This window comes from Pocillopora verrucosa, chromosome 13 (genome assembly GCF_036669915.1).
Source record: "Pocillopora verrucosa isolate sample1 chromosome 13, ASM3666991v2, whole genome shotgun sequence".
NCBI lineage: Eukaryota > Metazoa > Cnidaria > Anthozoa > Scleractinia > Pocilloporidae > Pocillopora > Pocillopora verrucosa.
This window is the reverse complement of record NC_089324.1, coordinates 13,441,475-13,513,563: the sequence shown is the minus strand read 5'-3', so window position 1 is coordinate 13,513,563 and position 72,089 is coordinate 13,441,475. Positions and strand designations below refer to the sequence as shown.

The following is a 72,089-nucleotide window of genomic DNA, read 5'->3' as shown; positions in this document are numbered from 1 at the left end:
ATTTGATGGTCTGAAAAGACTCTTATTACATGCCAAACAATAAAGAACCAGTAGGACTGATATTTAAACAACAAGCGATTGACAAATAATAATAAAAAGGTTCTTTGAGGTGGGGAGCTCTGTTTGAAAATTCCGTGACAATAGATTGATTATAACTGATGTATTATAACTGATGAGGGCTTGACTTAGGGAGTCCTCTTTGAAAATCTGCACACAAAAATATGAATCAATGGATGTTGTAAAGATTGAAGGTTCTTTGAACTTTTAGCTATGTTTGAAAATCCTTAACAAAAGATTTACTTTGATTGAATTTTTCGAGGTAATAGGATTCTTTTCTTTGACAAAAAAAAAGAAAAAAAATACTTGTATCTCCCCCAGAAAGTTATTCAAATGACTAAATCTGAAAAACAGCGAGTTGGTCTCTGTAACTTTCTTTTTCACGAATCTGAGTTTTGTACCATATGTAAGCAATGGTTACATAATGAGCACGAAACTTTAAGAAACCGCTCTGCAGTGAGCACCGAGACTTACTTGAGCCCAAGACTTACTCCAGCGCTTCATCTAAAGTTGTTCCTTTTGTGGACCAAAAATCGCAAAACAATGAACGGGACCTTTCTAACACACGAAATGGCGCAATCGTTTTCACGCTCTCGGGAAGATGACCATTCCAAGCCTGCGATCATCGGAATTAACCTAACATTCATGTTGTTATCCATGGCTGGAAATCTGTTGGTCATCTTTTATGTTTTTAGGATTCCCTCTTTACGTTCGCCGTCAACAACTCTGCTTTGTGGTCTGGCTGCATCAGATGTGATTGTTGGACTTATAGCGCAGCCTCTCTTTATCATTCGAGAGCTGATACCAAATGACACCCTATTTCATATGGTGTTCCTTTTCTCCTGCAACGGCTGTGGAGTTTCCTTATTAACGATGACACTCATAAGTTTGGATCGATACGCGGCTCTTCACTACCACATGAGATATGCTACCATGGTGACTTCCAAAAGGGTTATCTGCACGCTAGCGACAATGTGGTTTGTTATATATGTGGAATTTGGTATCTACTTTTGGAAACGAGAAGTATATTTTCTCGTTGCTGCCTGTTTCATCATCAGCTGTCTCCTTTTATCGATGTTCTCTTACGTTAGAATTTATCAAATTGTTAAGCGACGCCAGAGGCAGATTCAGGTGCAGAACCAAGTCTTTCAAGGCCCAAATATTGGTGGTAACTTAAACATAATTCGTCTTAAGAGATCCACCATAAACACCTTCATATTTTACATATTTTTGATATTGTGTTATTCGCCAATTTTTCCCTAATTGATTGTCGATGTTTTGTTGCAGAATCGGGTGTGTTCAGGTAGCTTAATGTATGCGACCACTGTGATTTTTATGAACTCTGCCATCAATCCAATCTTGTACTGCTGTGTTTTAAAAGATCTTCGAAGAGCTGTTTTAAGAGCTGCAAGAAAAGTTTTTTGCGAGTAGACTTTTCAAACTATTTTTCTCAATCGTCCTAACCCTTACATTCCTAAAATGTTTTGGTAATTCTCCCCTCTAGCTGTTACACATTTCCTTGTAAATTAACTACGAGAATTTGGTGTTAGATTAAGATGGAAAGTTTTATGGGACGAGTCTGAGTATTCTAACTACCTGTTAGCTAGATAATAAATAGATATTATCGGGAAAAGTTACATGCTAATTTCTTCTGGGAGTTTCAAGGTTAAACTGTCAATAGCGAGGAACGCATGTTTTTGAACGATGAGAAGCTACGTCGTTGCATCAACAACAACGACAACAATAGCAACAGCAACAGGACGACAACAATAGCAACAGCAACAGGAAAAGCCAAGCTAAAGTCAGATTGTGTAAAGAACATCATCTTTTGGATAGACTTTAACAAAACAATGTTTCGGAATAAGATACACCTGCTGTTCAAAGTCGTATAGCGTATTTGGTTGTCATTTTTGGCAGAAAGTTAGGAGTATCATTTTCTGTGCTAAATCTGCCATCAAGTAGAAATAATTTGTGTGATTAGCGGTAGAAATAATTGTACCAGTAGAGCTCATCTCAGTGATTGCTTTAAAGTTCTACAGTGGATATAATTTGTTTGTTTGCTTAGATGTTTTTCTCTTTGGAGGAAATTTAACCAAAGGGATGAATTAAAAAGGAGTGAGATGTAGTTATATTAAAAACAATACGTATTTAAGGGCCGTGACCCTACTCATTCTTAATACCTTTTAAAAGAAAAAAAAAATAGACTTAAAAAAAATACATAAACAATAGCAACAAAGGGGGAAGACGGTTTTAAAAGGCGATCTAGCATTAAATACTTTAAAAATTTTAAGTTTCATGTTCTTATGTCATGCCCTTATGTTACGACAGCAACTAAACAATAGTACTATGATGGATGGCTATTATTGCTCTATACAGTCTGTAAAATATTATATTTACTCGATATACAATACCATGTTGTAATAACTATGCTTTGTTGAGCTTCATATTCTTCGGAATTAAAAATAACTGAAATTGCATACTATGTTTAAAACCCTTTGATAAACTCATTTTAATCTCTAAAAATAATTTATTTCTCTACGTTGATCATTTCTCTCCTATTCTATGACAAATTTTAATGAATATCAAACTGTCGAATTGGAATCGGATGATAAGATTATTACAATGATGATAATAAGAAAAGAAAGTCATGATGTGGGGGCTTGTAAGCAACAAGGAGTCCAGCAGTTGCATGAGTCTGATAGGTATTTCAATTCCTTACACGTTCAAATAAGTTATTTCTGTAGAACGTAAAAAGGTTACATCGCTACTTTTAAATACAGTGCGTAATGTTATTTTTGTTCGCACTAGTTGGTTTATTACCACGAATAAGTTGAAACAGAAAAAATGAAATAAAGAATAATAAAAAAAAAAAAATTGCTGTGTCTTTGAAGGTTTGAAGGAGTATATTTATACTACAACATATCGATTATTCTCTTGTGATTTCTGTCTGTGATACTTGATTCGGGCGACGCCTTCATCAGCTATAACACAATCGAAATCTCGAGCTTATTATCCGATTGTTAAATCGGATTGTTAAAGATAAGTACTTCCAAGGAAGAAAATAGGAGGATTCTTTATATTTCTGCACGCTGGATTGGGATTGTTTTTCCCTTTTTTTATTTGAAGGCTGGAAATACGAATTTTATCGAAAGTCTAATAACTCCGTCATCAATTGGATTCCTTAAAAACATGGCTGGGAAGAATTTTCTCTTTATTTATTTTGAAAAATTTAAATAAATCAGTTACCGAAATTTTGGAACACCTCTTTTTTTTTAGGATTTTAGCTGCTGTGCTCACAAGGTGGGTGTTAACATATTTTTCAAATGTTCCTCACGCTTCTTAATTACGTTGTTCTTAAACTTAGCAGCCTTCTAGAAGTCATAGATTTAAACCGTCACTGAGGCATAGAAAAACTGTAACATATTTATCACTTATATTCCCCTTTTTCTTCAGTCAGGTAATTAAAAAACGTTTTAAATATTTTGAATGCGACCTTACCTTACTGATAATCACTCATCTTTTGGATTGACGATCCTCTGGAAGTGTTAAAGACGTGTCTTGCATTTCAGAAGGCTTCCCTGGCGAACGATATTTCAAAGTTTTCCTTCTTTTTTGATCAATTGCTGATTCTATTTACAATTTCGGTTTCATTTGAAATATTTTTAAATCTTTGTTTGTAGAGAACAAGCCTTTTAGGAGGATAGGAGAATACTGATTATTAAATCCGAAAAACTATTAAATAATTTATCAAACTGTTGTGACATCATGTCTCATCGTAATTTGTGAAAAATAAATGTTTACCAGCGGCCAAATTAATCTTACTGAGCTTCAATAATAAATTTAGCATAAACACGAACAAATATAACTGTCGAACGTGAATTTGGGCTGTTGGACCTCTTCCTACTCCAGGTAATCAGAAATCGAAGAATTCATGCCACGTAACAATTTTTAAAACTCGGTCGCGTTGCCCAGAAATATGTGACACACGCCAGGGGTTGAATGAAATTTTGCTAATTAAATCGTAAAGAATAAATAAGTAACTTTAAAATCGCGGGTGAAGAAAGAAAACTTATTTTTGTTTTTCAAACGCAATAGAGAAATTTTTAAAGGAACGTTAACCCCTTCGTCAGCTCTTTAAGAGCCAGAAGCGAACCAGCCAAGAAGAGCGAGACAATATTGGCTTAAAGATCTGGGCTTTCAGTTACATTTTTTCTTTAGCTGTCATGCAAATCAAGGCGAGACATGACATTCATCTCACATCCGCCTTGGCCGTGGCTTGCCTTTAAAAGGTTATGCGAGCATTTTCATTTTATTAGGACTTAAATTTTTTAATAATAGATTTTCGTCATTTACGTTCTGAGAAAATGATCCTCTTCACTTTTGAGGCTTGTGAATCAACCCAGTTCAAAAGAGTTACAGACGAAATCGAAACTCAAATATTAATAAAAGTAGAAAATTACAAGCGTTTACTTCAAAAGCTTTAAATTTCGGTACCACCACGACAGGAAAAGGTTGACAAATTAATTTTTTTGTTTTTCCAAAGTACTGACATCCAATTTAACATTTGTTTACATGGCAATCACTTGGATCCATTGCCTCATATAACAAAAGTCGCAATCCAATTGGATTGATCGCAATGAAGTTTTCATAATAGCGCGATGGTGCAAAATCATGTCTGCTTTGTCCGAGTATAGAACAATAATTTTCGTGGAAAATAATTTGTTTTGTTTGCTATGGGAAAAAAAATTTAAAAAAACAACAAGCGATTGGCAAATAACAAGAAAAAGGTTCTTTGAGTTGAGGAGCTCTGTTTGAAAATTCCGTGACAATAGATTGGTTATAATTGATGTTGTAAAAAAACAACAGGGTTTGACTTTGGGAGTCCTCTTTGAAAATCTGCGCACAAAAATTTGAATTAATTGATGTTGTTAAGATTGAAAGTTCTTTGAGCTTTCAGCTACGTTTGAAAATCCTTAACAAAAGATTTACTTTGATTGAACTTTTAGAGATATTGGGGTTCTTTCCTTTGACAAAAAAATACTTGTATCTCCCCCAGAAAGTTATTCAAATGTCTAAGTCTGAAAAACAGCAAGTTGGTCTCTGTAACTTTCTTTTTTTTAAGAATCTGACTTTTGTACTAAATGTAAGCAATGGTAACATAATGAGCACGAAACTTTAAGAAACCGCTGTCCAGTGAACTTCGACACTTATTCCAGCCCGATTCTCAATCCAGCGCTTCATCTAAATTTGTTCCTTCTGTAAACCAAAAATCGCAAAACACCGAACGGAACCTTTCCAACAAACGAAATGGCACGATCATTTTCACGCTCTTGGGAATATGACTATTCCAAGCCTGCGATCATCGGAATTAACGTAACTTTCATGTTACTATCCATTACCGGAAATCTGTTGGTCATCTTTTCTGTTTCTAGGACACCCTCTTTACGTTCGCCGTCAACAACTCTACTTTGTGGTCTGGCTGCATCAGATGTAATTGTTGGACTTATAGCGCAACCTCTCTTTATCATTCGAGAGCTGATACCAAATGACACCCTATTTTATGTGGTGTTCTTTTTCTCCTGCAACGGCTGTGGAGTTTCCCTATTAACGATGACACTCATAAGTTTGGATCGATACGCAGCTCTTCAGTACCACATGAGATATGCTACCATGGTGACTTCCAAAAGGGTTATCTGCACACTAGCTACAATGTGGTTTGTCATACATGTGGCATTTGGTATCTACTTTTGGAAACGAGTAGTATATTTTATCGTTGCTGCCTGTTTCAACATCAGCTGTCTCTTTTTATCGACGTTCTCTTACGTTAGCATTTATCAAATTGTTAAGCGACACCAGAGGCAGATTCAAGCGCAGAACCAAGCGATTCAAGGTCCAAATATTGGTAGTAACTTGAACATAGCTCGTCTTAAGAGATCCACCATAAACACTTTCATATTTTACATGTTTTTGATATTGTGTTATTCGCCATTTTTTCCATTACTGCTTGTCGATGTCTTGTTGCAGAATCAGGAATGGTCAGGTAGCTTAATGTATGCGACCACTGTAACTTTTATGAACTCTGCCATCAATCCAATCTTGTACTGCTGCGTTTTAAAAGATCTTCGAAGAGCTGTTTTAAGAGCTGCAAGAAAGATTTTTTGCAAGTGAACTTTTTAAACATTTTTTTCAATCGTCCTACCAGCGGCTAAATCAAACTTATTGAACCTCAATAATAAATTTAGCATAAACACTAACAAATATAACTGTCGAACCTGAAATTGGGCTGTTGGACATCTTCCTACTCCAGGTAATCAGAAATCGAAGTACAGTCTGTATTCATGCCATGTAACAATTTTGAAAACTCCGTCGTGTTTCCCAGCAACCATGTGACGCATGCTAGGGGTTCAGTGAAATTTTGCTAATTGAATTGTATGGAATAAACAAGAAGCCTAAAAATCGCGAGTGAAGAAACAAAACTCATTTTTGTTTTTCAAACGTAACAGAGAAAGTTGTAAAGGAACGTTAACGCCTTTGTCAGCTCTTTAAGAGCCAGAGGCGAACCAGCCAAGAAGAGCGAGACAGTATTGGCCATTTGTTAGCGTTTTGTCAGTATTGAGGCAACCACTGAGTAGTATTTTGTGTGTTAAATCTGCCATCAAGTAGAAATAATCAGTATAATTAACAGTAGAAATAATTGTACCAGTTGAACTCATCTCAGTGATTGCTTTAAAGCTCGACAATGGATATAATATGTTTGTTCTTGTTTGCTTACATGTTTTTGTCTTTGGAGGAAATTTTCAACATAACCTCCTAGGACCAAGGGGATGAATTGGAAAGGAGTGAAATTTAATTATATTAAAAACAGCACGTATTAAAGGGCCATGACCCTACTCATTCTTTACGCCATTTAAAATAAAAAAAAAAGACTAAAAAATACATAAAAAATAGCAACAACAACAACAAAGACAGTTTTAACAGCCGATCTAACACTAAATACTTCTAAGGTCACATAAAAATTCTTATGTTCATATTCCTATGTCATGCCCTTATGTTACGACAGCAACTGGACAATAGTACTATGATGGATGGCGATTATTGCTCTATACAGTTTGTAAAATATTATATTTATTCAATATACAATATCATGTTGTAAGAACTATGCTTTGTTGAGCTTCATATTCTTCGGAATTAAAAATAACTGAAATTGCATACTATGTTTAAAACCCTTCAATAAACTCATTTTAATTTCTAAAAATGATTCATTTCTCTACGTTGATCATTTCTCTTCTATTCTAAGACAAATTTTAATGAATGACAAAATGTTGAATTGGAATCGGATGATAAGATTATCACAATGATGATAATAAGAAAAGAAAGTCATGATGTGGGGGCTTGTAAGCAACAGGGAGCCCAGCATTTGCATGATTCTGGTAGGTATTTCAATTCCTTACACGTTCAAATAAGTTATTTCTGTAGAACGTTAGAACTGTGAAATGCTCGCACCCCTGTTGTAAATACAGTGCGTAATGTTAATTTTGTAAGCAGTGGTGGCTCTATTGCCAAGAATAATTAAGTTTGAACTCCCCAGTTTTCAGGATTTTAGCTAGTGTGCTTACAAGGTGGATGTGTCAAAATATTTTCAAATGTTCCTCACGCTTCTTAATTACGTTGTTCGTAAACATAGCAGCCTTTTTGCCGTCTTTAAAACTGCTGCTCGAAGTTCCCGAAGACGCCAACAGAGCAAGATTGGATTAGTAGAAGAACTCATGAAAATCACTGTTGTAGAGATGTTCCATACTTCGGACCAGTTCTGGAAGATCGCGAAAAGAAACATGACGAGAAATGATGGAATGTGAAATAATAATAAAAACAGGTAAAATATGAAAGTGTTCACTACGCTTTTCTTGAATCGCTTCCAAGTTAGGATAGAGGAGGCGCCAACTTTTTGCACTGATTGGTGCTGGTTGTGAATTTGTCTCTGATGTCGATAAACAATTAGAAAAATGCGGGTGTAGGAGAAAGACGTCAGCGTCAAACAGATCAACACGAAACAGCCTGCAAGGAAAAAGTACGCACGTTCATTCCAAAAGTAGATACCAAATGAGAGGTGAATAACGATCCATATTGTCCCTAAAACTTGGGTAACGCGAGTTGACGTTACCAAAGAGGTATATTTCATGTGAAGGTGGAGAGCAGCGAGTCGATCCAAGCTAATGGCTGTCATTGTCCAGAGAGAAACCCCACAGCAATTGTAGAGAAAAAAGTAACATGCACCCTGAAGTGAAAGATAGTCTGACAATTCTTTTGTGATGTAAAGAGGTTGAGCAACGAGTCCAAGAAGAAGGTCCGATAATGCCAAACCAAAGATTAAAATCATGGACGGTGAATGGAGAGAATGGTTCTTCAATATACTTAATACTATCAACGAATTACCAGTAATTGATATCAGGATCATGATGGCAGTAATAGAACAGTTTACGACCAAAACAGTGAAATTTTTAGCGTCTCTTTCTGGATAATTTCTCAATAAATCGTTTTTCAAAATGCTGTTGTTCATTTTTCTTTCTGTTCAAATAACCATTGATCCGATTCAGTTATGGGAATCGCAATTCCTTACTCATTTTCTGATTCTTAGCTGATGTCACTTGTCATAGGGACATGTCCTAAGGCTTGGTGGTCGATCTCACTTCATGTTGTTAAATGCCTTTTGACGTCCACAAGTCATAAATTTAAACCGTCACTGAGGCATAGAAAAACTATAATAATTTCATCGCGTTGACTTTCCTTTTTCTTAAATCAGGTAATTAAAAAACATTTTAAATGCGCCCTTACGTTACTGATAATCACTCATCTTTTGGATTGACATTAATCACCACCAGAATAAAAAGAAGTTAAACAGTGAATTTGTTCTGGTTTTTTAAAGCGCAGTTTTAATTTCCTGCGCAAGGGGTGCATTTGGACTATTTCATTACCGGCTTTTAGCACCCTTCCGCCGTTGATTAAACACCCAATAGTGAACTTATATTATTTTGTATATCTAAGGGGTCCAATTCTGGGCGTAAAGAGATTATTGGATTTTAAAGACTCCTAATAAAATGAATAAAGGAAACCGTTTTTATTGTTCTTTTTTTAATTTACTTTTTTCAAGTGTAAGGAAAAGATGTTCCAGCTGTGTTCCCAATAGAATTTCAATCTGTAGTGATCATGACTAATCCACTTGTGTTTTTCACGTTACCATGTTTCCCCTAATAGTGTTGGTCCATCTTTTTTTTTTAACATAAACCTGGCTTCGCACGACCCACAATTCCTCTATTTGTTGTAACGAGGGGGCAAAGTTTCAAATGTCGGCCTGAGAAAATATGAACGTTGGCCAATTTATATTGTGAACTCGGTTGTTAAAACCTAATTATTTTGAAATATATGAGCCCCTCCTCCCCCCTCCCCCCCCCCCCCCACACACACACACACACACACACACACACACACCTTAGTCGACTTAGTTCTACTAAAGAATACCTAAATTTGGACGGAGAACTTTGTGTTCAAAATTGGTCTACCACTGCAATAATAATATGACAATTCGTATATAAAATTTCTGGCTGCGAGCTTAGGAAGTAGTTTGTTATATTTTGCGAAGATTTTTCAGCTGAGTAAAGGTCAGTTGTTGATTTTTTCTTGGGTAAAATTTTTTTCCATTTTGAGGGCAGCTTTAGATTCTTTAATAACATTATTAGACCGACATATAAAAGCAGCAAAGTAGAAATACAAAACACCGAGCCGTGTAAACTGGTTCAAAATCCGTTAGGTATTTTGTTATACTGTTACATACTGTTTTCCTTCATTTAAATTTGTTTCTATTTCCTCTGTTCGAATTAAATCTTTCAGAGTCCTCGTTAACATTTACGTGAAAGTGCTAAAAACGTTTGTTAGTATATATCGCACAGAAACCACAATAATTTTTAAATTTATCACTGTCAATATACCAAATAATCGGTTGTTGTCATATATGTTCTAATATTATAATCAATAACTTTTCACTTCAGTATCGGTGAGCAGTGGTGGATATTTACTTTTACCGACACTAAGGTAAATAATTGTCTTTTTAGCATATGTTACACAGAGACCGAAGAAAAAAACAGTTTATTTCTGTGAATATACCAAAATACGGTCGGAAGTTATCTGATATTTGACTAAGAAGCATGACAGAATATTGCATGACAGATCACAATAGTAAAGGAGTATCGTTGAATTATTAAAAAATTACCAGTAGCTAATGACAAAAGACAAAGAGAAGTACTGAAGAAGTCTTTGTGTAGTTACATATAAGCTTTACTGATGCTACGGCACCATTTAACTATATAGCAAAACGAATCACGAATCATGTATCTCAACTTGAGAAAGCCACTTTTACCCTGATAAAAACAGTGGAATGGAGGTAAAATTTATCTATTTGTTCGCCGTAAATTTGCTCGCAGCTAAAACAGAAGAAAGATAAGTTAGCCGGTCAAATTATCAACCTCGATAAATTAAACAGGTGCTTAGAATAAAGATTGTAAACTTGGAATTATAATTCTGACTCTTAACATGATTTGACTTCTACGGCGATAGCCACCGCATTTTCTCGCTGGCATTACAGTCAAGTTAAATGAAAAAAGACTCCTTCAAATTTTATGGACTGTTTTGTTAATTTTCTTGAATGCATATACTGGTTTTGTTTTAAACAAGGGCACCTGCCATAAATTTGAAGTTTAATCTTGTCATAACAAATGTTTACTCGATACAGTTTTCCTGATAATTTATTTCAGCATTGTCCTGAGAAGGAGAATTTTAGACTTTGTGAGTTTATTTGGATATCTTTTCATACGATTTCACTTCATCCTCTCTATGATAACTCCATAAAAGATCTTTTCTAAATTTCATATTGCAATGTAGATTTATGATTAAGATCTAATACTCTGAGATGGCTTCAGAAACTTTGAATCATTTAAAAATTTTAAATGACTGTAAATACATGAAAATCATTTCAGCATTGTGCTGAGGAGAATTTTAGACTACGTGAGTTTATTTGGATATCTTTTTAATATACGATTTCACTTCATCCTCTCTATGATAACTCCATATAAGATCTTTTCTAAATTCCATGCTTAGTATTGCAATGTAGATTTTATGATTAAGAGCCTTTAGTCTAATATTGTGAGATGGCTTCAGAAGCATTGAATCATTTAAAATAACTGTAAATGAAAATCATATATGTGAGCTACATATATAGAAATGAAGATCGAAGCTAACCTCGCAGTTATGAATACAACGAGATCTCGTGCTGCCCTGAATTTTTTTTAGGTCTTATTTTCACTTTTGCTTAAGTAGTGTTCATTACTGCGAGGATCGCTTCCATATTCATTCAATCATTTTATTATACAGAATAAAGGAATACCAGAATCTATCTCGTTTTAAAAGCTTGATATCTTCACCGCGCAGTGAGCTTACCATTTTTATCTTCACGGTAATCGAGATTAACGAAATGACGATTTTACTTTCAACATGATCTTCTTTATTTTATTGGATAACTAGTGTAAAATGCAACTTTCTCTCTGACAGGAGTACATTTTTCATTACGAGAGGAGAATTTGAAGTAGCTTTTCTACGGCTAAGTTTGCGTGCATCCATATCCGATACGCTTTAAATGCGTCGTAGAATAAGCTTTACAAAAACACCTAAATGATATCTATTCAGAAAACCGGACAATAGAATTCCGCCTATTGATACCGAATAAAATTTTGGTGTCGAGAAGTCGACGAGTGGGTGAAGCAAACGAGTGGGAGATGTTATTTTGACGAAGAAATTTGTGTCAACGCGCGGCCAGTCCCACGTCTTGGGAGAAACGAGTAATCCTCCTGTATCATGGAGGGGATGGCAACTCAAAAAACGCTAAGTTCCCAAAGACTTAAGATTCTCAAAAAGCTATTCAAAGTTTCGCAGTTGTAACTTTTTTAATACATGCAAAAATCGTAACTTGGATATAAAAACCAAAGTCAAAACAAAACGTTCCTTTATGACTAACCACAAGATCGGTAATATAAGCATCTGCACCTGCTTATGCAGAGCGTTTTCCGTATTAACATAAACAAAGGCGCCAGACCTTTTGTAATTGAAGATTTTCATTTTAAATAGTTGCTTTCAGAAATTTTCCCCCAGAATTACGTCTCCATATATAGCATAACGGCTTCCTAATATTCTCTTGATATAATGATGATCATTCACAAAAATATCGTTTGTAGGTTAAATTTGTCATTTTTAACCATATATGACCGTATTTTAAATCATTTTATTATTCTTTCACTGATATCAAGCTGATAAAATAGTTAGCAAGGTGGGTCAGCAACGATGTGTAGTCCATACCATAGAAATGAACAAAGCCTCTCGTGTAATTTGATTGGCTAACTCCGAGGTGAAAAGATTCCACTCCCTAATTAAATTTTTGATGACAATTTGGTCTGCTGTCGGAAAAACCTTATTTGAAGTTATATAAAAAAACAGCTATTCCACTCAGCATGAGCGAATGATTGTTGAATTAAATCCTCCACATGTTTATTTTCGTAAAATAATGGCTTTGGTTTAGAAGTTTCTCAATTTTTATTTTTTATTTACTTTTTTCGGTGCTGCTTGTTTCCCAACGGGGTACTTTGTCAATGCTTATTAAGTAATCTGCTTCTCTTGAAACAGAATTCAGATTAAACACGGCTTTTGTTTTGTTTAAACAGGTTTAAAATAGTGGATTAAAGATGAGCAACATCAGCGGAGAAAACAAGGGATCGGTAGATCCTGATTCCTTCAGTGAAGAACCTGGTAATTCTGAAACATTACTGGTAAACATAAACTGTGTTCTGAATGTTCCTTTGATGCTCGTATCCATTTTTGGAAACGCTTTGGTAATACTTGCTATTACAAAAACCCCTTCCATTCGTTCTTCTTCTTCAATGATCATGGTGTGCAGCCTTGCGCTTTCTGACTTTCTCGTTGGACTGGTTGTACAGCCACTCTACATCGGGCAGCAACTATCGAGAAAATCCATTTTACTTCTCCTCGAGGCAAGCATAGGCCATTCTGTTTGTGGTGCTTCATTTTTGACGATAACAGCTATAAGTCTGGACCGTTTTCTCGCTCTTCATTATCATTTACGTTATTTTACTGTGGTTACCAAATCCCGCATCATATGTACCGCTGCAATCATTTGGCTGTTTAGTTTCCCAAGCATGGGACTCTATTTTTGGAATAAGCGTTTACATCGCTTATTCGTGGGATTTATCGTCGTAATCTGTTTTATGGTATCCACCTTTTCGTATGTAGGCATATACCGCATCGTTCGTAAACACCAGAGACAAATTCACATCCAGCAAAATATGGTAGAAGGCTTCAGAAGTGGAAATAACATCATGCGTTTGAAGAGAAGTGCTGTGAACACTTTCTTGTTCTATATCGCTCTAATTCTGTGCTATTTCCCATTTTTTGTATTTATTACATTGACTGGAGTATTTAAGCAGAAATGGAAAGTGCAATGGAGCTTTTCAGCCACTGTGGTATTCATGAACTCATCTGTAAACCCATTTTTGTATTGTTGCCGTATTCGAGAGCTACGCACTGCAGTTTTGAACACACTGAGAAAGATGTTGTGTAAAAAAAGCGTTTAAAGGCTTTTGATATTCACCGCCTTTAAGACAAAACGCACTGTACAGGTTAAAGGATAGAACTTTTAATAATACTGTTGTTCAGTTTTCTGAATATATATCATTTAGGTGTTTTTGTAAAGCTTATTCTACGACGCATTTAAAGCGTATCGGATATGGATGCACGCAAACTTAGCCGTAGAAAACTTACTCGAGCTTATCAAAATTCAATAAGAATTGAGCTCTTCTTCGTGGATTTGTTAATGTTAATCAGGAATAGTCAATTTATTACTGATTTCGAAACATGATCAGATATCGTTTAGCCAGTCGTATTGACACCATGCAAAGTCAATGTTTTCGCAGCTATTTCCACTTTTACTGTTATTTTTTTCCCACAACTTGTTCGGTGTTATTCCAGTACTGTTACTTGAATACTAAATAGACTCCAGTTGATTTATCATATGAGTTAAGGTTGTATTTTATCCACTTTCCGCAATATTCACAGGTGTTTGTCTTGTAATATCCACGCTTTGTTAGATCAAAATTTATCAAATTGTCCAACGTCATCGATTGCAGATCCGCTCTCAAGAACAAGCTACATAAAGTCACACTCAAAACGGCACTGCAAAAATGCGGTTAAAACAAAGCGCTTTGAGCACGTTCCTTTTGTTTATCTTCATGATCACTTATTACTCTCCTGCGTATATTTTACTCATTGTTTTTGGAATTTCTTACACAGCCTGGAAAACGGGGTGGACCATCTCATCTACCGTTGTGTCTATGAACTCGTCCCTGAATCCAATTCTGTTTTGCTGGCGTATTCGCGACTTCTAGTTGCAATACTGGAGATTGCTAGAGGGATGTTGTGTACTCCACAGATCAAGATCAAAAGGGGTAACTTTTGTAAGAACATTTTGGCCTCTGAGTGATGCAAAAAGTTACAAGCATGCTGAATAGCACCGAGAACATTCGGTGACATTGGCACCTAATACAAAATTTATGAAGTTACAGCCCCTAGCACAGGACGAAATATCGTTTCCGCTGTCGGTTTGGTGACGTTTACTCGTGTTTCCGTCGCTGCGGTCACAGCGGAACCGTACCACTTTTTTACATGTTTCCGTCAGGTTTCAGTTGAAGGAGACAAATTTTTCCGCAGATACAACTTTATGTTAATGTGTGCGGAAATACAAGGTTACGTTCCGGAAACACGTTTTTTTCTTGTTTCCGTTGACGTAATTAGACAGAATGTCGACGGAAATACTAGGTTACTTTTAGGAAAGAGATTTTTGTCTTGTTTCTGCTGACGAATTCAGATCTAGAGGGGACAGAAACACTAGATTTTTTTCTAGAAATACTTTTTTTCTTGTTTCCTCTGTATATCGAACTCTTTCAGCACTCGTAATTCTTGATCCTTTTTCATTACAGTACAGGTAAATATATTGTGATCGTGCGGTTTTATACAGCCCATAAAAGACTTTTACCGTCGGTTTGCGAAATCTATGCTTCTCTATGTACAATCACACAAATGCAAGAGCTATATTTTCTTCACAGCTCCATTCAATTTATTTTATTATTATTCTTTTCTTCAATCGATCGACCGGTGACAATTAATTTTTATTGTTTAAAAAGTACGTATATATTCGCTTGTCGTCCTCGTCATTTGAACATAACATGCCTGAAATTCCTTACTTAACAAATGAACATCAAGAAAAACTTACAGCTGGTATGTATGAAATGTCAAATGTTCTGAAAATGTATTGAATTAGTCCCTGCGGACAGCCCAACGAGGGCCGGTAGTTGGGTGAGGGCGTGGTGATTCATCCTCAGTCCGGTTGACACGTGCACTTGGGCGACGTTACTTTTTAGTTAGTCCGGCCACATGCGCGAAAAGCAAACTGATGGAAAGAAAAGGGCACGAGAAATTTTGTCTTCCCTAGACGCGTTACATTATATGTCGTCGTCGGAAAGCTGCGAAGACGAAGCAGTAGAACCAGTGAGTGGCCCAAAACCACGAAAGATCAGAAAGCTTTCATGGGAGGCTCCTGTGCCCTTTTTCTTTCCTCCATCAGAGAGCACTGTCGAGTTTTCCAGACAAGGCAGTCATTGAGAAAGTTTCTAAAGGGAATAAATGATTGGGATAGGAGAGAATCTTGTCAGAGCACTACTGAGAAGTCAAATCATTGCTAAAGCTGCCATAACTGCTATTTCAGTAACATGATTTTTAAGGAAAAGCTCGATTATGAGGCTAGTCTAATGCTTGAAATAAACAAAAGACACGAAAATCAGTTGGCTCAAGCTCGAGAAGAAAACCACATTGATATTAATATTTTAGCAGTTGAACATCAGCGGAGGATGTTATTAAGCAATTTAAAACACGCGCATAGTTGTTACCAAGAGAAAATAATAATATTATTAGGTGCTGCTCTCGCTAAAAGCGGTCCTCTCGACTTCCCGTCGGAAAAAAGTTTTCTTTTATTTTCTGCCCATGAGAAGGGTTTAGGGCACATGTTTCAAAAATGGCTTAGTTGTTCTCTAATTCTCTTTTTTTGTGTCGCCACAAGTCAGACATGATTCTTGGCCAGACCACCCCTGTGGACAGCCATCGAAGGGGTAAGTTTCAAAGATTTTGTCCAGCGCCCAGCGACTATAACAATGAATCTAACGGAATTCTATCTTACTACAAGTTACAAGATGTATTCAGTTAGTTCGCAAACAAAATCTGGAAACTTCAGCTGAAATATTTTTCATACCAGCGTGATCAGAGGAGACCCTTCTCTTCGACAACCTTAACTTGCGATAATCGGGCTGAAAAGGCATATCCGTGCATATTCTATATACCAATGAGGTCACGGATGTCCTCAAACCGCGGGTCTACCTCTAGCTTCCATCCACTCCTAAAAACAACTGAAATCCACATGATTGCTCAATTGCGCTGGTGTCAAAGATCATTTGCATGATTCTGAAAATTGACTAAAATCTCCTTTTGACCGTTCAAACTTCGTTCGTTTATCTTCTAGGTTGAGTATTTTAAGTTTGAATGGAAATAAGATGCCGAGTTGTCCTAAAACGTTGCGTAAACGTGATCGGTCGTAACGCTTGCGCGCCTGCGTGACTTACAAAGTAGACAAAAGGTGATCGGAAGGCGCCTTCTCGATAATTTACGTTGAAATATTTGGTCATGAACTACGCACAGTGTGGAGAAGATCAAAATTAAAGAACAAAATTTGGCACTCTGGTCATAGCAGACATATCGCGTTGCTTGAAAGGACACAAGGTCTCCTTTTGACCGTTCAAACTTCGTTCGTATATCTTCTAGGTTGAGGATTTCAGGTTTTCTTAGCAATTGAATGGAGATTAGATGCCGAGTTGTCCTAAAACGTTGCGTAAACGTGATCGGTCGTAACGCTTGCGCGCCTGCGTGACTTACAAAGAAGATAAAGGTGATCGGAAGGCGCCTTCTCGATAATTTACATTGAAATATTTGGTCATGAACTACGCACAGTGTGGAGAAGATCAAAATTAAAGAATAACATTTGGCACTCTGGTCATAGCAGACATATCGCGTTGCTTAAAAGGACACAAAAACAAGTTAAAATAGGTTACAGTGTTTAGATTTACAAAACAACGCGCATACACTCTGAAATAATTCGTGCAGTTTCTCCCGAGATTTAATTCACGGACCCCAATGATCCAGCCCTCCTTTCCGCAGATTTGTTTCCATCTTTAATCATGTTAGTGATGTTACGCTCTATGGACCACAATGATTTTGAGCGACAAACTCGACATTTCCCTGCGACTATCAAAATCAACTGGACAAACCCGGCTTGATATAATGCGTGACGTGATTATGCAAGTTTTTCCCCTTGCCACATGGCCTGTTTCGCGGGTTCTACAAATTGAAACCAAAATTAGTTAGCGTAACGAATTAGAATCGAAAGTTATTAAAAATTGTTATAAATTTTAACTTTTAAAAAGGTTTACTTGATTCATGGAAAGCAAAAATTGGAGTGGCTTGGGTATTTCAGCCCTGATTTCTCTCCTGGAATGCCGGTGTCACAGCGGTGTCACATTTTGGACGGGGGGGGTCCAAATCCGCTAGCGGATATGGATCCCCCCTTCGCAGATTTGGATCCCCGGCCCTACCAAACTTTCCTTTTAAGCATCGTTTGTATCATATTTGGTAACTAATTCTATTTGCAAGCTTTTTGTCGATGTTCTTTTTAATCACAACACAACATTCCTCAATAAAGGCAAAGAAAAACAGCCATTTCATTCCAATCCTGCCGCATTTATTATGGCGAGTCGTACAGTATACGCAAGAACTAGATGCGAATAAACCACTGCATTCGAACGATTGAAATTGTAACAATAAATAATGCGAATCAACATTGATACGAAACGTCATAACAATAGTGGAGACTATTGTGTCCAGTCACAAAAATAACTCAGTCTGATTTTCTAATTAAATAACATTACACAGTTTCTGAACAAGAACGAAGTAACAACTCCTACTACAAGTCGTTCGTAAAGCTTATGATCAGAAAAAATGTTTTTATTCTGAACTATTGGAACTCCCAGCTTATTTTCAGATGCAAATCAACATTAATGTCTACGTCTTAACAAAAGTGGAGATCTCATCGATCTCAATCTTATTTCCGAATTTTAACGATTATTTACTGTTGAGGGATCTGAAATAACAAACTCGCACTGTACCATGTTGTCCCAACACTTGGGAAAACGTAAACGTAAAGTATTATCAATTTATACGAGAACGTTAAGGATGATGTTTTCACTCAGTTCTGTTGGGGGTCCAAATCACCCGGGACGACGTAACGAGTCATTTGAAGTACTACCAGCTATCCAGCGAACTCCTCGATGACGAGTTAATTTTGTTTCGTTCCGGTCATTTTGACCACGTTATGGAAAAAAATATAACAGTTATTGGTATGTTCTAAACATCCGAACACTTTAAGAAACATTGGAAATGCGGTGAAAGTACTTGTTAACAGCCACAGCACAAGGGAAAATGTAAGGCAATGAAAGAAAGCCAGACTGACTGGAGATATTTTCAAAGTTTTCGGAATTAAAGTTGTAGTCGGATCACATGGGTAATATAGTTGCAATTTCTCGAGAGTGAGGGCTATTATTTAACCAAAAATGGATTCGTAAGTGCCTATCTGGGCTGTCTGCAATAGAAGAAAAAGCCAGAATTCTCTTGACAAAATTAAAGGGCAAATTGTGTCATGACGAATTTTTTGTCTCGATTTTTGCATCCGCTTAAAATTTCAAAACTGTCAAATCTGGTCAACGCTTGATGTGCTCATGAGACAAGCTGGCATAGTTTGCTAATAGACTCAAACTCCAGTTTCAGGATTCATCATACATCATTTCAAAGTTTTAAAATCCACGAGTTTCGCGACAAAAGAAAGTTAATGCCTTCCAGGTAAATTTTAGTGAGTTCAATAACAAGCTGATGGCAGCTTTTACGACAAATGGCGTTGAAAACTCAGTCTCCTTCCACTGCCTCACATTCTTCTTTTTGCTCTGGATGCTAAAAGATACTTTTACTACATTTCCAGTGTCCTCTTAGGTGTTCTGATGTTTAGAACATACCAATAACTGTTTTATTTTTTCCAAATCAGGGCTGAAATACCCAGAGCCACTCAAATCTTTACTTTCCATGAATCAAATAAACATTTTAAAAGATGAAATTGTCATTAAAATGTAAAATTCATCAGTCCATTTCAATAACTTTCGATTATAATTCGGTACATTAACTAATTTTGGTTCCAACTTGTAGAACCCGCGAAACAGATCGTATGACAAAGAGAGAAGTTTGCACAATCACATCACGCAATTCATCAGGCTGGGTTTGTTAAATTGATTTTGATGGTCGCGGGGAAATGTCGAGTTTGTCGCTCAAAACCGTTGTGGTCCATAAGAGCGTAGCATCATTAATGACGGAAACAAATTTGCAGAAAGGAGGGCTAACTCATCGGGTTCCGTGAACCAAATCTCGGGAGAAACTGCAAGAATTGTTTTAGAGTGTATGCGTGTCGTTTTGTAACTATAAACACTGTAACCCATTTAAACTTGTTTTTGTGTCCTTTTAAGCAACGCGATATGTCTGTTATGACCAGAGTGCCAAATTTTATTCTTTAATTTTGCTCTTCTCCACACTGTGCGTAGTTCACGACCAAATATTTCAATGTAAATTATCGAGAAGGCGCCTTCCAATCACCTTTATCTTCTTTGTAAGTCACGCAGGCGCGCAAGCGTGACGACCGATCACGTTTACGCAACGTTTTAGGACAACTCAGCATCTAATCTCCATTCAGTTGCAATGAAAACCTAAAATCCTCAACCTAGAAGATAAACGAACAAAGTTTGAACGGTCAAAAGGAGATCTTGGTCAATTTTCAGAATCATGCAAATGATCTTTGACACCAGCGCATTTGAGCAAACACAAGGATTTGCGTTGTTTTTAAGGAATTGGTGGATGGAAGCTAGCAATATACCCGCGGTTTGAGGACATCCGTGACCTCATTGGTGTATAGACTATGCACTGATGTGCTTTTTCAGCCCGATTAACGCCTGCATTTTGAGAATTCTTTCCTACAAAGTAGTGAATTTTTGATATTCAAGTTAAGGTCGTCGAAGAGAAGGGTCTCCTCTGATCACGCTGGTATGAAAAATGTTTCAGCTGAAGTTTCTAGATTTTGTCTGTGAACTAACTGAATACATCTTGTAACTTGTACCAAGGTAGAATTCCGTGAGCTACATTGTTGCAGTCACTGCGCGCTGGACAAAATCTTTGAAATTTACACTTTCGATCGCTGCCCGCAGGGGTGGTCTGGCCAAAAAATTATTTTTGACTTGTGGCGACGCAAAAAGAGAGAATTGGAGAACACCTAAACTATTTTTGCCTTAAACCCTTTTCACGTGCAACAAATAAAAGAAAACTTTTTTTCCGACAGGAAGTCGAGAGGACCGCTTTTAGCGAGAGAGGCACTTAAGAGAGCTTGAGGTCCGTATATAACAGTGAGTAAATATGAGAACCATTAAAAGTCTCTAAAGAACAGTGCGTAAATATTTTTACTAAAGAGAATTAAAGACGCATAAAGACTAGCTAGCTATACGTAAAGCGTTAAAGGTCCGTCAATTACAGTGCGCAAAAATTCCTAAGGAAACTTAATGAGCTTACGAAGAAACATCCAGATCACTAGGTAATTCACTGATGACCGATCAGACACATTTATTTCCCATATTTTGGTAGTTCTTTCAATATTGATCCGTGAACTATAACCATCCCAATCTACGCCCTTTACACGCCTTTAATATCGATTATAGAGTCTTTGCGCAGTCTCTGCGTTAACGCATGCTTATGGGACACGGAATTTGTCTTTTACGCAAGAAATGAAGAGGAGTTAAGTGGCGATTTCCTGCTGCGTTATAATATTAATTTTATTACTTTGCAAATCGTATCAGCAGCCGGAGTTACTAATTCGTATACAAACTTTCTCACGATGGTTGTTCTGAAAGTCTATATTTATCATGTCATTAATGTATAAGTGCAGTTTCCTAACGTTTCAATTTCGTCAAAATAGTAAAAAACCCTGCACAAGAAGGAAGAAGGCAGGGGGGGGGGGGTTAAGTAGGCTCATCCTCAACTAGTATAACAACTTTTTGGCTCAATCACACAGCTATATTATTTGGCCACAGTGGCTCAAATGGCACACCTGTCTTATTTGGCTCAAGCGGATTAAATGACACGACTGTCTCATTTAATCCAACCTACTCAAATCACACAACTGTTTCATTTGGCCCAACCGGCTAAAATCACACAACTGTCTCATTTGCCCCTACTTGATTAAGTGACACAACTGTGTCATTTGGCGCAACCGGCTCAATTTGTACAACTGTCTCATTTGGCCCAACTAGCTCAAATCAGACAACTGTCTCATTTGGCCCAACTTAATCAAATGACACAACTGGCTCAAAACACATTTGTCTCATTTGACCTAACAGGCTCAAATCACACCACAGTGTCATTTGGCTCAAATCACAGAACTGTCTCAGAAATGTCTCATTTTGCCCAATCCACTCCACTCACATGAATGTCTCATTTGGCTTAACCAGCTCAAATGACACAATTGTCTCTTTTTGGCCTAACCAGCTCACATCCCAGAAATGTCTCACTTGGCCCAACTGGTTCAAATCACACAACAATCTCATTTGATCCAACCGGCTCAAATCGCACAACTGTCTCATTTGGACAAACCAGATTAAATGACACAACTGTCTCATTTGGCACAACCGGTTCAACTTGTCTTATTTGGGCCAACCAGATCAAATGACACAGTGGTCTCATTTGGCCCAACCGACTTAAATCACACAACTGTGTCATTTGGCCTAACTGGCTCAAATCACACAACTGCCTCGTTTGGCCCAGTCAGATCAAATGACGCAACTGTCTCATTTGGCCCAACTGGCTCAAATCCCACAACCGCCTCATCTGACCCAACCGGCACAAATCACACAACTGTCTCATTTTGCCCAATCAGATCAAGTGACACAACTGTCTCATTTGGCCCAACCGGCTCAAATCCCACAACCGTCTCATCTGACTCAAATCACACAACTGTCTTTTTTTGCCCAATCGACTTAAATCAAACAACTGTCTCATTTGGCACAACTTGTCTCATTTGAGCCAACCAAATCAAACGACACAACAGTCTCATTTGGCCCAATCGACTTAAATCACACAACTGTCTCACCTGACCCAACTGGTTCGTATCACACAACTGTCTCATTTGGCCCATCTCATTTGGCCCAACTGGCTCAAGTCACACAACTGTCTCATCTGATACAACCGGCTCAAATCACACAACTGTCTCATTTGGACAAACCAGATTAAATGACATAACTGTCTCATTTGGCACAACCGGTTCAACTTGTTTTACTTGGGCCAACCAGATCAAATGACACAGTGGTCTCATTTGGCCCAACCGACTTAAATTACATAACTGTCTCATTTGGCCCAGCTGGCGCAAATCACACAACTGTCTCATTTGGCCTTAAACTGGCTCAAATAATACAATGTCTAATTTTGGCTGTCTCGTTTGGCCCAACCAGCTCAGTGTACACAACTGTCTTCTTTGGGTAACCGGATCAAATGACACAACTTGTCTAATTTGGGTCAACCAGATCAAATGACACAATTGTCTCATTGGCACCAACCGACCTAAGTCACACAACTGTCTCATTTGGCCTAACCGGATTAAATAACACAGCTGTCGCATTAAGATTCCTTGTTGTTCAAAGAACCATCTCGCGTTTGTGTTTTGGTAAGATGTAGCAAAAAACTGCAAATCCGTTTGCAGAAACATGACGGAAACGAACAACAGCGAAAATGTGCTGGCTTAAATATGACGGAAACGTGACTTGGCATTTCTGTTCCGTTAACGTGACGGAAACACGTAGACTTTAATTTTCACGTTTCCGTAAGACGTAAACATAACGGAAACATGGAGTTGCATGTTTCCGCCACGTTTCAGAAATACGGAAACATGTGATTTCGTCCTGTGAAACCATGATCGGTTTGTATTTATTTTAAAGATTCAAAAAGGGTGTTAAAAAGCTGTTGGCAGAAATGTAACGGAAACGAACAACAGTGGAAACGTCCTGACTTTAAAATAACGGAAACATGACTTGACATTTCCGTTCCGGAATCATGACGGAAACTTGATAGAATCGCTAGGACTTAAAATAACACGTGTCCGCGAAACGTAAGTGTAGCGGAAACATGAAGCTCTATGTTTCCGTCACATTTAAGAAATGCGGAAACGTGGGATTTCGTCCTGTTTGGGTTTAAAAACATAAGAGCAAGTGACGGACTTAAGTTCAGAAAACAGCGTAGATTAGATAAAGATGGCAGTTTATAATCTAAAATCTTCAGCCTCGAGTGCGATCCAATATGGAAAACTGATCACGCGACATTTACCATATATTTATACTTATCATAGTGCAATGAAAATTGCTCGCGAAAAGGAAATGAATAGGTGATGCAAAAATTCCCAAAGCCAATCTTTAATGTTCCCTGTGAATAATTTTCTGTAAATAGATAAATAGATACTTATATATAGGAAGCAGCCAGTCATTGACAATGAAGAGAACCACCGCTTCAGATCATTCCATACTAAAGTATTAACTAGAGGTCCAAAAATTGTCCTTTTTTTACAATACACCGAAAATTGATTTAGTTGAAATTAAATTACAAGGGACATCTGTTTACCTCGAAGTTAACCAATTGTCAACTATGTGTAAGTTGACCTAAAGAAATTAAAACGTAATCGATCTCATTGACACTGCAAGTCTTAATATATCCGTGTACGTCCTCATTGTGAATGCACGCGAACGCTTCCAACTTAGCAGGTTTGCTGTGTCAATTTTGAAGTAACATTTGTGCAAAGACAGATGACTTGAGGATGGAAAATAGCACTAACTTCTCAAACCACGGATCAGAAAGCCAAAACTCTCACATAAAAGTTTTCGTCGTTGTGAACTGTGCCTTGAATGCGCCATTGATGCTTGTATCAATTCTAGGCAACGCGTTGGTTCTTGCCGCCATTATAAGGAATCCGTCGATTCGTTCTCCGTCAATGATCATGCTCGGTAGTCTTGCTGCTACAGATCTTCTAGTAGGTCTTATCGCTCAGCCGTTGTTTATTGCAGATGAGCTCATTATGAAGAACCATGTTCTGAACGCTGTTTCTGCAATGATAGGATTCGCCTTGTGTGGTATTTCTCTCGCCACCATAACAGCCATTAGCATGGATCGTTTTATTGCACTGCAGTATCACTTGCGATATGTAACTCTTGTGACTAACTCCCGAGTGATCTATTCTATAGTAGCGGCATGGTTGATTATCGTGATCTATTCGGGACTTTGGTTATGGTATAAGGTTGTATTTCACCTACTTTCCGCGATACTCACTGGTGTTTCTCTTGCAATATCTACGCTTTGTTACATTAAGATTTATCAAATCGTCCGACGCCACCGATTGCAGATCCGCTCTCAAGAACAAGCTACAAGAAGCCACATCATTCAGAATCGCACAGGAAAAATGCGATTAAAACAAAGCGCTTTGAACACGTTCGTTTTTTATATCTTCATGATTGTATTTTACTTTCCCGCGTATATTTTTCATTTTCTTTTTGGAATTTCTTATTCCACATGGAAAACGGAATGGACCATCTCGACTACCGTTGTGTTTATGAACTCGTCCCTAAATCCAATTCTGTTTTGCTGGCGTATTCGCCAACTTCGGGTTGCAGCTGTGAAGACGGCAAGAGATATGTTATGCACCACCACCGATTAAATTAAAAAACAGTAACTTTTGTCAGACAATTCTGGCTTCTAGGTGCAGCGATAAGCTACATTTAAGCTGGCTCAGCAGCACCAAGAATCCACATTTAAAGAAAAAAATTGGATCGATCGGGGACATCAGAAAATGTTGTAAAATTAGTGAGGTTACGGCATCTGGGCTTAAAATCGCGAGAATGATAGACGGGCAAGTTTTTTCCTTTCGTTTATACCCAAAACGCTTTCAAGATTTCTTGCTAAAAGGAATAGAAGAGGTGTCGTTGAGAATTCCCAAAACCTATTTTAATGTTCAGTACTAAATAATTTTGTATGAACAAATAAACTGTAGGATTAAGTGTCCTGAGATGGTATTGCGTTGTCTTTATCAAATCGATTATTTAGCAGTTTCTTTTAGTGTTAATACCTCCTAGCTAATTTTTTCCTATTACCATTTGATAATACATCGTATTTGGATGTCGGAAATTTAGAGGCAAAAATTGATACTTGATGCTGGCAGATGAAAATTCAAATTCTAAAAGAAATTTGAATATACGTGAGTATTAAAAATTCATGGCTGACTGAGTGTATCAAATGTTTAAATAGTACAGTGAAGCTGCCGATCATTAATTTGATAGGTTATGACATGGTATACAAGTAGAAATTGCATATCAACAGTGCTATAGGGTTCACCACCGAACTCGCAGGCACCTGTTCATTACTATGAGATGGATATAGCAATATTAGAGAAATATGTCTCCTCATTCTTGTGATGACGGTATTTTAAAGCTTAAACCCTGCACGTGCGGTATAACATCTGTCTCCCACGAGAACGTTAGTGACCTCTAAATGACTTCCTTTCGTCTTGTTTTATCGTGCTTTTGCTAGTATTATTGAAGACCAGGTGCACTATCTTAATGTACTTGGGCCAAGAGGATTGTTCGCCTTCAATTTTCGGTCACTTTGCAAACGGTGAGAACAGGAATAAAACGTTTAGCACCCTTGGTGTTTCTGGTTTGATCAAAGACCTGTCGACAATAATTATTTGCAAATTTTGGGGACGAACACAATATAACCAAAATATTTCCTACACAGTTTCACCAGATTTTGTTTGGTTATACCATCAATAGTACACCAAGAAAATTCGTCTACTTTCTTAACCTGTGTCTTTGGAATTCAATTTTTTTAAAATTCTCCTGGTAAAAAGTGATCTGTAATTTGTTTCTTTTTGAGAGAAATCAAAGTGGTAAGCAAGATAACGTTTCCGTGAATATAGGTGTAATAATTAACCCTAAGCTCACGGCAGCTGTTTTTTAGCTCAGTGCACAGGGTTCTGTAGATCAGAAAGAATCACTGAATCATCACGCACCCAAACTTCGAATACATACGTCATATAAACCAAGTGTGAGGTATGTACTATAAGTTGCGGATCGAGTTTTTCCACCCGGTTTTATGGCCTGAGCGTAAAGTGTGTCAAACTGTTTAATTGTATTTTTTGCTATAATATGCTTTGGTTCAGATTCTCTAGGAACTATTTTAACGGAAAATTAAAATCAGTTGCGCCAACGCAGATCAGAATTTTGACAATTTTCGCAAAATTTAGTGCTATTCAACATACATTTTTGGCCAAATTGCGTATCAAAGTCCCACGAAATACGCCCGCGTTTTATTTGCGCGAAACTGATTATGTTCCGGCGAAAATAAGTATCTCTATCAAGTTGCACCAATTTGTTGTCTTGGAAGTCGCAAATGAATACGCTTGAAGTGACTGCGAACAGCCTGTCTCGGTTTGATCTTTAGAATAGATAGCAGATCACAACAGGCCACCATACCTTGATACTCACCTAAGATAGGAACATAACCGTTATTAAATGAGAGGAAAAATAGCACAACCTTAGGTTTGAATTATTGTCAAAGCTAAAAGGTTCACTCGATTGGGTTTTAACTTTTTCAGAGGCAGCGTCACTGTTAAATACAGGTTAACGCACTAAGCGAGTGAATAATCCGAATTTACCTGCAAAAGTTCACTAATAATGCACGAAAATAAATGACTGTAAATATATGAAAATCATATATGTGCACTGCGGTTGAAGAAACTAATATAGAAACGATCCTCGCAGTTATGAATACTACTGAACTGGTAGTGAAAATAAGGGCTGCAAAAAATTCAGGCCCGTATTGGATTTGAACCCATGACCTCTGCGATACCGATACCTGACCTGAATATTTTTCAGGCCTTATTTTCATTAGTAGTTCAGTAGTATTCATAATTGCGAGGGTCGCTTCTATATTTGAATAAACGAGAAATTTCAATGCCGCACGAAAATTTCGAGTTCGTTGTTTGTGAACTAGTACAGGTAAATCCCGACAATTCACGAGCAATGAGTGCTTTAACAATTTTATTATTCAGATTGAATACACTGCACAAAGAGACACTGTATTAAAACCACTACATACTACTGAGGTAAACCAGACATAATGTCTAAACTGTTGACAACACGCAAAAACACCTCAAAAATGAAAAATTTAAAATTCGCAACCTTACATTTCAAAACAGATATTCCCCTAACAGTTACCTTCTTGGTGTTTTTAAAAATTGTATAATCAATAAGAAAATCAATGTCTGTATCTGACAAATCGTCAAACTTTGAGTCCACCTAAGCCATGCTGTAATGACAATGGTGCGTTGAATTTACACCACGACTATTACACCACATGACGTCTAGGATGTCGTTTCGTCACAACCCAGTACCAAGTGGTACAAATCAGCCAATCAGAAAATCGGCCCTTAAGAGAATTGCAGGACACACCAACGTTTTCTGAAATAACTAAATGGCAGATTGTGATTTGTGGTTTATTTATTTATCCTAGTGTCCTAACCCTCACGAGAGTAAAAGAAACAAGTTCACCCTGTCAACACCTTAAGAAATGTATAGGGAACAATATGGAGAATAGGCATACTGATTTTAGGGTGTAAAAGTATTAAGGCAGTTAATTATATACCATGATTAATCTTAAGCTGTCGCGTAGCCGTGCTCAGCGATCAAACAAACACGGTCAATGTGTATGGCGCCACGCCCTTTCCTTTACTAGCCAGGCCATAACCAGAAACCCATACAAGGTGGCTGCCAAAATGGCCGCGAGCATGCGCTAGGCGCGGAAATGTTGATTAAATATGACTGCAAAGTATAAAGGAGATAAGGGGAAATAAAAATGTTTTGCATTTTGTGCCATTATTGCTAGAAACTTAACGTTCCCCATCATCAAAATAGATAGAGCCAAGTTCGAACCGTATTTCAATCGAAAGAAAAGTGAGAAAAAACTGGTTTAAGAAAGTGCATTTTCATTCCAACAACCTCATATAATAGCCACACTTTCCTCTTTCTCTTATCCCTTAAAATAGGGTTCACCTTCATGGTTTCTTTAGTCTGCTACGAGGAAACGGTTGCACCGATTCGGTTCCCCATCATCATATCCAAAAGATAAGAAGTTTAAATCGCAAAGCAAACGTTTTCTCGCTCCAAAAACATCCCTTAACACGGTGCCTTTTCAATTTGTAAAGTGGCATTTTCCAGAAATGCGAGATGCGAGGAAATGAAACCATTGCTCAGGCAAAAATGCTCCTTCGAGCGGTTAGTTTTCTTTTCCCTTCGCCCGCCATTTTGTTTAACAGATTTTAATAACAATTTTTGAAGTACTTAAAAAAGCCGCTGTTCAAAAGAATCGGCTAAAATCGAAAAAAGCGGGAATTTTGAAGGAAACTATGGCTAATATTAAATTCCATGTCTGATATACCCCCAGAACTTCCTTTAACCTTGGAAATTTTTTTTTAGTGGAGACATCATTGAAATATGTTAGGGATTACTTAGAGGCAGCAAATGTAGCCTTAACCATCTCTTTAGACTATAAATAAAAGAATGGTATTACCTTGTAAAAGAGCAAGAGAAGTTTCCAGAAGATGAACAATAACAAGACAATGCCAGGACAGATGATGAAGGAGGTGAGTGCTTTCTTATAGAAGGCTATGAACGGGTAAAAGGAGACCTTGGATTTGCCTCCTTTTCACTAGGAAAAAGGGGATACTACTCTCTGGGAATGGGAATTAATTGTTAAGTTTGGGCCATTTTTTTTTTAAATTTGGATCGGGAAATGGGATTTTGCCTTCCCTCATCCCCCCAACCCTCCTTTCAGGTCTCTCATACAGCATGCTTTATCACTTCTTACGTTAGCTTTATTTATTTATTGCATCTATACATAATTTAACGCATAAATTAATTATTGAAAATTTCTTTAACAGAAAATGCAAACCAACCTGGTAATATCAAGTTTTACTGGGGCTACAGAGGCCTTCAGGGCTTTTTGTGTTCCAGTAAAAGCCACAAGCTCGATTTTTACTTTAATGATGAGAAAAGAAAGCTCTTCTACCCTGACTTAATTGACATGTCAGCACCAGCTCATGCTTTTGCAATCAAGGATGACATGTCTGTACGCCTCATATATACATCTTCAGTTTGAGAAAAGAGCAGCAAATGTTTTATCACAATATCACTTAAATAAAGGGAAGCACAACTGGGAAAAATTTAAATTTCATATATTTGAAGACCAATCAACTCCACACCAAGATATTAAAGAAGAAATAGAATCTCTCAAGAATGATTTGCAGGAATGCAGAGCAGCCAAATCAAACCTTGAAGCAGAAAAAAAAGGTTCTTTTTGAGGAAATGAGGAAGCATGGCCAATGAAATAGCTAATCTTAAAAACGCTAACAGCCATCTTGGAGAGTACATAAAATGCTTTGAAAAAGGAAGGGATTTGCTTAAAAAGGAAAAACTATTATTGAGACTAAGAACAAGCAACGTACATTGAAGATTTTCTTGACCAGAGCTGACAGAGCAATGTGGTTCTCAAAAGCATTTGGCCTTGAGCTTGACTCACTTAAAGTTACAGAAGCAGAAACTGTGAAAACCCATGAAATTTATTCAACACTAAATACAGAAAAAACAGAGGGTTGTTTAACTGGTGACACTGACATAAGTGATACTGACATGTCAAGAGTTGAACAAATCCTGTGCTTGGTTGATAAATTTTGTGTCAGTGATGAGTTCTACTATGAACTAACCATGATTGAGAATGGTCTTCCAAGGTCTTATCTCATCAAACAATCACTGAAATCTGCCTCTTTTGCAGCAGATTTCAGCATTTAAAAAGGAAAATCCTAAGTTTAACTTTGGTAATGAAATAAAAATCACCTTTATGACTGAGTGGAAAAATGCTAAAAGAAGATGTACCTTAAAGCGGTTTCATTGAGGTTCTCTTTGACTTCCCAGGTGTCGTTTAGGGAGCTGTACTCCTTCCAACGAATTAGGTACTCATTTCTCATTTTAAAGACAAAATACGCACAGCAATTCTTGGTGTACGGTTGAAATTTTACATATGCTACTCATTTCAAACAAGCGTCATATTTACCTTTCCTTTATTTCATCTGCAACTCAACACTCTTTCAACTTAAAAGTAAGGGCTTTTCCTTCTTTTCGATCTACTCTCCATGAAATCTGCAGAACCAAGAGCATTTAAGCTGCGGTAATAGCCCTTCGAACGATTTTTCCTTCGTCCGTCCGCCATATTGAATACCGAAATTCACGCCCCGGTCGTTCAATACACTGACTGCATACGATTTCTGGTTATGAAGAGGATTATTCTAACACCTCGAACAAAAATACTTTCGAAACACTTCGGATTCGAAAGTAAGTAAGCAAGTAAGTAAGTAAGTAAGTAAGTAAAGACTTTATTTCATCAGGTTTAGATAGATAGATAGATAGATAGATAGATAGATAGATAGATAGATAGATAGATAGATAGATAGATAGATAGATAGTTTATTAAAATTACATCGCAGCCAAAGGCTGAATTACGCAATTAATTACAAAAACTTTACAATACTTGAAAATTACAAATGAATCCAAGAAAATAAATCGAAAACTGATTTTTAAGATAACATTAAAAAATTCTATATAACATATTCATATTGAAATATGTTAAAATATAAAGCATGAATATAAGTGGGATAAAACTACAGCCCGTACTGTTTCGACATCGCTTATATAAAAGTATTACCTGTTGTGTTCGTGCAAAGCTTTGGCATATTGAAAAGGCGCTGTCTTCTTAGGATCATAGCGTGAGTTGTCATGGTCTGGTGGAAGGAGCGCCTTCAATTTATGGTTTGGATCACTGAAAATATTATCAAAAAGCCTGCTACATAGTACGTAATAATGCTCCAAAATGGGTGTTAACCTCACCTCTATTGCCGAGTTGCACTTTCCTGAGGTTATTACTGATATTGCTCTTTTCTCGAGCCGTATCAGCTCTTTCTTTAAGTACTAGGGGAGACCGTTAAAAAAGACAGGTGCTGCATAATCAATAACAGATCTCACGCACGATACGTAGAACAGTGCTAGATCTTGTTTCGGAACTCCGCTCTCTTTAACTGAGTTAGGAGCTAGCGCGAAGTAGCCGGAGCTTATAAACTCGTGGCCCTCTAAATAAGAAATAAATAAATAATAAAACAATAAATGAGTATACTAAGCTATAAAAAAATACAAGGTAAAAAAACCAAAGAATACAGATACTACAGAATCTACCAATCTATTTTAAAGATAAAATATCACATTACAATCTGCTGACGATGTGATTGTAGTATCGTCAGCATAAAGATCGCTTTCATGAAGCGGCAGGTCATTATTAAAAACTGTGAAAAACAAGGGGCTGGGTATACTACCCTGAGGAACCCCGTGTTTCATAAGCGCCATATCTGAGACGCAACCACCCAAATAGACAAGCTGGTGTCTGTCCGCCAAATAAGACTGGAATCACTTCATTGTTTCGCCAGCAACACCATACACTTTCAGCCTATCTAGAAGAAGACCACGATCTACCATTTCAGATAGATAGATAGATAGATAGATAGATGAATGGTGCCAATTTTCCTCACTTGCAGCCAAGGGCTGAATTGCAGAGGAACCAGAGAGGTGAGATCGGACGTCAGCATATTAAAGGCGCCTCTGGCAGCCGCTTCAGTCCATTGTGATCACACCTCACCCACCCAGACCTACGACGGCACAAATCGAGATAGACCACAACACCGGGCACTACGTGCCCTACTCTTTGCGAACAGTGCGTGCGTTCTTTTACGTCCCACAATTTATTTTTGTAACATAGAAGGGTTGTGAGACGGGACCTCCGGCTTTACGTCTTATCCGAGAGACGAAGCAAAGTGGGTAAAGCATCTTGCTTAAGGATACAGCGACATGCCCCTGGTAGGACTTGAACCCGGGCCCTTCGACCCAGAGTCCAGCGCACTAACCACTGGACCACTGACGCCCCACGAAGGCTTTACAGTAGTCTACCAGCACCATCCCAATAACTCTATTCTTATCTAAATTTAAAAGCAATTTGTTAATTATCTGTATGAGAGCAGTGTCTGTAATGTGATTCTTTCGAAAACCAGAGTGGCGAGGATAAATCAAATTGTTTTCAGTTAGATAATTGTATAAAGAGTCATGCATATGTCTTTCGATAACTTTAGAAAGGACAGGTAGCGCAGATGTTGGTCGAAAGTTCTGAATGTCCCATGAGTCACCATTCTTATACAGAGGAGAAACTTTAGCTGTTTTCCAACGTTTTGAAAATGATCCACTGGAAAAGGGAAAGTTAATTAATCTCGCAACAACAGGTGCCGCTATACGCAACAGCTGAGAACTTATTTTATCAACGCCAGCAGCTTTGCGCGGACTTAACTTTTGTAACATAGTAAGCACCTGCGCACTAGTGATGAATGGAATAACATAAGATGTATCAGGACTTTTTCTGGATTTGACAAAGTCTTGCAGCTTTGAGGGTCTGATGGAACTTGCGATAATGTAGTTCTTAACCTATCTGCTATACTGGAAAAATGAGCGCTAAAACGTTGCGCCATGAGCTTTCTGTCTTCTATAACAGCTTCCCCGATATTAATACCGTTACTATCGCGCCTGTTCTTTCCTGAGCCAGTCAGTGTTCTTATTGTCTTCCACATTCCTCTTGAATTGCTTTTATTTTCCTCGAAGGCATTACAAAAAAATTTTCTTTTTGCGCTCCTAATCATCGCAACTGCTTTATTTCTTGCCGCTCTGTAATGAGACCAATCATCAGCATTATTGGAACGCCTTGCAGTTTTTAGGCAATTATCTCTCAGGTGTAGCTGTTTCAAGACAGAGCTAGTCATCCAAGGAGCTTGAACAGTGCGCTTTACATGCTTTTCAGGCCAGGGGCAATATACTATTAAAAACTCCCAAGAGTCCAGCATATCATCAATCTCATCAAATACGAATATTGTATCCTAAGGGGCCTGACTCAGTGCTTCTTTGAATCGGTTCTCGTCGAATTGCTTCATGTCACGATATCTAATATTCTGATTTTTCTGCATGCTACAAGATCCGCGCTCGTTGTTATATCTGCGTACAGCAAAAATAGGTACGTGATCAGAGAGGCCACAGTTGAGAGTCGATATAATCAATATTTGCTGAGGACGATTTGAATAGATGTGATCCAAACAAGTACCCTTAACAAGACGAGTCACCTCATTAACTAGCTGCGTGAAATTCATTATTATTTCTTCCGTCAATATTCACATCGCCTAAAAATATCGTCTCCTTATTCAGCAAGTACACACGTTCCAAATTTGCCTCCCGAGATAAATCATCAGCTTTGGTGTACGAGGGTTGGCGGTATATACTACCAATCAATAAAGATCGTTTCGACTTCGAGCCAAATGACTTCCACTTCTTGATTTTCCAGATCAGTTCTACGTATATAACATTCAGGTTATCGCTTATATAAGCTATGACACCGCCGCCAGATTTGTTTAGCCTGTCTCTACTGTAGATGGAATAACTAAGCACCTCAAAGAGAGTATCCGGCACGTTCGGCCTCAGAGATGTTTCATTTAAAAGCAAAACGTCCAACTGAGGTTTATCAAGTTTTCCCAAAAGAAACATTTTAAAAGAACAAAGTTTAAAACAGTTTTCCCAAAAGAAACAGTCTAAATGGTCTCCCCTAGAATGTCATTTCGCATCCTTAAATTTTTTCAACCAAAAATGTCGCCACGATATCAACAAACTTAAATTCAATCGTAACACCAAATTTTCCAATCTTTCTCCGGAAGAGTGATCGGCACTAAAAAAGTCTGAAAAAACGCAGACATAGTTATTAAAGCGGCCGACAAAGGCGGAGAAGCTGTTGTTTGGCGGGCCTACCTCTACCAAAAGGAAGCTTTGCGGCAACTTTCTGACACCTCCTTTTATGCAAAAGTCGACAAAGATCTCACTTTAATTAACCAAAGCATCGTCAAAAATACGATAAACTATCTTATGGTTGAACAAGAATTGCCTGCTACTGCTAAAAATCTCACCATCTCAGGTTAATTAAGGCCTGGGTCACCCTGTCTTTAACCCATATTTTCACAAAATTTAGAATAACTTAGCTATTTTGCAAGGGATTTTTCTCATACTTGACAGAAATGTGTATCACTACCATCTCTCTCGGACTGAATTGTGGCAGCGTAATATGATACTCTCAACAGCCAAAAACAGTTAATTTAGGCGCCAAATTCGTCGGTTGCTTTCTTGAGCAAATTCCCACCACTAAACACAAGGCAAATCAAAATGCAGTTATCGCTATGAACATTTGAGACGTTTTTTATTGTTTTCCCACTTGGAATGGCTGCCAAAAAAAAGAGAGATGTGATAGGCAGATTAAATCAAGTTTTGTCTCTGCGAAGCTGCTTCCACTATCATGGTTTTCGCCCGAAAACATCTTAGCTTTTACCTGGTTCCAACCGCTATCAACGAAAGTAATCCCACAGGTTCCTATTTATTTGGAAAAAAGACAAATTAAAACTGTTTAAGAGGTGGGAATTTTGAAAACTCGCAGTCACGCCATTTTGACACGCGAGTCACGCGAGTGTTCAGAAGCAATAATTTAACGGCTGATACACTACCAAATACTAATTGGAGCAATCTCAGAAGTAATACAGGCAAACTTTGTATACTTTTGATGATATTTATTTCTTTTTCTCGTTTTCTGAGGTCGATTGCATCTCTGTAAATCCAGGGTAAGATCGCCTTTGACTGTTCTAATCAAACACAATTGCAAATTTGGGCGGTAAGAATAAAGAACGTTTGTAGTTTTATCCCAAGTAGTATCATATAACGAGACTGAATTACAATTTTGGCGCAAAACTTGAAAGTTATCGCACTGATTCCCTGAAACTCTTCAAGATTTTGTTCCCTAACAAAGGTACTACTCGTCAAGAAATCCAAAGCAATTTACAGCTCTTTCCGAAAGATGAACTCAAAAGCCAGGGCCCAGTACCAAGACACGTTTTCAAAGGTAAACTGGAAAGCTCCTAATACAGCGCAGAAGAAACAGCACACACTGTCAAATTGTGGAGGTTGTCAAGTGCACTATTATGCCATCCATAATTTTTTCCTTAGTGGAGAAACTTTCAAAACCCGAAAACTTTTAAAAGAGGCCCTTATTGAAAGTGGGGTGAAGACACAAAGTAAAGTGAAACCAACGCAAAAAGCCATGAAAACTGCTGTAAAACACATTTATTCAAAAGTGAATGGCCACTTTGAGAAAATATTTAAAATAAGCTTTGCTGAAGCACAAACAAAAGTGAAGGAACTTCAGCTCCAAAAAAAGAAAGACGCAACTGAGAAAAAGCGGCAGCGTCGAGGGAGAGCACGCCAAGAAAAAAATAAAATCCAATGCTAATGTCTAGTCCATCTGGAGAGGGAGTAATTTTTCTAGTTACTTTGCAGTAATTTGCATGCCAAACAATGAGATCAACAATCTTCACCTTTACTTGTGTTGCAATCTAGCATTTATTTAAGCACACTCTCTATAATATATTTGCCTTCATTTTCCAGTTTTTTAAAAGGAATGCAAGTACAAAATAATCCACTGTAAACTTAGTCAATCATACTGAACTTCTTCCAACCAATGGAGAGAATATAATACTGGGAGAAGGATCCTATGGTCGATGCCTTCTGAGACAGTACACACGATTTGATATAAAGGTTGTGGAAAAACAGTCTCTGATGCAGGACACCACAGAGATAATGAAGGAGGCTCACATTATGCAGGCACTCGCACATAAAAATATCCCAACCATAATAGGTGTGCAGCTTCAAAAGCAGCCCATTTCCTTAATAATGGAGTTTAAAGGGGAAGACAATACATCTGTAACAATAAGCAAACTATTGTCTTGTCAGAAAAACAGTGCAACAATACAGAATGTGCAAAGCTCACTCATAACAAATGACTGGTTAATTATTTCACATGATTTGACAGAAGCTCTTTCACATATTCACACAAAAGGCTTTCTTCACTGCGATTTGAAGGCTAATAACTTTCTTGTGAGTAACAAACATGGCTATATCATTGATTTTGGAAAAGCATGTGACAGCTCATTTCCTCCTGCAAAGAATTAATGAAGCCAGTGATATTTTTTCCCTTGGTAAAATTCTGTTCAAAGTAGGTGTTAAGCAAAACATTCCACTTTTGGTTTCCATGGCTCAAGAATGTTTGGATGCCAGCCCTGTAAGAAGACCAACAACAACAGGCATTATGGCAACACTGGCTTCCATAATATCTCACTGAATACTATAAGCTTAAGCAGGGGTTTCACGGGCCTGACACTGGGCAAATTGACTGGCTGGGAACATAATTTTTCCTGCATGTTGTGACTGACATAAATCAGAATCAAAACATATTTTGCCTGCTTCCTTGTACATTTCCCATCACCTCAAAATCTTAATGAAACCTCTGCTTAAGAAAGTAATAACTAACACTCTAATCAGGTAAAGTGACCCTAGCCATCTCACGGCAGGAGTCTTTTTATTGGGCTTTGCAAGGTTAAAATTACAATGTATGTGCATGTCTTTAGCAAGTTTATGTGTGCTCTTGGTCTAAACTAATTTTGTACTTCTGCTTTACGAATTGCGAATGAATGTTAGAGGGACATTTTTAATAATGCACAGATAAGGTGCTCTAGGGTCCATCAGGTACAAATTACTTCATAGGTCATACTCAGGTCTATAATTTTATATCGCTGCTAGATAACACAGGGCGTGAAATTAACTTTTTTTTCTGATAGCCACTTGGCTCCTGAATTCTTCAAAGTGGTAGCCAATTCAAAAAAAGTTGGTCGCCATTTTCAAAGACAAACAAAATCTTTTCTTTACATTGTCAGACCCTCCAAAATTAAGTTAGGGAAAAGATCTTTAACGTGCTACATCACGAGATACATGTGCTACGTTTTGGAAACAAACTAAACGAGCAAGTTTGCCGCGAATTTATCTTTGCAAATTTATTTAATTCACTATATCTCTTGGTAAGGTTATGATGAAACGTTGTAGTCGCCAATTTGGCGACTAACTTTCAGGATTTGGTCGCCAAAGTGAAAAATTTAGTCGCATTGGCGCCTGTATTAGGTGCAATTTCACGCCCTGTAAACATACATGTACCGATTTATTTCCCAATTCCTGCCAATTATTGATCTATGAAATTGAATTTAGGCAAGCAACTGGCAGATCAAACTTAAAATTATAAACCAGAGTTTTAACCAGTTAGGCCACCATAGTCTTCTAACAGGAATATTGACTTGGAAGAGCAACAAAAAAAGCAAGAAATCCAATTTTAAAGTTTTCCTTTCTGACTTTGTAACAAGGGCAACTTATCCTTCTCTTAAGATGGCACATCTCTCATGAGTACTGGGCTGAGAAGATGACACATCTTATACCAGTTTGTGTTTGCTCTTATCACAAAAAAAACAGTGCCCCACTTGGGGCAACAGTAAGCACTGGCAATTAATCATGTCTTATCAACAAAGAGAGAAGGCTATGGTCAGAATCATATGCATGTATCAGAACTTTTGTGATGCATTTGAATTAAAAGATACTCCACTGGTGTAGTGGGTAGAATATTAACATTCGAATAGACACATATATCAATTACAAGTCCATCATTGACAATGATTGTTGCAATTATTACCGGTCAAAACTTAAAAACCAAACTGTTGACAATAATTAAAACTGATATAACATGATTTAAAAACCAAAAAAAAGCCTCATAAATAACACCATTAACATGCTTGTAATAAATTAGTTGTGTGGAATAACTGGAAGGACCTCTTCAAGAAAACAAATAGGGATAACAGTAAATAAAACTGGTTTTAATCAAGTAGATTCCCTTTGGAATCTGCAAGGGCTGGCTGGTTTTCTGTGTGAGTAATTAGAATAATTATTATTATATATTTATAGCAATTCAATAAGGGACCTCGGAATAAACTAACACAAATTAGTACAGCTTTTTTCCTCTTAGTTTTCAAGGGAAAATTTATGACAAGACAATCTGCATCTTACATGTCAGCAATTAAACTTACCTAACAACTGCTTTGGGGGATTACGTTTGTCAGTAAATTCATCTACTTCTTGGAGAAATTGTTTCCAAAGCATTCAAAAGCCTAAATTTTGATAAACACCATAAGTTTACACGTCATGATGTGATAGAGGATTTATCAAGCTAAATTTAATTTCAAAATTGAATGGTATATCCACAATGAAACTTTTTTCTATGTATTTGTTACAAAACATATATCTTTTTTCTATGCAAAAGTTACAAACATTGTAAAACGCTATTGAGCTCTAGAAATGAGCGCTATATTATAAATTCATGTTGCATTGTATTTGCAGTGAAATCAATGAACACGTTGAGAGCGGTGTTTAGAAGTCTTCGTAGGTTCAAAAGGGTTCTCTTTGGCTTTAAGATGCCATTTTTTGAGGAAATGAAGATAGCAAAGAAAATTTTATTACCTTCTTTTGATGTCTTCCTCTAGATTGTCGGATTCACCAGCGAAGATGGGAAAAACCAATGCAAAGCCGACACTTCAAAATGGCGGATGCCGTTCACGAACTACGCGATCTTGATTCCAAGTAACTATGGTTACTCGCGCAGTCCACGCGAATTCCGCGAACCTTGCTGGGGGACACTGGAGGCGAAAATCATTTTTGACCCAGGCCTTAATTAGTATAGGTAATCACATGAGGCCAAGTACTATTAAGGATTAATTGCACGAGAGTTTTCAAAATTTTCCAAAATTGCCCGAGTCGCGATGCGACGAGGGCAATTTGGAAAATTTTGAAAACTCAAGTGCAATTAATCCTTGATAGTACGAGGTCTCATGGGATTACTTGTTTATCAATGAAGGGCAAAATTTATACGAAGGAAAATCACGCGCGCAGTCTATTTTTATCTGGGAAGCAACGGATTAGCAATGCAACGGATTAGCCAATCATTAACAGGTAATCATGCCCTCTCTTGATTACTAAAAATGCCCTCGATTAAGAAAAAAATGCCCTCTCTCTCAACCAATCAGCGCTCAGTAATTTTGCCCTTTATTGATAAACCTGAGATGACCACTCCTAGACCTTTGTGTATTTACTTTTTACCTAAAATCCACAAACCTAACAACCCAGGTCGACCCATTTTTTCTGCCTGCAGTTGTCCCACCGAACTTGTTTCCAGCTATTTAGACAAAATTATGGCACCTCCCGTCAAAACTTTACCATCTTACTTTAAGGACATCCAACACGCACTTGAAATTTTTCGTGACTTTACATCTCTTTATACCGTCATTCCCAATGGCGAAGGTCTCCGGGCTCTCAAATATATTTTCGATCATCATACTGTTATGCAACCAAGCCCTGAAACACTACTCCGTTTAGCCGAACTTGTACTTACACTCAATCGCTTTTCATTCGATGGTAACTACTACAAACAAACTAATAGCGTGGCCATGGGCACTAAAATGAGACCCAGCTACGCCAATCTTTTCGTAGGGTTTTTTACAGAACATCAATTTTTTAGTCAATACCACGGCCCAAAACCTGAACTCTAAGGCCGCTACATTGACGACTACATCGGCGCTATCTCCTCTACCAGAGAGGAGCTCACTCAATTTATAACCACTGTCAATTCCTTTCACCCGGCTCTTAAATATACCTGGGAAATTTCCGACTCTTCTTTGGCTTTTCCAGACATCAAAATTTTAATTGAAGCCAAAGGTTTATGCACTAGTGTTTACTACAAACCTACAGTTTCACATTGTTGCTTGTTGTGTTCATCTTCGCATCCATCACACGTCAAGAACTCCAAACCTTTTCCACAGTTTCTCAGACTTCGTCGTTTATGTAGTGACGACTCTGATTTTGAGGAAAATCAGAGGCAATATGCCTGTTTTTCGATAAACGTGGTTTTCCTGTTTCTGTCGTTCAAGCGGGCTACCACCACGCCCAACAAATTGATCGACAGTCGGCACTACAAACGGCTGATAAAAGGAAAACACTGACCGCATTCTATTCACTCTCACATTTCACCCTCACAACCAGGCAGTTAAATCTATCATTCTTAAAAACTTTAAATTATTGCAAAACGATAAGAGACGGGCACTGTCTTTTTGCAACCCCCACTAATTTCATTCAAACGTAACAAAAACATGGGCAACTTTTTGGTTAGAAGTTCATTTCAAACCAATGACCAATCTGGAACTTTCAAATGCGCTCGCTCACAATGCACAACTTGGTCTTTCATTCATAACGAAGAGAAAATATCGGGACCCAAGAGATCCATTAAGATCACTGATCACTTTACGTGTACCTCCGCCATTGTCATTTACTGCATAACTTGCACGTACTGCAATAAGTTATGGTGCGTCTGTACCAACCCTTTTTGCATTCAATTAATTTATTCTTGTTTCCTCGTCACCATACTCCCACCAATAGCGTAGCTCCACTTTCTGCATATAAACCCACACACAACCCACAATTCCTCCAATCGCTCTGACGAAGAGCTAACCCTCGAAACGTCAGCTTTTTACCCTTTACGGTGGTCAATTTACGTTTTCAACTCAGTTGTTAACACTAAATCACTTCTAACTTAGCTGGTTTGCTGTGTCAACTTTGAAATAACATTTGTGCAGAGACAGATGACTTGAAGATGGAAAATAACACTAACTTCTCAAACCGCGAATCAGGAAATCACAACTTTCACGCCAAACCTTTTGTCGTTGTGAACTGTGCCTTGAATGCGCCATTCATGCTTGTATCAACTCTGGGCAACACGTTGGTTCTTGCCGCCATTGTAAGGACTCCGTCGATTCGTTCTCCGTCAATGATCATGCTCGGTAGTCTTGCTACTACAGACTTCCTTGTAGGCCTTATCGCTCAGCCGTTGTTTATTGCAGATGAGCTCATTATGGAGAATCATGTTCTAAACGCTCTTTCTTCAATGATAGGATTCGCCTTATGTGGTATTTCTCTCGCAACCATAACAGCCATTAGCATAGATCGTTTTATTGCACTGCAGTATCACTTGCGATATGCAACTCTTGTGACTAACTCCCGAGTAATCTGTTCTATAGTTGCGGCGTCGTTGATTATCTTGATCTGTTCAGGACTTCGCTTATGGGATAACGTTGGATTTCACCTACTTTTCGCGATACTCACCGGTGTTTGTCTTGTAATATCCACGCTTTGTTACATTAAAATTTATCAAATCGTCCAACGCCATCGAGTGCAGATCCGCTCTCAAGAACAAGCTACAAAAAGTCACGTAATTCAGAATCGCACTGAAAAAATGCGATTAAAACAAAGCGCTTTGAACACGTTCGTTTTTTATATCTTTATGATTGCATGTTACTCTCCCTCGTATATTTTGCTCTTCCTTTTTGGAATTTCTTATTCCACATGGAAAACGGAATGGACCATCTCGACTACCGTTGTGTTTATGAACTCGTCCCTAAATCCAGTTCTGTTTTGCTGGCGTATCCGCCAGCTTCGGGTTGCAGCTGTGAAGACGGCAAGATATATGTTATGCACCACCACTGATTAAATTCAAAAACAGTAACTTTTGTCAGACAATTCTGGCTTCTTAGTGCAGCGATAAGCTGCATTTTAATTAGCTAGCTCAGCAGCACCAAGAACAAACAAAATTGAATCGATCGGGGACATCGGAAGATATTGTAAAATTAGTGAGAATAATAGACGGGAAAGTTTTTGCCTTTCGTTTATACCCAAAACGCTTTCAAAATTTCTCGCCAAAAGGAATAGAAGAGGTCCCGTTGAGAATTCCCAAAGCCTATTTTAATGTGCGGTACTAAATAATTTTGTATAAACCAATAAACTGTAAAATCAAATTTCCTAAGTTGGTATTGCGTTGTCTCTATCAAATCGATTATTTAGCAGTTTCTTTTACTGTTAACACCTCTCAGCTATTTTTTTGCCTTTTCCCTTTGAAAATACATTGCATCTGCCTGTAGGAAATTTAGGAGGAGATATTGAGACTTGATGCTACAGATGAAAATTCAATTTCTAAAAGAAATTTGAATATACGTAAGTATTAAAAATTCTTAGCCGACTGAGTGCATTAACTGTTTAAATAGTAGAATGGAGCTGCCGATCGTTAATTTGATAGGTTATGACATGGTATACATGTAGAAATTGTATATCAACAGTAGTATTGGGTTTCCCACCGAACTCGCAGGCACCTGTCATTACTATGAGAGGGATATGGCAATATTGGAGAACTTTGTCTCCTCATTCTTGTGATGAAGGTATTTTAAAGTTTAAACCCTGCACGTGCGGTATAACCACGAGAATGTTACTGACCTCTAAGTGACTTCCTTTCGTCTTGTTTTATCGCGCTTTTGTTAGTATTATTGTTAACAGTTTTATTATTGTTTATGCTAATACTAAAATCATTATCGTTCGCAATGACAGCTGTCATTGCCTCTGTCCATATTGATATCAAGTTTCTTACTTAGTGCGAGAGCTGTCGTTACAAAGTGCGAAAGCCCATCTTATTATAAGATGCGATGGCCTATTATTGCAAAGAGCGAAATCTCTTTTATTATAATGTGCAACGTAGTCAAGTAATTTTTAAAAAAATGCGAGAACACACCCGTTCAACTCATTCTAACAACTTTTTATCTCAGAGTACCTTTGAAAGCTCATTCTATCGATAAATCAGTCAATTTTTGTAGGTGCAAAGCACACTATTCAAATTTGAAAACTTAAGAGCCAAATGCAGGCTGTAGAATGGCCCAAAAATAATTTATATTGCACTGACGGATCTAGCTTCGTATACTATTCAATGTCTTGTTCATCAAAAAGCCTGAAATTTGCTGTTAAATCACTCAATTTAGTTTCTTCAATAATAATAAATTATTGATGTAATCATATCGTCGATGAAAAGCCACGTAAGAAAGACTCCCATCGAGGAACTACATTGGACATGACAGATTGGTAACACTTAACGTTGAAGAAGCTCAGCAGTTAAACCAATGTTTCGAGGAGGCAGTCGACCGTAGTTCCGCCCACTTCTTTGCCTGTGGAGGATATAATTCATCCGCTGTCTTTTTGCCTCAAAACCACACAATTTGCATACAACGGCACGGCAACAGGTTTTTGGTATAGCTATGGTAGCCTACGTGTAGCCGCACCGGCCCACCCTAAGGTGAAACGGAGGCGAGCGTTCCGTTTCACTTTAGGGAAGAGGGTACGGCTACACGTAGACTACAGCTATGGGTTCGCCTGTCTCTGCTGTCTTTGTCAATATGCTTCTGGAAGACGTGGAACAAAGGGCTTTAAAATAGTGGCTTTAAAATCGTGGATTAAAGATGAGCGACATCAGTAGAGAAAACAACGGATCAGGAGATCGTGATTCCTTCAGTGAAGAACCTGGTAATTCTGAAATATCAATGGTAATCATAAACTGTGTTCTGAATGTTTCTTTGATGCTCGTATCCATTTTTGGAAACGCTTTGGTAATACTTGCTATGACAAAAACCCCTTCCATTCGCTCTTCTTCAATGATCATGATGTGCAGCCTACCACTTTCTGACTTTCTCGTTGGACTGGTTGTACAGCCACTTTACATCGGGCAGCAACTCTCGAGAAAATCAATTTTACTTCTCCTCGAGGCAACTCCTTGGCGTCACTATCGATAACAAGCTTAAGTTTGAGGGACAGATTCGTAAAATCTGTCGTAAGTCAACAAGTTACTGTTCTCAATTGTTTGAAGAAAATATTGCCTTTTGAACTGAGGATAGATCTATATCCTGCTTTCATTGCACCGCGTTTCAATTACTGCTCAGAGTCGTGGCATCACTGTGGTAAAAGAGTTTCCGGCAAACTCGAAAAAATCAATAAACAAGCCCTTCGCTTTGTGACCCGTGACAAGTCAACCACGTACGAGACGTTGCTAAAACAACTAAACCTGTTGTCTCCATTTAACCAAAGAATTGTTAAAATGGCCACCGGTGTCTACAAAGCTATCCATGGGTATAAAGTCCCTAGAGGAATAGGAGCTATTGCAGGAACGATCAACTAATTACAATCTTAGAGGAAAACACATCCTCGAGCTACCCAAAGTAAATAAATCTCCTATGGTCTTAAATCATGGCGTTATACTGCAGCTAAGATTTGGAACACTCTTCCGGATCGTTTTCGCGGCGCTGATAAAATCGGAACATTTAAGAACTTGATGTCTATGTTGTTTTTCTCAAATTTTACATTTTAATCGTGATCTACTCTTATTTGATAATTTTTTAATTGTATAAATAAATTTTTTTATAATAAAGTTCGGATATAACGCACGCTGTCATTGGTTGAAAGAGCGTGCTCTATGAGAGTATAGAGCATAGAGCTGAGCCAAAGCTGTCACGCCATCTGCCAAATTGTACTAAGTTCGAGCTTTTCCGGGACTTCTTTTTAGCTTTTTTCCGATAATTGAAAGTGAAATTTCGGAACAAGCGAGCCGGCAAGTAGCAACAGAAGAACCAAACAAAGGTTTGTAAACATATCAGGCGCCGTAATTTACATTATTAAAACGTGAGGAGATACGAAAATCCTCAAAGGAAAAACAAAATAGACATTCCGAGTTTTAAAGATTTTCACGTTCAGTTAGATTGCAAGCTTACGAAAGGTAATAAAAATCAAACACAGCTAACACTCGTATAGTATATAAAGTTCAGAGTTCAAAAACAAAACAGAACAAAACAGAAATTATGAAAAATATAATCAAACTGACATATCTGTTAAAATTCATACTAATCATGAGGGTGTCTGAGCAAATATGATCATGCTGAAGTCCATCACGGCTCGCTTAGCATGGCGATCTCCGGTCATTACAGTAAAGCAAGCCTCAGAAACTACATCGGCCGGCCTTCGAGTGAAAAAATAAGAGCTCGCTCTGATATCCTTTCCGATACGTTGAGTAGAAAGTCACTTCAGTCACTGCAGCCGAGTTTTGCGGCGTTGTCATCCCGAGCGATCTTCATGTTCCGGTGAATTCGGCTGTCGTTCATTTAAAAAACACTCGCCTTGAAGAGTTTGTTTTCTACCTTGTCATGTGAAAAAACTTGCGTGTTTTTTATGTGCCATAATTCGGCTGAAGTTCACTGAACATTTCACTTGAAGATTCTGTATTAAAAACTTCAGGCAAAAGCGTTAAAATCGACCTGCCGAACTATTTTAGTTTGTAAACTATTGCAGATTGTGAACTTTGATGGTTTTTGAACTTTGATGGTTTTTGAACTTTGATGGTTTGACACTTTTGACAGCTTTTGTCATGTAGAGCCAATCAGATTATTTGAACCATTCTAACAGGGATTCTGATTGGCTTATTGTGGCGTGCTCTATGAGAGTATAGAGCATGCTGACGACATTGTTGTTTGCTTTGGAAATAAAGTTTGTTTTGAAAATTGAAAGTAATGCTTCGGGAATTTGACGGATTCTTTATTATAAAACAAATAGAGAAGCCTTGACTGTGCTCTGTTCTGTTATAAAGCACTTGGGAAGCGGCTAGAGCACTCAAGAAGTGGGGAGAAACACTCGACTACGTCTCGTGTTTCTCCCTACACTTCTTTCGTGCTCTAGCCGCTTCCTGCCTGCTTTATAACAGAACAGAGCACAGTCAAGGCTTCTCTATTTGTTAAATATAGGTTTTTGTGAGAAATCTTCTCCTTCTATTATTATTTCTAGTTTATTTATTTAATTTTCGTGGCATGTCTGTAAAGTAGCTAATTAGCTAAGAACATTTGACCACGTTAAATAAAGGTATCTATCTATCTAAAATATTACGCTTTGTAACACAATCTCATCTGGCTTTGCCAAACCAAGAACATACATATGGGGAACTAACACCTTAAAACTAACCCTCATTATCACATCGCAAACGAAAGTCATTAAAAGATATCCAAATAACAGCTGCTCTTTCAGGTCAGAAGATTTAAAAGCGCAAGCGAATGGCAGGAGTCGCACAAGCCTATCAACACCTTTTAACGATCGACTGCCTTTTGCTTTCCGGCTTACCAAGCTTGTCGCCGTCTGCATTGTAGAGTTATTCATTGGTCAAGTGACTCCTTTCATTGCCATAATTCAATTGTCCTTCATTTATTGATGAACATAGTAGATTTACTATACAACACTCGCGATCAGTTAATTTGCCTTTACTTGGGAAAGTAGATTTACAACGCAATTGAGTATACAATTGTAAAGTGTGTAACACAACAATAGACCTTTCCTCATCCATAATCGGTCTCAAACACTAGCACTTAACATCCGAGAAACACATGTATCGTTGGAGAGCGTTTGAGAGCGTTTGATCAGAGCTGTTGAAGAAGGATCAAAGCGGCCATCCAAATCTTTGAAAGGCTCCAAACTAAGACGTACATCAAATTTGACCTTCTTGAAAACCGGTCTCAAATTACATACTAAAAAACAGTGCTTGCGTTTGTCCTTGAGAACCATAGAATACGCGACAAATACGTACAAAAATGCTTTTACACATTCAAAATAAATCAAAGTAAATTTACCTATGGTGAAAGGAAAAAGGAACGGCCTAACTTTTAAGGAATGTTCAGTCAAAGTTTGCCCATTTCTGTTGTTTTCACCGCCATATTGAAAATGAAGCTACCACAATGCAATGCAATCGGAGTGCGCACACCGCCCGATTACAAGGGAAATCCTTTTATCCCGAAGTTAATCGTTAACTAAATGTAAGTTAACCCGAAGGAATTAAAGCGTAATCGATTCCATTGACGCTGCAAGTCTTAATTTATCCGCGTACGTCCTTATTTTGAATGCACGCGAACGCTTCCAACTTAGCAGGTTTGTTGTGTCAATTTTGAAATAATATTTGTGCAAAGACAGATGACTTAAGGATGGAAAATAACACCAACTTCTCAAACCAAGGATCAGGAAATCACAACTTTCTCGCCAAACCTTTCGTCATTGTGAACTGTGCCTTGAATGCGCCATTAATGCTTGTATCAATACTGGGCAACGCGTTGGTTCTTGCTGCCATTATGAGGACTCCGTCGATTCGTTCTCCGTCAATGATCATGCTCGGTAGTCTTGCAGTTGCAGATCTCCTGGTAGGTCTTATCGCTCAGCCGTTGTTTATCGTAGATGAGCTCATCACGAAAGTCCATGTTCTGCGCGTTCTTTCTTCAGTGATAGAATTCGCCTTATGTGGTATTTCTCTAACAACGATAACAGCCATTAGCGTGGATCGTTTTATTGCACTGCAGTATCACTTGCGATATGCAACTCTTGTGACTTATTCTCGAGTGATCTATTCTATAGTAGCGGTATGGTTGATTATCGTGATCTATTCAGGACTTCGCTTATGGGATAAGGTTGTATTTCACCTACTTTCCGCGATACTCATCGGTGTTTGTCTTTTGTCTAACCCGGTGTTTGTCATGTAATATCCACGTTTTGTTATATTAAAATTTATCAAATCGTCCAACGCCATCGATTGCAAATCCGCTCTCAAGAACAAGCTACAAAAAGTCACATCATTCAGAATTGCACAGAAAAAATGCGATTAAAACAAAGCGCTTTGAACACGTTCGTTTTGTATATCTTCTTAGTTGTATGTTACTTTCCCGCCTATATTTTTCTGTTTCTTTTTGGAATTTCTTATTCCACATGGAAAATGGAATGGACCATCTCGTCTACCGTTGTGTTTATGAACTCGTCCTTGAATCCAGTTCTGTTTTGCTGGCGTATTCGCCAACTTCGGATTGCAGCTGTGAAGACGGCAAGAGATATGTTATGCACCACCACTGATTAAATTCAAAAACAGTAATCTTTTTCAGGCAATTCTGGCTTCTAAGTGCAGTGACAAGCTACATTTAAGCTGGTTCAGTAGCACCAAGAATCCACATTTAAACAAAAACAATTGAATCGATCGAGGACATCGGAAAATGTTGTAAAATTATTCAGGTTACGGCATCTGTGCTTTAAATCGCGACAATAATAGACGGGCAAGTGTTTGCATTCTGTTTATACCCAAAACGCTTTCAAGATTTCTTGCCAAAAGGAATAGAAGAGGTGTCGTTGAGAATTCCTAAAGCCTATTTTAATGTGTAGTACTAAATAATTTTTCGTAAACAACTAAACTGTAGGATTAAATGTCCTAAATTGGTATTGCGTTGTCCTAATCAAATCGATTATTTAGCAGTTTCTTTTAGTGTTAATACCTCTTAGCTAATTTTTTCCTATTTCCCTTTGAAAACATATTGCATTTGCATGTTGCAACTTTAGGAGGGAAAATTGAGACTTGACGCTGACAGATGAAAATTCAAATTTTAAAATAAATTTGAATATACCTAGGTATTGAAAATTCATGTCTATCTGAGTCCATTAACTGTCTAAGTTGTGTATTGGAGCTGCCGGTCATTAATTTTCACAATTAATTGTCATAAGTTATGACATGGTATACTTGTAGAAATTAAATATCAACAGGACTATATTAAAGTTCACACAGCAACCAGGTGGACAATCAGACATGGTTTGATGCCAGAGTAGCACCAAACCTTGTCTGATCAACAGGACTATTAGGTTTCCCACTGAACTTGCAGGCACCTGTTTATAACTATGAGAGAGTATACTATATAATATATATTATATATTATATACTATTATATTATATTATTATTATTATTAATATTATTATATTAAAGTAATTTGTCTCCTCATTCTTGCGATGACAGTATTTTAAAATTTAAACCCTGCACTTGCGGTATAACATCTGTCTCTCACGAGAACGTTAATGACTTCTAAAGCACGATTTTCAAACTTTAATGACTTCCTTTCCTCTCGTTTTGTCGCGCTTTTGATAGTATTATTGTTATTAGTGTTATTATTTTTGATACTGATACTATTATCATTATCGTTAGCAATGACAGCTTTCATTGACGTCTTTCCATATCAATATCAAGTTTCTTACACAGTGCGACAACTAATGCTACAAAGTACGACAGCCCATCTTCTTATATTATGCGATGGCCCATGGCGACATCTCTTTTATCATAGAGTGCAACGTAGTCAAGTACTTTAAAAAAATTCAAGAACACACCCCTTCAACTCATTCTAACAACTCTTATCTCAGCATGCCTTCGAAAGCTCATTCTATCGATAAATCAGTAATTTTCCTAATTTTTGTCGATGTAAAGCACTTTATTCAAATTTGAAACTTAAGAGCCCTTTTGGTTAATAATTTGACAACAGATAAACAAACAAATGCAGGCTGTAGAATGGCCCAAAAATAATTCATATTGCACTGACCGGTTTAGCTTCGTATAGCATTCAATGTCTTGTTCATCAAAATCACTCAATTAAGTCTCATCACTTAATTGTAAGTTGTTGATGTAATCATATCGTCGATGAAAAGCTACGTAAGAAAGACTCCCATAGAGGAACTACATTGCACATGACAGATTGGAAACACTTGACGTTGAATAAGCTCAGCAGTTAAACGAATGTTTTGAGGAGGCCGTCGAACGTACCTTAGTTCACGTCTTTGCTTGTGGAGGATATAATTCATCACTGTCTTTTAGTCTCAAAACCGCGCAATTTGCATACAATTGCACCTACTATCAACAGGTTTTTAGTACAGCTATGGTAGCCTGCGCGTAGCCGCACCCTGCCTCTCTAAAGTGAAAAGGAGGCGAGCGTTCCGTTTGACTTTAGGGAAGAGGGTACGGCAACACGTAGACTACAGCTATGGGTTCGCCTGTCTCTGCTGTCTTTGTCAATATGCTTCTGGAAGACGTGGAACAAAGGGCTTTAAAATAGTGGATTAAAGATGAGCGACATCAGTAGAGAAAACAACGGATCAGGAGATCGTGATTCCTTCAGTGAAGAACCTGGTAATTCTGAAATATCAATGGTAATCATAAACTGTGTTCTGAATGTTTCTTTGATGCTCGTATCCATTTTTGGAAACGCTTTGGTAATACTTGCTATGACAAAAACCCCTTCCATTCGCTCTTCTTCAATGATCATGATGTGCAGCTTAGCACTTTCTGACTTTCTCGTTGGACTGGTTGTGCAGCCACTTTACATCGGGCAGCAACTCTCGGGAAAATCAATTTTACTTCTCCTCGAGGCAAGCATAGGCTATTCTGTCTGTGGTGCTTCATTTTTGACGATAACAGCTATAAGTCTGGACCGTTTTCTCGCTCTTCATTATCATTTACGATACTTTACTTTGGTTACCAAATCGTATTACCACATCATATGTATCGCTGCAATCATTTGGCTGTTTAGTTTCCCAAGCATGGGACTTTATTTTTGGAATAAGCGTTTACATCGCTTATTTGTGGGATTTATGGTCGTAATTTTTTTTATGGTATCCACCTTTTCGTTTGTAGGTATATACCGCATCGTTCGCAAACACCAGAGACAAATTCACATCCAGCAAAATATGGTAGAGGCTTCAGAAGTAGAAATAACATCGTGCGTTTGAAGAGAAGTGCTGTGAACACATTCTTGTTCTATATCGCTCTAATTCTGTGCTATTTCCCATTTTTTGTATTTATTACATTGACTGGAGTTTTTAAGCAGAAATGGGAGGTGCAATGGAGCTTTTCCGCCACTGTGGTATTCATGAATTCATCTGTAAACCCATTTTTGTATTGTTGCTGTATTCGAGAGCTACGCACTGCAGTTTTGAAAACACTGAGAGAGATGCTGTGTAGAAAAAGCGTCTAAAAGAGCTTTTGATATTCATCGCCTTTGAGGAAAAGGCACTGCACAGGTTAAAAAAGGAAAGGAGGGAAATTTTAATAAGCTTTCACAAACGCATCAACTGTTGAAATGTGAAAATTGAGAAATTTCCTCAAAATCGTGCGTCACTAGCGCTGGAAAACTTTGATGTTTACATGAAGGATCTGTTCTGAGTGTTTTGTCATTTATCTATTTATTAGTTACTTTATGGAGAGTAAGAATATCTCTGTGGGAAAGCTGGCTTGCAGTCCTCCTTGAAAGAAAAAGAAAAAAAAAAACGAAAAAACGAAAAGGAAAGAAAAGAGAAACAGAGAACCACCCTTGCGTCAGCAGTCAAAGACAGATGAGGCAGACTTGTTCATCCGGTCTCATCAGAATGGTAGAGCAAACGTCCTAAACACAGCCCAAGACCCGCTCTTTTGCTTTGGTTCAACGGCGATTCATCCAATTTCAGGCTTAAAGACTTTTTGACTTTCCTATTGGGCTATTACAAGGATATGAGACTTTGTGCCAAGGTTATTGGGCAAGAACTACCCATCTCAGACGGCAAGATGGACCGAAAATTAGGGGTCGCGAAGCCATGTACGTGACTAATTCAGACTAATTAAATTGATAATTCTGGGTAAGGTATTCAATTTTTCCTACCCTTAAAACAGAAAGTATGGAAAGATAATTTGAGACGATTGATTTGCTTGACAAAATGAATTTCCTGCACGCAGGTCGAGCGATTCTCATTGTTTAAAAATTACGAAATCTGTTTAACGTAATCGAGCTTATCAAAATTCAATAAGAATTGAACTCTACTTCGTGGATTTTGTTAAAGTTAATCAGGAATAGTTCATTTATTACTGATTTCGAAACATGATCAGATATCGTTTGGCCAGTCGTATTCAATGTTTTCGCTGCTATTTCCACTTTTACCGTTGTTGTAGAGAATAATACATAGGTGCGCGTAGATATGGAATTTCTCTTCGAGTGTTTAACTCGATAGCTCACGAGTGAGCGCAGCGAACGAGTGAGATGTCGAGTTGAACACGAGAAGAGAAATTCCATATCTACAAGCAACCATGAATTATTTTGTTTATCATATAAACACAATAGCCCTTCACTTGGAAGAAAAGCCGACTTCATTAATTAATGAAAATAAATGAATCGACAATCCTCAAATAACAATCGTAGAGTGCGTTGGCGCTGACTCTTAAGATGGAAAAATGCGTTGAATCATGATTACAAAAACAACAATGGTCGTAATTTTCGACTCGAAAAATTCTCATTTATTGACTTTGTCCTTACCGACAGAAGAAGTCTTTCAGGTAAACGGCCAAAATCGGCCAGTGGCAAATCTTCTGGTTGTCGATCGACAATCACTAATCACGTCCGACAGTTTGTCTAAGAGGATCTTTTTTTTGTCTCTCAATTTTACAGGGATCTCAAAATGACTGTAGATGGCTCTCAACAAAACCAAATTGAATTTCTGAAGCGTGTTACTGTGGTAACGTTCACAGAGGTCATATGTGTCGTAGAAGATTGGATGTGAGACGTTGATCTCTTCGTTAACTTTGTCTACCAGATCTTGTCTTGGAATTTTCCTGGACGCATTGGACATCTTCCTCCTCATCCAGCGATATCCCAATCACATCACGATCTTTTCGTCGCATTGCTGCTAGCCGGGAGAAAAATCTCTGAACTTGGCTCTTTGTCAGCCACTGTTCTCTAATGAACAAACGTGCATTTGATTCATTATTCGCATTTCGCATGCCCACTGCAACTTGGGCGGGGTCTGCCTTTCGCCCAGTTCTTTCTACAAGTGTAAACCGTGCCGTTAGGAATTCTTTTACCTTCTCTGAAAATCTAACGCTGCCTCTTGGTTTGCTTACGGCCCACCCGGTTCGTAGAGACGAGTGGGGCGATGTATCCCTGGGAGAAGTGAGTGGCGTATTGGAATCTAACGAACAGCTCAAGCACTCGATACCAGCGGTATCTATCGACGAGAACTTTTAAAGGGCCCAGTCCCTTTAGATTGCATCATACTGGCTTAATCTGCTGACTGTATGCTTTCCAACGTCCAGGTGCAGCTCTAGCTGCGAAAACGTTTCGAACACTTCAACACATCCAAGCACAGAGCATTGAAACAATGGCGTTGTACTCTCTGTTTCCTTCCTGCCCTTTGAACGACGCTTGACCACACATTTTCAGGAGGATCATAAAACCCTTGAGATTCTATGGTTTGAAGGGACGTTTGACCTTGGTGCTTGATATAAATTACGTCATATGGAATGTACTTCCCTTCACAGATGCCATAACATTTCCAAACTCTCAGTCTAGTATCTCCATATTCGAAGTTCCGGAAGCTACTAAAATGCTCAATCTTATTTATACATAAGTGCTCTTTGATTCGTCGACTATGCTCACTGTAGCTGTTGTTCCCTTCAATGGGCGTTGCGTCAATGCATCTCTCATGTCCACGGCAGTTAGAACATCGTGCCCTTCGTTGCAGTAAGCAGGAATAGAGGACTTCATTGAACAGAGGATACGATAGCAAATGTCTTCACCAGATTTCGGCTCCGAGTAGTGATAACTATGAACTTCAACCCCAACTCCTTTTGCGAAATCTCTCACAGCGGTTACTAGGGAGCGGTTGTGATAGCAACCGGTTTCATTTGACCTCAAATGGACTTTCTGCAGCAAAGGATTCTTGACTTTCAGCTGCTTTAGAAGGTCTTCGAGAATTGACGTAACTACATACCAGTCCTGAATACACTGATCAAAGAGGTGAGCGTACGAGATGACTTCCGTCGTGTTAGACTGGCTTCGAGACATAACGTGATGTGCCAACTTAACCCTCTTTTTCCTTACCAGTCACTTTGCTTCTCTCTATATAGCGCAGCTGCAGAAATTTCATGGCCCAATCTATAACAAGAAGACATGAAGTCTGGTCAAGCTTTGCGATAAGATCTTGCTTTGCACATTCCTGATTCACGGATCTCATAATGTGAGCTTTCCACGGGACGATAGCCTCCGAAGATTTCTGAATGTCATACAACCAGTCACTTTTTTAGTCTTCGCTGTAAAAACTTAAGGTTTTGTTATCCTTAACAATCTGTTGCATCTTCTGCAAAACGGAAGTAATCTCGTCGCATTTAGGGCAGAGAAGCGTATGTTGAAGTAAGCATTGTTTCTGGAAATCTGGATCGTTTGAATCGCTGAGACCTAACTTACGACAGTGGTCGGGACATTCGCTCTCATCTTCCTGGGAGTGGCTCTGAAACTGGGCTTTGAGGTACCTCTTACCCTCGCTGAGGGCTCTCCGCAGTTCGCCTGCCACGTTCTTGGCGAGCCCAATCTGATCAAGCTCGTCCACTATTCGGAGGAGTTGCGCGAACCCCGCCGACCCGTCAGCTGCTGTGTTATCCAGGCCGCTATAGGACTTCTATTGAGAGGCTTCCCTTACCTCGAGGATGCGAAATAGGGTTGAAGGCTTAGTGATTCAAACTGTTCTTCTTCGAAAAAATGAAGGTACTGCTTGACCATTGTTGACCTTGTGACTTTGCGAATGACATTTGGCATTGTGATCTTCTCGCCGCTGCTGAGCCTCAGTTTCCTCGTACTAAATGACACGTCTTGATAAAAGTACGGGCGGTTCGCGAAGTCTAAGAAATGGTCAAGCTTTATTGGTGGCAGTCGAACTCGATGACACGGGGACTTTTCGACCAAAGAACCTGGACCCCACTCTCTTGCATGAGCTCTAACGCGTCTAATTTGCCACTCGCTTAAATTTGAGTATGGCTCGTGGATTTTCTGAAGTGTCTTCACTGGATATCGATACGCATATAGGCTTAGAATTTGGGTTTTCAAGGTACTCGTCATGGCGTTGCTGTAGGCCTGCATCAACGGTGCAAGGTCTAAGTGGCTGGTCCCTTTATCTGGTGTAAAACAGGCCTGAAATAGCTGTTGTCCAGCCTTCGGCGCTATGATGTCACAAACGAGAGTACAAGTTTCAGTAGCCTTGTCAATGCAAACCTCTTTCTCGTGTTCTTTTGCCTACTCCCATGTACTTTTCAGCTGGAAGGTCAAGGGACTGACGCGGCTAGCACCGGTTGCTACTGGGTTCGGTTTCTCCATGGCATCTGTAAACGCTGACATTGCTAACTCGCTGGTACTTTCAGCTGCCTCGTCGTCTCCAGAGCTCTGGCTGTTGGTCTCAGATCTGCATCCCAGAGTCCAATCAGCTGTAAAGGCATTTGCTTTCGGTCGAGGCGGCGTCGCGGCAGGCGTTGATGTGACTGTTGCAAGATTTAAAGCTGCCATTCGTTTGGCGAGTCTAGGAGTTGAGAAAATCAAACAAAAATTTAAGTCCTCCCACCATGTGATTGACTGCGTAGTGTGTCCCCACTGAAATCTTTGCGCGCATTGCTGCGAAAGTAGAATTTGTTGCTGACGAAGAATGAGTTCGTCAGCAATACGCGCAAAAAATTCCGTTCTGTTCACTATCAGCACCACCGCGTGCAATTGTATGGTACATTAATCAACCATTTTCTCTTTTTAGGTCATCCAATACAAAGCCAAAACACTATTTGTCACTTTTTTCGAAAATGATTCCCATTTTGGCCATGTGTTGCAGAGGTTGTTAAACTCTGACTCTATTTAGGGATAAAAAGGCGAAAATCGATGCCTCCTCGTTTTTATATCAATAACACAAAAAGGCTTTGTGTAAAAACAAACAAAAGGAATGTTATCTTGCATCGGCGTAAACATTGGTGTCAAATTACTCTCCAAGTTTATTTATCTAGTATCTCGCCTTGCGTGTATGACATAAAAAAAATGCTTTTGTAAACATGTAGATGTTAGAGATAAGGTAGGGCAGTAAAACCTAATGTGTTACGCATTTTTCGGTGCAGTTTCTGTGTTTCCCGGCCATATACATAATTGACCAACGTTACAATTTTGTGGTGTTGGAAACTTAGTTTGTAGATTTGAAGTTCGCTTCAGAGCAATGTTACAAGTCGAAATGTGATTTAACTTATCACGTTGCATCAGCTGCCTCATGGCCTCCATGTGGTATCACGGTACGTATCTTGGGACGAAATCACAGCAGTTGTTTTGTTTTATATTCACTAGCGTGCAGGCTTTGGCCCAATGTTAATCAAATTCCAAAATACTGAATTCTGACATTTGTCGCACCTCAATATATGTGTAGATATTATCTTAATTCAAACCCTGCCCCATATTTCAGGACAATACCTGGTTGGTAAGCTAGAATTTACATAAAAATCATACTTGCGGCAGCCTGTTGGAACGAGTTCTGCAAAGATAGTGTTAATTTTCCCTTGACATGTCGAGATGAACTGCATTTCTAGTATTTAGCTGCTTTTCCCGGCCGTTGTGCAGCAGGTACTGGCAAGTGCGACGTGGTCGTCAGTTTTCACCCATGTTTCCTCTATGCTTTTCGCAGATCCAAAGTTCTTCAAGTTGATCAGGGGAAAGGTCGTGTGGCAACCCTGACCTGTTAACGATAAGCTCATATTCTTGTACCGTTCCTCTAAGCTGACCTAAGTGACATGCTTGTAGAAGATCATATGATATCACCTCTACATTCTGAAAGCTTTATCAACCTCGCTGAAGACTCACTACAGAATGAAGCCTCTCTGGTTTCGAAAAAGCACGTGCATGCCATACTACACTTGCAAGCCTTCCAGAAAAAATAATGGGCCAGCGGGTTCACCCGCAATGGTTAACGCGGACCTCTGTTATGCGCGATAGTTCAATCGTTCAGCTTTAAATTCCAAATTTTAGCACCCAACCTTCGACACATAGACTTACAAGTGGAGTTCTATGTCTGATTCTTGAGGTGAATGCGGCTGCAATCCAAAGTTTCAACAGGACATTAAGCGCGAAATATGGCTTTAGTTTTCGAGTTTAGTTCGCAACGAGTCAAAGAAGAGTATCGATAGATGCCGACCGCTTAAGTTTGGAGTTATTTGCTGGAGTTATCATAAAGTTCACCAGTTTGGGGAGCGAGGAATATCTGAAATCTCACATAAACCCAAGATGCGCCGAAGGTAAACTGTATTTATGACGAAATTTGCTCTAGTGGTTCGATTTTGGTGTAGGCGAAAAAATCGCGAATGCTCGTACATGTGCTGATTCAAACGGTCATAACTTTTGAAAAATTGAAAACGTACAGGGGTTTTTGCATATTTTTGCCTATAAAGGTCTAAAATTGATGGCTGTGTAGGATAGAGTCGTCAACCAGGTCCCAAATCCCAAAACTTAACGTCTAAATCAAGGTTATCTACGGCCATCGGCCGATGGCGATTTCTAGTGGTCAGAATATGCTAAAATTCGCCTTTTCAAATATATTGAGAGGGCAAATTCTAACTTTCTTGGCAAACTAGAAAGGTTTTTAAGCAATCTGATATGAATTATGTGGCTTAACTAGGAATATCAATTATTTTACAATGTTACAAAATATGCCTATTTTTCAATTTTCGAGACGTTGCGACGGTCCCTACGGATTGGGAAATAATTATGGCTCCTAATGCAGTTAGAAAATTATTTCGAATCAAACCAAATCTAATTTAGTTCTTTCCTTTAGTTCTTTTGACAGAGTTTCAGGCAAAATTATTTTTGACGCGAAATTGACCGGTGGAAATAAGAGAGACAGCCTCCTAAATGTATTAGACAACCAGTCATTGACACTGAAGAGAACCACCTCTTTAGATCATTCCATACTAAGGGATTAACTAGAGGTCCAAAAATTGTCCTTTTTACAATACACCAAAAATTGATTTAGTTGAAATCAGATTACAAGGGATATCAGTTTACCTCGAAGTTAACCAATCGTTAACCACTGACACTGAAGAGAAACACCACTTTAGATCACTCCATACCAAAGTATTAACTAGATGTCCAAAAATAGCCCTCTTTACAATACACCAAAAATTGATGTAGTTGAAATTAGATTACAAGGGATATCTGTTTACCACGAAGTTAACGAATCGTTAACCAAATTTAAGTTGACCCAAAGGAATTAAAGTGTAATCGATTCCATTGACGCTGTATGTCTTAATTTATTCGTGTACGTCCTTATTGTGAATGCACGCGAGCGCTTCCAACTTAGAAGTTTTGCTGTGTCAATTTTGAAATAACATTTGTGCTTAGACAGATGACTTGAGAATGGAAAATAACACTAACTTCTCAAACCACGGATCAGAAAGCCACAACTTTCACGCCAAACCTTTCGTTGTTGTGAACTGTGCCTTGAATGCGCCATTAATGCTTGTATCAATTCTGGGCAACACGTTGATTCTTGCCGCCATTATAAGGACTCCGTCGATTCGTTCTCCGTCAATGATTATGCTCGGTAGTCTTGCTGCTACAGACCTTCTGGTAGGTCTTATCGCTCAGCCGTTGTTTATTGCAGATGAGCTCATTACGAAGAACCATGTTCTTTACACTCTTTCTGCAATGATAGGATTCGCCTTATGTGGTATTTCTCTCACAACCATAACAGTTATTAGCATGGATCGTTTTATTGCACTGCAATATCACTTGCGATATGCAACTCTTGTGACTAACTCCAGAGTGATCTATTCTATAGTAGCGGTATGGTTGATAATCTTGATCTATTCAGGACTTCGCTTATGGGATAACGTTCTATTTCACCTACTTTCCGCGATATTTACCGGTGTTTACCTTGCCATATCCACGCTTTGTTACATTAAAATTTATCAAATCGTCCGACGCCATAGATTGCAGATCCGCTCTCAAGAACAAGCTACAAAACGCCACATCATTCAGAATCGCATAGAAAAAATGCGATTAAAACAAAGCGCTTTGAACACGTTCGTTTTTTATATCTCCATGATTGCATGTTACTTTCCCTCGTATGTTTTGCTCTTTCTTTTTGGAATTTCCTATTCCACATGGAAAACTGAATGGACCATCTCGACTACCGTTGTGTTCATGAACTCGTCCCTGAATCCAATTCTGTTTTACTGGCGTATTCGCCATCTTCGGGTTGCAGCTGTGAAGACGGCAAGATATATGTTATGCACCACCACTGATTTATTTCAAAAACATTAACTTTTGTCAGACAATTTTGGCTTCTAAGTGTAGTGACAAGCTGCGTTTAAGCTGGCTCAATAGTGCTAAGAATCCAAATCTATATAAAAAACTGAATCAACTGGGAACATCGGAAAATGTTGTGAAATTAGTCAGGTTACGGCATCTGGGCTTCAAATCGCGAGAATGATAGACAGGCAAGTTTTTGCCTTTTGTTTATACCCAAAACGCTTTCAAGATTTGAGAGTTCCCAAAGCCTATTGTAATGTCCATTACTAAGTAATTTTGTATTAACAAATAAACTGTAGAATTAAATTTCCTAAGTTAGTATTGCGTTGTCTTTATCAAATCGATTATTTAGCAGTTTCAAGTTTAGTGTTAATACCTTATAGCTAATTTTTTTCCTATTTTCCTTGAAAAAACATTGTATTTGCATTTCAGAAATTTAGGTGGACAACATGAGACTTGATGTTTAGAGATGAAAATTCAAATTCTAAAAGAAATGTGAATATATATAAGTATTAAAAACTCATGGCCGACTGAGTCCATTAACTGTTTAAGTAGTACAGAGGAGTTGCCGAGAACGAGAACGTCAATGACCTCTAAAGCACGATTTTCAAACTTTAATGACTTCCTTTCCTCTTGTTTCGTCGCCCTTTTGTCAGTATTATTATTATCAGTTTTATTATTGTTCGTGCTATACTATTATCGTTAGCAATGACAGCTTTCATTGGCGTCTGTCCATATCAGTATCAAGTTTCTTACTCAGTGCGACAGCTGTTGTTACAAAGTGCGACAGCCCATCTTAGTATAAAATGCGATGGCCCATTATTGGAAAGAGTGACATGTCTTTTATTATAGAGAGCAACGTAGTCAAGTAATTTTGGAAAATGCGAGAACACACCCCCTCAACTCATTCTAACATTTTCTTATCTCAGCGTGCCTTTGAAAGCTCATTCTATCGATAAATCAGTCATTTTTCTAATTTTAGTAGATACAAAGCACTCTATTCAAATTTGAAAACTTAAGAGCCTTCTGGTTCGTAATTTGACGACAGATAAACAAACAAACGCAGGCTGTAGAACAGCCCAAAAATAATTCATATTGCACTGACGAGTTTGGCTGCGTACAGTATTTAATGTCTTGTTCATCAAAAAGCCTTAAATTTGCTGTTAAATCACTCAATTTAGTCTCTTCACTTTGAATTATTGATGTAATCATGTGAAAAGCCACGTAAGAAAGACTCCCAAAGAGGAACTACATTGCCCATGACAGATTGGTAACGCTTGACTTTGAATAAGCTCAGCAGTTAAACGAATGTTTTGAGGAAGCCTTCAAACGTAGTTCCATTCACTTCTTTGTCTGTGGAGGATATAATTCATCCGCTGTCTTTTTGCCTAAAAACCACGCAATTTGCTTACAACGGAGCCAACTATCTGTTTTTTGGAAAAGCTATGGTAGCCCAGGTATAGCCGTACCCCCCCCCCCCCCGAAAGGTGAAACGTGAGCGTTCCGTTTCTCCTAAGGGGGGGAGGGTACGGCTACATGTAGACTACAGCTATGGGTTCGTCTGTCTCTGCTGTCTTTGTCAATCTGGAAGACGTGGAACAAAAGGCTTTGAGCGGGTGGCTTTAAAATAATGGATGAAAGATAAGCAACATCAGCAGAGATAACAACGGATCGGCAGATCATGATTCCTTCAGTGAAGAACCTGGTAATTCTCAAACATTACTGGTAATCATAAACTGTGTACTGAATGTTCCTTTGGTGTTCGTATCGCTTTGGTAATACTTTCTATTACAAAAACCCCCTCCATTTGTTCGTCTTCTTCAATGATCATGGTGTGCAGCCTCGCGCTTACTGACTTTCTCGTTGGACTGGTTGTACAGCCACTTTACATCGGGCAGCAACTCTCGAGAAAATCCAATTTACTTGCCCTCGAGGCAAGCGTAAGCCATTCTGTTTGTGGTGTTTCATTTTTGACGATAACAGCTATAAGTCTGGACCGTTTTCCGCTCTTCATTATCATTTACGATATTTTACTGTGGTTACCAAATCCCCATCATATGTACCGCTGCAATCATTTGGCTGTTCAGTTCCCCAAGCATGGCACTTTTTTATTGGAATAAGCGTTTACATCGCACATTTGTTGGATTTATCGTCGTAATTTGTTTCATGGTATCCACTGTTTCGTATGTAGGTATATACTACATCGTTCGTCAACACCAAAGACAAATTCACATCCAGCAAAATATTGTAGAAGGCTTCAGAAGTTGAAATAAACATCCTGCGTTTGAAGAGAAGTGCTGTGAACACATTCTTGTTCTATATCGCTCTTATTCTGTGCTATTTCCCATTTTTTTATTTATTACATTGACTGGAGTATTTGGGCAGAAATGGAAAGTGCTATGGAGCTTTTCAGCCACTGTAGTATTCATGAATTCATCTGTAAACCCATTTTTGCATTGTTGCCGTATTCGAGAGCTACGCACTGCAGTTTTGAACACACTGAGAAAGATGTTGTGTAGAAAAAGCGTCCAAAAGCTTTTGATATTTATCACCTCTTAGAAAAACGCACTGCACCGGTTAAAAAAAGAAAGTAGGAAAATTTTTAATAAGCTTGAATAAACACATCAAGTGTTAAAATGTGAAAACTGAGGAAGTCCCTCGAAATCGTGCTTCACTGGCGCTGGAAAACTTTGATGTTTACATGGAGGATTTGTTCTGAGTTTTTTTCATTTATATATTTATTAGTTACTTTATGGAAAGAAACGAATGTCTCAGTGGGAAATCTGGCTTGCAGTCCTCCTTGAAAGGAAAAAAAAAAGAAGAGAAAAAGAAAAGGAAAGAAAAAAAAAATCACCCTCGCGTAAGCAGTCAAAGACAGATGAGGCAAACTTGTTTACCCAGTCTCATCGGAATGATATAGAAAACGTCCAAAATACAGCCCAACCCGCTTGTTCGCTTTGTTTCAACGGCGATGAATCCAATTTCAGGCTAAAAGACTTTTTGACTTTCCGGGAGAGACGGGGGGTCTCGAAACTTAGGCCATTACTAGGATATAAGGGTTTGCGCCAAGGTTATTGGGCAAGATGTTTTCAAACTAGGACTCGCAAAGCTATGTACGTGACTAATTCAGACCTATTAAATCGATAATTTTGGGCAAGGTTTTTAATTTTTCCTACTCTTATAACAGAAAGTATGAAAAGATAATTTGAGACGATTGATTTGCGCGACAAAATGAATTTCCTGCACGCAGATTGAGCGATTCTCATCGTTTAATTAAAAATTGCGAAATCTGTTCAACTTACTCGAACTTATCAAAATTAATAAGAATTGAGCTTTTATTCGGGACTTGTTAAAGTTAATCAGGAATATTTAATTTATTACTAATTTCGAAACACGATCAGATGTCGTTTAGCCAGTCATATTGACACCCTGCAAAGTCAATGTTTTCGCAGCTATTTCCACTTTTGCTGTTATTTTTTTTCCACAACTTGTTCGGTGTTGTTCCAGTAGTGTTACTTGAATATTAAATAGAGTTCAGTTAATTTATCACATGGGATAAGGCTGTATTTCATCTACTTTCAGCAACATTAACCGGTGTTTGTCATGTGATATCCACGCTTTGTTAGATCAAAATTTATCACATCGTCCAACGCCATCGATTGCAGATCGGCTCTCAAGAACAAGCTACATAAAGTCGCATTCAAAATTGCACTGCAAAAATGCGATTAAAACAAAGCGCTTTGAGCATGTTTGTTTTTTTTAAATCTTCATGATTGCTTGTTACTTTCCCGCGTATATTTTACTCTTTGTTTTTGGAATTTCTTACATAGCCTGGACCGAGACCATCTCGTCTATCATTGTGTTTATGAACTCGTCCCTGAATCAAATTCTGTTTTGCTGGCGTATTCGCAACCTTCCAGTTACAATGCTGAAAATGACTGAAGGGATGTTGTGTACTCCACAAATTAAGATTAAAAGAGGCATCTTTTGTAAGGCTGAACATTTGCAGCAACTTTCTGACACCTTACATTGATGACTGCATCGGCGCTACCTCCTCTACCAGAGAGCTCACTCAATTTATAACCACCGTCACTTCCTTTCACCCGGCTCTTAAATATACCTAGGAATTTTCCGACACCTCTTTGGCTTTTCTAGACATCAAAATTTCAATTGAAGGCAACGGTTTATGCACTAGTGGTTACCACAATCCTACAGATTCACATAGTTACTTGTTGTATTCATCACACGTTAAGAACTCCATACCCTTTTTCATAGTTTCTCAGACTTCGTCGTCTATGTAGTGATGACTCCGATTTTTCCGAAAAATCAGAGGCAATGTGCCAGTTTTTCGATAAACGTGGTTATCCTGTTTCTGTCGTTCAAGCGGGCCACCACCGCGCCCAAAAAATTGATCGACAGTCAGCACTGCAAACGGCTGATAAAAGGAAAACACTGACCACATTCCATTCACTCTCATATTTCAGCGTCACAACCACGCGGTTAAATCTATCATTCTTTAAAACTTTAAATTACTGCAAAATGATTCAGAGACTGGCACTATCTTTTTGCTACCCCCACTAATTTCATTTAAACGTAACAAAAACATAGGCAACTTTTTGGTCAGAAGTTCATTTCAAACCAATGACCGATTTTCAACTTTCAAACGCGGTCGCTCACAATGCAAAACTTGTCCTTTCATTCATAACGAAGAGAAAATATCGGGACCCAAGAGATCCATTAAGATCACTGATCACTTTACGTGTACCTCCGCCATTGTCGTTTACTGCGTAACTTGCACTTGTTGCAAGAAGTTATAGATTGGTGAAACAGGAAGACGACTAGTTGACCGATTCCGAGAACACCGCGACGTGGAAAGAAATAACAAGGACGCAAACCAGTCGTTAGGCACTTTAATCTCCCTAATCATTCTAAACAACATATGGCAGTTCGCTGCCTTTCCTTACATCAAGGAAGTTCGGAAAGCCACAAAACACTAGAACAAAAATTTATCTTTCAAATCGGCACCCTTAATACCCACGGCATCAACGAGTGCTTTTTACTTAAATAATTTATTCTTGTTTTCTCGTCACCATACTCCCACCAATAGCATAGCTCCACTTTCTGCATATAAACTTATACACATCCCACAATTTTTCCAATCGCTCTGACGAAGGGCTAACGCTCGAAACATCAGTTTTTTTCTCTTTACGGTGGTCAATTTACGTTTTCAACTCGGTTGTTAACACTAAATCACCTTCCAACTGAGCTGATTTGCTGTGTCAACTTTGAAATAACGTTTGTGCAGAGACAGATGACTTGAGGCCTAGGATGGAAAATAACACTAACTTCTCAAACTGGGAATCAGGAAATCACAACTTTCACGCCAAACCTTTTGTCGTTGTGAACTGTGCCTTGAACGCACCATTAATGCTTGTATCAATACTGGGCAACACGTTGGTTCTTGCCGCCATTATAAGGACTCCGTCAATTCGTTCTCCGTCAATGATCATGCTCGGTAGTCTTGCTATTACAGACTTACTGGTAGGTCTTATCGCTCAACCGTTGTTTATTGCAGATGAGCTCATTATGAAGAACCATGTTCTGAACGCTGTTTCTGCAATGATAGGATTCGCCTTGAGTGGTATTTCTCTCACAACCATAACAGCCATTAGCATGGATCGTTTTATCGCCCTGCAATATCACTTGCGATATGCAACTCTTGTGACTAACTCCCGAGTGATTTGTTCTATAGTTGCGGCATCGTTGAATATCTTGATCTCTTCAGGACTTCGCTTATGGGATAACGTTGGATTTCACCTACTTTTCGCGATACTCACCGGTGTTTGTCTTGCAATATCCACGCTTTGTTACATTAAAATTTATCAAATCGTCCAACGCCATCGATTGCAGATCCGCTTTCAAGAACAAGCTACAAAAAGTCACATCATTCAGAATCGCACAGAAAAAATGCGATTAAAACAAAGTGCTTTGAACACGTTCGTTTTTTATATCTTCATGATTGCATGTTACTTCCCCGCGTATATTTTTCTGTTTCTTTTTGGAATTTCTTATTCCACATGGAAAACGGAATGGACCATCTCGTCTACCGTTGTGTTTATGAACTCGTCCCTGAATCCAATTCTGTTTTGCTGGCGTATTCGCCAACTTCGGGTTGCAGCTATGAAGACGGCAAGAGATATGTTATGCACCACCACCGATTAAATTCAAAAACAGCAACTTTTGTCAAACAATTCTGGCTGCTTGGTGCAGCGACAAGCTGCATTTAAGCTGGCTCAATAGAGCGAAACATCCACATTCAAACAAAAACAATCGAATCATCGGAGACATCGGAAAATGTTGTAAATTTAGTCAGGTTACTGCATCTGGGCTTTAAATCGCGACAATAATAGACGGGCAAGTTTTTGCCATTTGTTTATACCCAAAACGCTTTCAAGATTTCTTGCCAAAAGGAATAGAAGAGGTGTCGGTGAGAATTCCCAAAACCTATTTTAATGTTCAGTACTAAATAATTTTGTTTGAACAAATAAACTGTAGGATTAAATGTCCTGAGATAGTATTGCATTGTCTTTATCAAATCGATTATTTAGCAGTTTCTTTTAGTGTTAATACCTCTTAGCTAATTTTTTCCTATTTCCCTTTGAAAATACATTGTATTTGGATGTCGGAAATTTAAGAGGAAAAATTGATACTTGATGCTGGCAGATGAAAATTAAAATTCTAAAAGAAATTTGAATATATGTAAGTTTTAAACATTTATGGCCGACTGAATGCATGAACTGTTTTAACAATACACACGAAAAAATTACTCAGGTCTGATTGGTCAAGATAAAAGCAGTTTAATTTTCCGGTAATTTAATGCAGAAAAGGGTTAATTCAGTGCAAAGAAAGTAACAAGCCAGACATTCTGACTGGTCAATAACAAAGAACTCACACATAGCTAATGAAATGCGAGCCTTGTATGTCGCAACATTTGGCTACGCTGAAAATTTGCGAGCGAAACAAAGGCCGGCGTTTTAATTAGGTTGTTTCGCCATCGCAACAACAATACAGCAGCTGAAAACAGCTCTAACACCGAAAACACTGTATATGTATATATTATTAATACGTAATCACATGATTTTTCTCGTGCAGTTTGGAATAGATAAGCATTTGTTAATTTTTTCAAAGACCATCAATTGTACTCGCCCTACGTGCTCGTTCAATTTTGTTAGTTTTTGAAAAACATTGACTCGTTCTTATTTATTCCAAATTGCACGAGAAAAATCATATGATTACGTATTAATAACATAAATGAAAAGATACGAGATAGGTTATCATAATTATGCAGACTGAAGCAAAGCGCGCGTATCAAGTGCAAAAATAATTTATTGAAACCGTGCGTTCAGTTTGAAACAACTGCGTACGATCAAAACAATAATATACAATCATTTTATATTTTCACATCTTTAAGGCACAGAACAGTTCGAAGTTAGCTAAATAGTTCAAGGAATTGTTCAGTCTGTGTCCGAATCACTTTCGATGAAATGGAATCGTCGTTGGCGTAGAATCGCTCGAGCAAAGTGTTTAGCTAGGTCGACATTATTTTGCATAAATTAGAGTGACGTCACGGAACACGATTAGTGTCAGGTTTGTAGACGTTCCCTCGCTTCAGTTTCTCCTTAGGGGGGAGGGTACGGCTACAAGTACCCTACAGCTATGGGTTCGCCTGTCTCAGCTCTCTTTGCCAATATGCTTCTGGAAGACGTGGAACAAAGGGCTTTAGCCACTTCACCGATATGTTGATGATGTTAATTCAGCGGTATCCGGAAATGAAGCGGAACGCCCCCTATGGCATTTGAATTCAGTGAAGCCGTCCATCCAATTCACCCTTGAGCGTGAAAAGGTAGACACTCGCCCTTCTTTGATTTAAATGTATGCAGAGCGGAACAGGGGAATTTAAAGACAAGTGTTTATCGTAAACCTACCCACGCCAACAAATACCTCGCTTCCGACTCTCACCATCCTATTCGCCATAAAAAGTCTTTAAAAGTCTTAACTCAGGAGGGCTGACTGTCTACCATCTTGGATTGATTCAAGGTTGAGGAGAGAAAATATGTTTCGGAAGTCCTAAAGGTAAATGGTTATACCAATACATTTCTCCGTAACTGCCAGAAACCAGTTACAGTTAGTAACACAAACCAGCGACTGGTTTTGCTGTTATTCCTTACATTCAGGGTGTTACGGAGCAGAATATAATTTTGAATAGCCACAACGTTAAAGTTGCTCAAAAACCTTTTCAGACTTTAGGGCATATTTTCGCCAAAACTAAGGAACGTGTCACGAAAGAACAACGAACCGACACTATTTATTCCGGGCAATGACTGTGATCACGAGTATATCGGACAGACTAAACCTCAGTTTTAATACACGTTTGAAAGAGCATAAAAAATGAATGAATGAATGATATTTCCCTAGCGCCATATTTATGTTTGCTTATGGCGCCTTACAACACTTTGCATTGAACAGTTTACAATTTTTTTCGAAGGAGATTTTGCAGATGCCACCAATTTCAGAATCTATGGCAGACCACAACAGCGGGAACTACGTCCCCTACTTTTTGTGAGTCTTCTGGGTTCTTTAATGTCCCCTACTAACCAGTACCGAGAGGATACAAGAGACGGGGCCTAAGGCTTTTTGTCCTCATCCGAGAAGACTAGAATGTCTAATCGCTTGCAGATGTCATAGCAAAGGCAGCGCATTCTACTTAGTTATTTTAAGACTCTGAGTGTGGGTCCGGTCTGGGTCTAGAACCCCGACCTCCCGCACAGTAGTCCGGCGTTCATCCACATGAACTAACCAAGCGGCAGTTTAGCGGTCTTCTTTTGCAAAAAAGAAAATTCAGCTTTGTCGGAGGGGATAAGTCTTAAATTATCACCAGTAATCGAAGTTATTACCAGCGCCTTCGTTTGGAAGCCTGGAATATCAACTCCGCCCACGCTCCTTTAAATCGTGATGATAGCCGCCTACTAAATATACCTGACACCTATTCACCTCGTCAGAAAAAAGGGCATCTAATTAGTGAGCATATAGGAGGACTTCTTGTTGCAGCGATTAGATAACCCCCTCATAAAGACATGAACAATAGTGTTGAAACGTTGGGTCTATGATCTGTAACTTCTCGGTTACATTAATTAAATCTTTAAACCAAAGGCATCAAACCATGTCTAATTTTTCATATTTAACTTTGTCAGGGACAGCGGGGGCCGGCGGTTTGGCTTTTTTTTTGCGTCTTTTGGACAGATGAAGCAGACAAATGCAATCACGATTTCAAAACCCTGAAAGATGAACAAACGTTTCAGGTTCTACAAGACCAAGAAGGAAACGTTAAGCCCCCTTAGTGTTTCCAGTTTGATCAAAGACCTGTCGGCAATAATTATTTACAAAATTTCGCAGACCAGCACAATATTACCCAAAATTTTTTTCTAGACAATTTCACCAGATTTTGTTTGGTTAAACAATCAACAGTACACCAAGAAAATTTGTCTACTTTCTTAAACTTTGTCTTTGAAATTCGATTTTTATTTTCTTAGAATAGACACCAGATCACAACAGGCCACCATATCTTGATACTCGCCTAAAATAAGAACATAACCGTTATTAAATGAGAGGAAAAATAGCACAACCTTAGGTTTGAATTATTGTCAAAGCTAAAAGGTTCACTCGATTGGGTTTGAACTTTTTCAGAGGCAGCGTCACTCTTAAATACAGGTTAACGCACTAAGCGAGTGAATTATCCGAATTTACCTGCACAAGTTCACTAATAATGCACGAAAATAAATGACTGTAAATATATGAAAATGATATATGTGCACTGCGGTTGAAGAAACTAATATAGAAACGATCCTCGCAGTTATGAATACTACTGAACTGGTAGTGAAAATAAGGGCTGCAAAAAATTCAGGCCCGTATTGGATTTGAACCCATGACCTCTGCGATACCGATACCTGACTTGAATATTTTTCAGGCCTTATTTTCATTAGTAGTTCAGTAGTATTCATAATTGCGAGGGTCGCTTCTATATTTGAATAAACGAGAAATTTCAATGCAGCACGAAAATTTCGAGTTCGTTGTTTGTGAACTAGTACAGGTAAATCCCGACAATTCACGAGCAATGAGTGCTTTAACAATTTTATTATTCAGATTGAATACACTGCACAAAGAGACACTGTATTAAAACCACTACATACTACTGAGGTAAACCAGACAAAATGTCTAAACTGTTGACAACACGCAAAAACACCTCAACTGGCTTGAATGAAAAATTTAAAATTCGCAACCTTACATTTCAAAACAGATATTCCCCTAGCAGTTACCTTCTTGGTGTTTTTAAAAATTGTATAATCAACACTAACAGAATCAATGTCTGTATCTGACAGATCGTCAAACTTTAAGTCAACCGAAGCCATGGTGTAATGACAACGGTGCGTTGAATTTACGCCACGACTATTCCACCACATGACGTCTAGGATGTCGTTTCGTCACAACCCAACATCAAGTGGTACAAATCAGCCAATCAGAAAATCGGCCCTTAAGAGAATTACAGGACACACCAACCTTTCCGAAATAACTAAATGACAGATTGTGATTTGTGGTTTATTGATTTATCCTAGTGTCCTAACCCACACGAGAGTAAAAGAAACAAGTTCACCCTGTCAACACCTTAAGAAATGTATAGGGAACAATATGGAGAATAGGCATACTGATTTTAGGGTGTAAAAGTATTAAGGCAGTTAATTATATACCATAATTAATCTTAAGCTGTCGCGTAGCCGTGCTCAGCGATCAAACAAACACGGTCAATGTGTATGGCGCCACGCCCTTTCCTTTACTAGCCAGGCCATAACCAGAAACCCATACAAGGTGGCTGCCAAAATGGCCGCGAGCATGCGCTAGGCGCTGAAATGTTGATTAAATATGACTGCAAAGTATAAAGGAGATAAGGGGAAATAAAAATATTTTGCATTTTGTGCCATTATTGCTAGAAACTTAACGTTCCCCATCATCAAAATAGATAGAGCCAAGTTCGAACCGTATTTCAATCGAAAGAAAAGTGAGAAAAAACTGGTTTAAGACGGTGCATTTTCATTCCAACAACCTCATATAATAGCCACACTTTCCTCTTTCTCTTATCCCTTAAAATAGGGCTCACCTTCATGGTTTCTTTAGTCTGCTACGAGGAAACGGTTGCACCGATTCGGTTCCCCATCATCATATCCAAAAGATAAGAAGTTTAAATCGCAAAGCAAACGTTTTCTCGCTCCAAAAACATCCCTTAACACGGTGCCTTTTCAATTTGTAAAGTGGCATTTTCCAGAAATGCGAGATGCGGGGAAATGAAACCATTGCTCAGGCAAAAATGCTCCTTCGAGCGGTTAGTTTTCTTTTCCCTTCGCCCAGCATCTAATCTCCATTCAGTTGCAATGAAAACCTAAAATCGTCAACCTAGAAGATGAACGAACGAAGTTTGAACGGTCAAAAGGAGATCTTGGTCAATTTTCAGAATCATGCAAATGATCTTTGACACCAGCGCATTTGAGCAAACACAAGGATTTGCGTTGTTTTTGAGGAATTGGTGGATGGAAGCTAGCAATATACTCGCGGTTTGAGGACATCCGTGACCTCATTGGTGTATAGACTATGCACTGATATGCTTTTTCAGCCCGATTAACGCCTGCATTTTGAGAATTCTTTCCTACAAAGTAGTGAATTTTTGATATGCAAGTTAAGGTCGTCGAAGAGAAGGGTCTCCTCTGATCACGCTGGTATGAAAAATATTTCAGCTGAAGTTTCTAGATTTTGTCTGTGAACTAACTGAATACATCTTGTAACTTGTACCAAGGTAGAATTCCGTGAGTTACATTGTTGCAGTCACTGCGCGCTGGACAAAATCTTTGAAATTTACACTTTCGATCGCTGCCCGCAGGGGTGGTCTGGCAAAAAACCATTTTTGACTTGTGGCGACGCAAAAAAAAGAGAATTGGAGAACACCTAAACTATTTTTGAAAGATATGCCCTAAACCCTTTTTTCCGACAGGAAGTCGAGAGGACCGCTTTTAGCGAGAGAGGCACTTAAGAGAGCTTGAGGTCCGTATATAACAGTGAGTAAATATGAGAACCATTAAAAGTCTCTAAAGAACAGTGCGTAAATATTTGTACTTAAGAGAATTAAAGACGCATAAAGACTAGCTAGCTATACGTAAAGCGTTAAAGGTCCGTCAATTACAGTGCGCAAAAATTCCTAAGGAAACTTAATTAGCTTACGAGGAAACATCCAGATCACTAGGTAATTCACTGATGACCGATCAGACACATTTATTTCCCATATTTTGGTAGTTCTTTCAATATTGATCCGTGAACTATAACCATCCCAATCTACGCCCTTTACACGCCTTTAATATCGATTATAGAGTCTTTGCGCAGTCTCTGCGTTAACGCATGCTTATGGAACACGGAATTTGTTTTTTACGCAAGAAATGAAGAGGAGTTAAGTGGCGATTTCCTGCTGCGTTATAATATTAATTTTATTACTTTGCAAGTCGTATCAGCAGCCGGAGTTACTAATTCGTATACAAACTTTCTCACGATGGTTGTTCTGAAAGTCTATATTTATCATGTCATTAATAAGTGCAGTTTCCTAACGTTTCAATTTCGTCAAAATAGTTAAAACCCTGCACAAGAAGGAAGAAGGCAGGGGGG

At 38.4% G+C, this 72,089-nt stretch overlaps 5 protein-coding genes, 1 long non-coding RNA gene and 2 pseudogenes across 6 annotated transcripts; 7 read left to right on the top strand and 1 right to left on the bottom strand.

Annotated features, from left to right (window-relative positions):
- Positions 1 to 5,364: 5,364 nt before the first annotated feature.
- On the top strand, positions 5,365 to 6,225 carry LOC136277634 (melanocyte-stimulating hormone receptor-like). Its single transcript, XM_066160014.1, has one exon. The coding sequence runs from the start codon at positions 5,365 to 5,367 to the stop codon at positions 6,223 to 6,225; it is 861 nt and encodes a 286-aa protein (XP_066016111.1).
- A 17,983-nt stretch (positions 6,226 to 24,208) lies between these two features.
- LOC131770064 (melanocyte-stimulating hormone receptor-like) lies at positions 24,209 to 25,131 on the top strand. The gene has a single exon (XM_059085782.2). The coding sequence runs from the start codon at positions 24,209 to 24,211 to the stop codon at positions 25,100 to 25,102; it is 894 nt and encodes a 297-aa protein (XP_058941765.2). The 3' UTR covers positions 25,103 to 25,131.
- Positions 25,132 to 35,740: 10,609 nt separating this feature from the next.
- Positions 35,741 to 39,162, bottom strand: LOC131775569 (uncharacterized). Its single transcript, XR_010716025.1, has 3 exons — positions 38,997 to 39,162; positions 38,567 to 38,647; positions 35,741 to 36,721 (listed from the first exon to the last, which is right to left on the bottom strand). It is a non-coding gene; the product is annotated as an uncharacterized lncRNA (long non-coding RNA).
- A 562-nt stretch (positions 39,163 to 39,724) lies between these two features.
- Positions 39,725 to 64,401, top strand: LOC136277633 (uncharacterized; annotated as a pseudogene).
- LOC136277894 (adenosine receptor A2b-like) lies at positions 41,045 to 42,276 on the top strand. Its single transcript, XM_066160710.1, has one exon. The coding sequence runs from the start codon at positions 41,179 to 41,181 to the stop codon at positions 42,070 to 42,072; it is 894 nt and encodes a 297-aa protein (XP_066016807.1). The 5' UTR covers positions 41,045 to 41,178; the 3' UTR covers positions 42,073 to 42,276.
- LOC131797487 (melanocyte-stimulating hormone receptor-like) lies at positions 47,405 to 48,321 on the top strand (annotated as a pseudogene).
- On the top strand, positions 58,437 to 59,345 carry LOC136277800 (adenosine receptor A2b-like). The gene has a single exon (XM_066160499.1). The coding sequence runs from the start codon at positions 58,437 to 58,439 to the stop codon at positions 59,343 to 59,345; it is 909 nt and encodes a 302-aa protein (XP_066016596.1).
- Positions 64,402 to 64,507: 106 nt separating the features above from the next.
- On the top strand, positions 64,508 to 65,739 carry LOC136277779 (melanocyte-stimulating hormone receptor-like). The gene has a single exon (XM_066160471.1). It carries the CDS (start codon positions 64,662 to 64,664, stop codon positions 65,553 to 65,555), a length of 894 nt encoding a protein of 297 aa, XP_066016568.1. The 5' UTR covers positions 64,508 to 64,661; the 3' UTR covers positions 65,556 to 65,739.
- Positions 65,740 to 72,089: the final 6,350 nt, after the last annotated feature.

Bases quoted from the DNA above. Each gene is read 5' to 3' on its own strand.
- LOC136277779 (XM_066160471.1), top strand. From the start codon at position 64,662: ATGGAAAATAACACTAACTTCTCAAACTGGGAATCAGGAAATCACAAC.
- LOC136277894 (XM_066160710.1), top strand. From the start codon at position 41,179: ATGGAAAATAACACTAACTTCTCAAACCGCGAATCAGGAAATCACAAC.
- LOC136277634 (XM_066160014.1), top strand. From the start codon at position 5,365: ATGGCACGATCATTTTCACGCTCTTGGGAATATGACTATTCCAAGCCT.
- LOC136277800 (XM_066160499.1), top strand. From the start codon at position 58,437: ATGGAAAATAACACTAACTTCTCAAACCACGGATCAGAAAGCCACAAC.
- LOC131770064 (XM_059085782.2), top strand. From the start codon at position 24,209: ATGGAAAATAGCACTAACTTCTCAAACCACGGATCAGAAAGCCAAAAC.